The sequence below is a fragment of the Adiantum capillus-veneris genome, chromosome 16, assembly GCF_014529385.1.
Source record: "Adiantum capillus-veneris isolate H3 chromosome 16, ASM1452938v2, whole genome shotgun sequence".
In the NCBI taxonomy this organism is placed as follows: domain Eukaryota; kingdom Viridiplantae; phylum Streptophyta; class Polypodiopsida; order Polypodiales; family Pteridaceae; genus Adiantum; species Adiantum capillus-veneris.
In genome coordinates, this window is record NC_140946.1 from 146,913,689 (window position 1) to 146,985,777 (window position 72,089).

A 72,089-nucleotide genomic window follows, 5' to 3' on the forward strand; every position below is an offset into this window, starting at 1 on the left:
ACATGGCTCCATAAACAAGGCTGCTTGGTGGAGGAGTCTAATGGATGCATACCACCTAATGATGCCCATTATGTTCGCGATTTGCAACCTTGACCAGAAGGTGCCAAATATGGACAAAGGGTGGATGACAAAGTGGTTAGTCCAACAAAGTTTTGCAAATTGTGAGGAGCTAAAAGAATCTATAGTAGAGAAGGAGTGGCGACTACCATTCTCTGTTAAACAACAAAGAATTTTGGCCAAGTATTTTCATGTAAGATGGAAGAGCGCTCATAGTCGAGTCCATAGTGTGGCTTACATGCTTGATCCGGAGAATTGGAATTTAGATTTGATGTCAAATACAAAGGTGATCAATGATTTCTATCATGCCATCAACAAGTTCTACTCCAATTTTTAGGATTGATTTGGTTGTATCCAATAAATGAGTGAATTTAGACTAAAATAAGTTCCTTTTGTGAATGATTTTGTACAATCCGTGCGACATACGCGCACACTTTTTAATGGTGAAAACTTGAATGTAAATTCCAATGAGGCAAATGTACAGTCTATGGAGGTTTCTAAAAATGTTACAAATCAGCCTATTACTGATGTAGATGTATATGATGTACTTGATGTGGAAAGGGTTGAGAATGAGGAAGCCAAAGGTATGCCAAAATGACTGGTGTATACTTTGTGTAACAGTAAATTGGATGCACCTATGTCTAGTTGTACTCGTTTAGGTTTTCAACATGCATCTGAGTGTTATGCTTTGGCTAATTCTAGTTTATGTGATGTGGAGGAACCTCTATCTTTTGATGAAGCACAGAATTCAAAAAAGTGGATAGATGTCATGCAATCAGAATGTGATGCACTTATAGAAAATGACATGGACTTTATGTAATTTTCCTCTTGGCAAAAAATTCATTGGTATGAAGTGGTTACAAGTTGAAACGTAAGGCGGATGGTGAGATTGATCACTATAAGGCTCGACTTGTTGCAAAAGCTTATGCACAACAAAGGCATAGATTATGAAAAGACTTTTTCTCCCACTTGTCTTATAACTACAATTCATTTCCTATGTGCATTGGCAGCTCATTTTGGATGGGATGTACATCAATGAGACATTGTTACCGCTTTCTTCAATGGTGATATATTTGAGGAAGTTTATGTAATGCAGCCTCGCGGTTTTGTCAAGAAAGGGCAAGAAGATAAACTGTGTAAATGTAAGAAAGATTTATATGGGTTGAAGCAATCTCCTCGTGCTTGGTATGAAAAGGCCGACACTCATTTGGTTAAACGAGGATTTTGTAACAGTCCAACAAAAGCACTTTGTATGTAAAGTGTGAGGGCAATATATTTCTCATTGTTGTTCTATATGTAGATGATTTGTTGATTACTGGTCCAAATGAGACATACATCACTAAAATCAAGGTTGATTTTAATGCTACCTTCAACATGAAAGACTTGGGACTTTTGTATCATTATTTGGGCATACAGTTTAAGCAGTGTAATGGTGCTATTGCCTTGTTTCAAAAAAGCATCTACACTGACAGTAAGAGCACATTGGCATTTGCGAGAAACCCAGTTTTTCATGCTCGCACAAAGCACATTGAGGTGAATTATCACTATGTGAAAGAGAGACTCTCAACAGGAGAGATCAATTTGGCTTATGTGCCGACACAGGACAACCTTCCAGGTCTTTTCACAAAGGCATTGCCTCGTGAGAAGTGAGAATCTTTCCACAAAGATTTGGGCTTGCTTTCCTTTGTGGATTGATCATGTCCTCGCGCCCTGGCACTTTCCTATACACTATGTGTCAACTCTCATTCACTACATCACTCCCATGGAGGATTTGTCACCATATATGAGATAGTGATGTGTGTGAACACACTTAGGACCGCCGGGGCATTTTTCCCTCACTAGGAGGTTTTCTTTCCCCGTGTAATATATATGCGTCCATTATTCTAGGGCTAACTTTTCTTTCCATTGTACACTAAGGAATAGACTAGGAGGTTTTCTTTCCCCGTGTAATATATATACGTCCATCATTCTAGGGCTAACTTATCTTTCCATTGTACACTAAGGAATAGACTCTCTATTGTGTGCCTTGAGCTTCTTCATCTTCTCCAAGCTATTGTGTGCTCATGGACATTGTAACCTACGACGGATGTTGTATTATTTACTTGGTAGAGTCAGGTACCAGGCTTGTCGGTCCAATAGGAAAAGGGTAAGAGTGATCGCCGATGAGAGGCGCACTCTAACTGGAACATTCAAGGGATTAGTTGGCTAAGCATTCAAGGGATTAGTTGGCTAAGCATGGGCGCCCAAGTGTGAATGGGGTGAGCTCATATAAAAGTCAACTAAACCTAAAATTCAGTTATTCTCTCATTTGTGCAATTGAAGAGTGCTCTTGCTCCATCTCCATCTGCTTCTTCTTCATCTCCTTGTGTGTGTATGCGTGAGAGAGAGAGAGAGAGTATGTGCGATCGATCATTGCGGCGGCACGACGGCGGCGAGGCGGTTGAGAGTTGCGTAGCGGCGTCTCCCTCTTCTTCGCGACGAGGAATCCTCCACGACAGGAAGCGTAGAGCGGTGAGTGACACACCAATGCCATCTTTGAGCTTACTAGTTTAGGCTTGTTGTGTGCTTGGAGCCATTTGTGGCTCCCACACGGTGTATCGGCAAGTTCCTTGCATTGACACGTACGACATACACGCACATTTTTTGTGGCGTTGCCGGGGAATGCCATACACTAAGCTTGAATGGCACTCTGTGCTTCTTTTGTGGTGCAATTTCAATTGTAGGAAAGGTAAGGAAGGAGGGTGTGTGTGTTGAGAAGAAGGATTTTGTGTTATACTGTGTATTTTTTTTGTTAATGGAGTTTTCAAAGGTACTGTGTTTATTCTCTGTGTATTAAGATTGTTAGTTTTCTTTGTTAATGGAGTTTTCAAAGGTACTGTGTTTATTCTCTGTGTATTAAGGTTGTTAGTTTTCTATGTACAGTAAGTAGGAAGTAGATCTGTGAGAGCTAATACAGTGTGTTAGTTTGTAACAGTAGGTGTATTATTTAGAAGTAGTTAGATAGAGTGTGTCTGTGCTCTCGCGCAGGCCGCGGCGACCTTATCCTTTTTATTTAAAAAAATTAAAAATTTTAAAGGTAGGACCGTCATCGGGAATATCTCCCAGACCCAAGCCCAAGCTCACGCTCAGGCCTAGGCCTCAGTCGCCTTTTAAAATTACGAATTTTAGCTTCACACGTAGCTAAAAATCGATTTTGAGGACCAACGGTGAAGGAGTACGAGCGGAAGTGCGACGCGAGAGAGAGTGCGAGAAGAAGAGCACGACGATATGGTGAACTCGCTCTACTGTAATGTGTAGAGCATAGTGAGTTCTTATTAGGTTTTTACAAAAGAATATGTGTACATACCTGGCGGCCCGCCCACTTACCTAGGTGACCACATTGGGCTTTATACCCCAACAACCTCCCACTTAAAGTCCAATGTGGTACTTTAAGTGTGAGAGAAGCTACTATACAAGCTAATATACAAGAGATGTAGAGAAGTGATGTACTACCCTACACCTAACTGCTTGCGAAAATGCGCAAAGCTCTCTAAAGGAAGTCCTTTTGTAAGTAGATCAGCAGGATTTTCTGTGGTGTGAACTTTGACAAGCTGAAGTTGCTTATCCTCGAGCATTTCCCTGATGAAATGATACTTCACATCCACATGCTTTGTCTTTGAGTGATAAACTGGATTGCGAGCCAATTGTATAGCACTTTGACTATCACAATATAACACAGGCATCTCTTCTTTGATTCCCAAATCTGTTACTAGTCGATTAAGCCAAATTGATTCTTTGCATGCCTCTGATGCTGCAACATATTCATCCTTTGTAGTAGACTGAGTAACACAATCTTGTAATCTAGAACACCATGATACTGCTCCACCAGCCAATGTAAAGACATACCCTGACGTAGACCTTCGGTTGTCTAAGTCACCTGCATAATCTGAGTCTGTAAAACCCTTTACACTTAGCTCCTGACTCCCATAGCATATACGCATACTCTTTGTAGCTTTCAGGTATCTCAATATTCCTTTCACTGCCTCCCAATGTTTCTTGCCTGGGTTTGACATGTATCGACTTACTACTCCCACTGCAAATGCAATGTCTGGGTGAGTACCAATCATTGCATACATCAAACTACCCACTGCAGACGCATATGGAATCTTATGCATTTCAGCCTGTTCTTCCTCAGACACAGGACAATCTTGTTTGCTAAGTTTCACATATGGTGGCAATGGAACACTCAGTGCGTTTCCCTTCTCCATATTGAAACGTTGCAAAACCTTGTCAATATACTCTGTTTGACATAACCAAATCAACTTCTTTGATCTGTCTCTCTCAATGCGCATACCAAGTATATGACTTGCCTCACCCATGTCTTTCATGTCAAACGATTTTGCCATCTTTGACTTCAAAGCTGAAATTTCTTCCGAGTGCTTGCCAGCAATCAACATGTCATCCACATACAAAATAAGGATCAGCCAACTACCATCCTTAGCCTTCTTTGTATATAGACAGTGATCGAACTCACTACGTTTGTAGCCTTGAGAAAGCATAAACTTGTGGAATTTATGGTACCATGCCCTCGGTGATTGTTTTAAGCCATAAAGACTCTTTAACAACTGGCATACCCAATCTTCCTTGCCTTTCTCAACAAAACCCTTCTGGCTGCTCCATGTAAATTTCCACATCTAAATCACCATGCAAGAACGTTGTCTTGACATCCATTTGGTGCAACACCAAATCTAATATGGCAACCAATGCAAGAAAGCATCTCAATGTAGTCATCTTGACCACCGGAGAGAAGACTTCATCAAAGTCAATGCCTTGTTCTTGCTTAAAGCCCTTGGCAACAAGCCTTGCTTTGTACTTTGGCTGACTATCATGAGCGGTGATCTTATACCTGTAAACCCATTTACAAGGTAGAGCCTTTTTGCCCTATGGTAATTTAACTAGATTCCATGTCTTGTTTTTATGCAGAGCTGTCATCTCTGACTGCATGGCCAATTGCCAATTCCCGGAGTCCTTCATTTGCATTGCTTCCTTGTAACATGAAGGCTCATTGCAATCAGTCAACATGACACAGTTCATAGATGGAACAAACCTATCAGGAGGTCGCGTGACACGTCCAGCTCTACGCACAATAGGTGGCTCAGGCTTAGCCACAACCTGTGGTTCCACTCTATCCTGTCCTTGCTCCTCTTGAGCCCTGACATTTTTTCTTGCACGTGCAGGTCCATCTTCTTGGAAGACAACTCTTCTAATCTCCTCAACCCTCTCTGGTTTAGAATGATATTTGGATTCATTAAAGTGAACATCATTGCTGCGGACAACCTTTCTGGATTTGGGATCCCAAAGTCTGTACCCCATCTCACCAGAATTACCATAGCCTAGAAAGATGCACTTTCTACTCTTTGGCTCAAGTTTGTTCCTAAATTCCTTTGGAACGTGAGTATATGCCTCACAGCCAAAGACTCTGAGATGCTTGTATGAGGGCATTTTGCCTGACCATACCATCTCTGGCACTGAATCCTTCTACAAAACCTTGCTAGGAGATCTATTTACAAGATGAACAGTTGTTGATACAGCTTCAGCCCAAAACCTATTTGGCAGCTGTGCATTAGACAACATACTTCTGACCTTCTCTTGTATGGTCCTATTCATCCTCTCAGCAACACCATTTAGAGGAGGATGTAAGGAGCAGTAAGTTCACGTTTTATACCTTTTGAACCATGGTCGTCTCACCATGGTCTTCAGCTTTCTCTTTGCCTTTTTCTGCTTTCCATTCTCTACAGTCTCTTTTCATGTGACCCTTCTTGCCATAATGGTAGCATTCTATGTCACTCTTGCCTTTAGCACTGCGGGACTTGCTACGAGACTGATTCCGCTTTCCACCTTTGTACTTTTCTTTGGTCCTTCCCCTGACAACTAAGGCTGTTCCTTTGCCTTTGTCCATTGTCTTTCTATTGGTTTCTTCAGTAAGCAGACTTCCTTCTACACCTACTATGTTCAAACCATCTGGAGGTGCAGAATTACTCAAAGATGTGCGAAAAGTGTCCCAACTTTCCGGCAATGTGATCAACAGGAACATAGCTCTAACAGGTTCATCAAACTTGACACCTTGAGCTGACAACTGACTATAGATTGTGTTGAATTCATTCAGATGATTGGACATAGGTGTCCCTTCTTTCATCTTCAAGTCAACAAACTTCTTAAGCCAGTATACCTGTGAAGCTACACTCTGCTTCTCATAAAGATCACTCAGCTTTAACCATGCTTGATAAGCCGACATCTCGTCTGCTACATTGAAGTAAACGCTTTCTGCCAAAGTCAGCATAATGGTAGAAAGTGCCAATTCATCCATTTCGCTCCATTCATCTTCGTCCATATCTTCTGGTTTTATCCCCTTGAGCTTTATAGGTTTTATCTGTTTCTTTTGTACCAACACGTGCCAAATCTGCTTCTTCCACAATGGGAAATTGGTTCCATCCAGCTTCTTGATATTGTAAAGAGCAATGTCCTGTGATCCAGCCATAGCTACGCTTCATAATAGTTTACTTTCCTGGGAAAAATTCGGCAGAGTTTCCCCTGTAAACTGACCTTTGAACCAATATCAACCTATCAAATGAACCAAGAAAGCTTCAGATTCTGCATAAATTTCGGCAGAGTCTCCTTTGTAAAATGGCTCTGGTGTACTCAAAAACAGACCAAAAAAGAGCTCAAAAACACTGTCTCTCTGACACTGTAAGCTGTGGGTAAACCTGTCGTGCACCTGTACTGTCTTTTACTGTCCTGTCACTGTCCTGTAAGCATAGACTGCCACAATGCCTCAACGACAGTAAACCAAAGATGCAATCCCAACTATCTAACTCACAGTCAATACATCCTAGCTACCTATCTAAGGGTGCTCGATGGATCGCTCCAAGACCTGTATCACCGAAAGGATCTCAACATTCGAGAATCCCCCAGCCCAATAAAACCTCACTCAACCCTCAACAAAGGCTGCAGTAAATCTGACAGTACATAGACTTCCCACAAAGTCATACATCCACGAATTTCCCACTGTATGCTGTAACCGCTGCGGTGGTTGTTTGGTGTGTGACTCATAGCCAGCAAACCCTCAACAGACATACATCATCTCTGACAATACATACCATGTGGAAGTACCTGCAATGTCAGGATGAAATCTGGAATATCAAGCAGCAAACACAAGCTACCTGATGAACTAGTGGATGTCGCCTACAGTCTGTGTGTAGATGCGCCCGTGTCGTATGTGACACGCCTCCAAGAACTATGAGCCGTCCTTCGATGTGTAGACAGCCACAAATCAACACTCTAGGAGTGTTGATATCCTCAGCACCTGCAGTCGTAGGCCGAAAACCCCAAATTTGCAGAGTCGGATCTGCACCCGCTGAGACCACGTAGTCGAAAATGGCCTGCGCAGACCTTTGTCGAAGCCGAACGGTGGCCGAGATGACCTGAGAATGAAATTCTGACAACACCGAGGCCTTCGTGCTCACCCACGAGATTTGGGGCCGTGTCTTCGCCTGTCGAATTTCACTTCAATCTGAGTTGGTGACTCTAGCCTCCTGCAGTGCTGCCCCGAACCTCGATCTGAGCTCTGATACCAGTTGAAGGAGTACGAGCGGAAGTGCGACGCGAGAGAGAGTGCGAGAAGAAGAGCAAGATGATATGGTGAACCCGCTCTATTGTAATGTGTAGAGCATAGTGAGTTCTTATTAGGTTTTTACAAAAGAATATGTGTACATACCTGGCGGCCCGCCCAGTTACCTGGGCGACCACATTGGGCTTTATACCCCAACAAACGGAACTTCAGATGCCCGAAAATTGTGTTGTAAAGCACACAGCGACCCTCTAAGTGATACGCTCGTTTCGAGCTATCACACACTCTAATCAAAAAAATCAAACATTAAAAAAATATAAAAAATGTAAAAAAAAGAGTGAAAACGGACGCTTAAAAAAGTAAGCGGTTAACCTTCGAGGTTATTCACAGACGCTGGTTGGGTGCCAAAGGCACATGCATCTGCGCTCTGGTCGTGTGATAGAGGCGGAGCAAGTAGAGAGAATTTCGACTTACGCGAGTTCTCAATATCCACCTACTTTAGGTTCTAGGCCCTCGGCGGAGAACCAAGGTAGTACAAACCAAGACCCGAACATAGCGGCTAGTGACTCTTCCTCTGACTACGACGTCATGGAGGGTTTCCCAATGCCTAATCCCGATAGCTCAAGCCAAGACATGCATGTCATGGGCCCACGGTCCGGGCCGAGCGTGCTTAGCCGCCTGAAGGAAACCTTTAGTAGAGCCACTCGCTCCGAACATGGAGCTAATGATGTAAATGAGGGGGGTGGGGAAGTAAATTCTCCATTCCTGACCAACGTAGAGTCTATGCCCTTAGAGAATGTGCACATGAAAACTTCATTCACTGCACCTCCTGACTCTTCAGAGTTATTTTCCTCCGAGGTCATATTACCCGATGGTAGAAGCCTTGCCGAAGTGCAAGAGGTTGAGCGATATATCCTTGCAGCAAGGGAAAAGGAAGTCGAGAGCTTGCGCAAGGCGGAGCAATGAAGAGAGTTAAAAGCAAAATCCCCTATGACAATATCCTTGCTAAGAGAGCAATCAAGTACTCCTAACTTAGCAACTGCTAAGGGACAACCCCTAGAAAGCAACATTGCATCTAGCTCAAAGGACACCCCTAGGACCTCAATCCTAGATGGAGTGTTCCTAAATGAGAACTGGGAGTACGAACTACAAACAGAAACTCTGATCAACCTATACACAGGTCACACCTATCACGTGGGTTGGTTAGATGTCCTACAATCCACAATGGGCGCTACTAGTGTGGAGGATCAACAACAAAGAGTTTGTGAGGTCATCCATAGGGTCATTGAGTTAGAGAGACAGAACAAGGGGATCAACATGCCTTCAACAGGTCTCATGAGATTCTTGGATACAGGAAAGGCTAAACGACCGACCTTATCGCAAATGGAGACTCCCTCGGTAAGTCCGATGGATCCTCCATATGTTGTTTCACCAGGGGTCTCAGTGAAATCTGAGCCCACAAGTGATAGCTTCACCTTTCCAAGTCTAGCTCATCTTTCCCTTGATGACACCACGGATACCATGCCTACCCCAATGATGGGCATGCCGAGAAACACGCCATGGACCTCATTTGTTAGTAAAGCACCATTACATAGGAGCTCCATGCCTGCAACATTATCTACAAGTGTGTACCAATCGTATACACCCATGGGTCCTCGTACTCATGTAGTCCCTACCCCTCCCATTGTTTCAACTACCTATGCTCCACAACCACAACACCCAAGTTCTTATTTCCATGGGACATTAGCATGTCACATCCGACGTCTGCTATGCCTAGGGCCACACATATGAACTTTGGACCACCACATGGCACAACATCGTACCCAGCGTGGAACCCAAGGGCTTCCTATGCGCCAAGCCCGATGCCAATACCTACTCCACATGTAGTCTCTGGAGCGCCTTCACCCACGGTGCCTACTCACTTAGGTGACTTGGCAACATTTGCTCAAGCTATTGGTCGATCTATTGCTGAGAATATGTGTAACACGCCTGATAGAGAGCTTAGAGGTAAGGCAATACAAATAGCCAAGCTCACACAAAAATTTAGTGGAGACGGGCATGTGAGAAAGCATATCGAAGTGTTTGAACAAATATGTGATTCTCTAGGAGAACACAATGACCTACATAAGAGCAATGCTTTAAGCCTAACCTTAAGTGGAAAGGCTGGGGATTGTTATAGAACCCTAAGGGTGGAAGAAAAAACGATTTACCCTACTCTTAGGAGAGTGTTCTTAAAATAATACATACGAGAGGGAGTACTTTGGGGTGTAGCCTCTCAGCTCCACAAAGCCCAACGAGAGGAAGGAGAGTCGGTGAGAGACTTTATTAGTCGCTTGAAGCATTTGAATTCTCGATGTAATCCAAATGAGTGCTTCAACAATAGATTCATTAGGGGATTACGACATGAGGATATCTACAATGGCTTAGTCATTAGAGGTATCACCACTTGGGAAGCATTCACCACCAATGCGATCCAATTGGAGGATGATTTAATGATTCAAGGAGAAAGAGTGTCTGTTGAGTCTAAATCTATTAGCTCACAAGCATCGGGGCATCAGCCAATGACCCTAAAACTTATTGCTAAGGAGCCAAAGATATCTGAGATGACTTTAGCAGATCTCACCAAGGCTATTCAAGAGAGTCTTAGAGACAATCGTGCTCTGAAAAACAATCATATGTATCCAAGAAGGGAGCAACAATGGTGCTCAGTATGCTATGGACCGCATAGTTCTAGTGAATGCCCTACTTTTAGAGTAAAATGCAATGGGAACTGCAATGGTTGTGGGAGGTATGGTCATCAAGCTAAGGATTGCATAGTATTTAAGCACGCGATGGCCAATAGACCAACCTTAGCATGGACAGACACACCTCGAGTGCCTGCATTGATGCCGGCCCCACCTCTTGAACAAACATCACAACACATGGTCCCTAGGGCCCAAAATGTTGTTCAAACAACACCTTTACCACCTCCAGTGCTAGGACCGCAACCAACACATCCAAGAATCACTTCTATGAATCAAGTGGGTTGTGAGTCGTCTATTGCTTTTTTGGAAGGCTGTGAGGAAGATATAGATCCTAATATTGCCTATGGGATGGATGTGCTTGAAGAAAGTCCACAATACTACATGGAGGACTATTGGGGACAAGTCAAACGTTTATATCAAGTAGCTGCTCTTGCGGCAAGAGGCCAAAATATCAATTACACCGCTAAGAGACCACCTCTTCAATGCTATGAGTGTGGAGGTCCACATCGTGTAGCCGAGTGTCCTATTAGGCTACAAAAGAACGCCACACTAATGCAAACCAATCAAGCGAGCATGTCTACAATGCCGATACTCATGTGTAATCGATGTGGCATAGATCATTTGATTGCCCAATGTCCAAATAATCCAAATGCGCCGAAGATCACTCTATTAAACTTGATTGAGCTTACCGAGGAGCCATCACCAAGTACACATGTGGTACCAGTAAACGTACTCACACGATCGATGCCCCAAAAACAAAATAATATTCTTGAGGAAAGAGACACGGCATCAATTGCCCAATCTCAGAAAAAGAAGAAAACACAAAGGAAGAGATCGCAAAAAGCAGCGAAGTCAGACCCCAGTTCAAAGAACAACATAGGGACTGGTGACGACCCCGTATATATGAATGACGCTGAAGAATATTTTGATTCAGGTGAAACCATGGAGACCAAAACAACCACTAAGATAGAAACCAACAAGGAAGATCTTCATGAGCCACAATGGCCAGGATACAAGAAGAAGATAGGAACTTATCCAAACCCTACAGAGGAGATTGAGCAAGTCAAGCAATTAAGGACTTTGGTAGAAGATACCCAAAGGGATCTAGAACCAGCACTTAGGAAGATCCAGATTACAGACATCGTGTTCTCTACGCAACAACAACCTCACCAAGACCATAGACCCTTAGCCATACCTAGTGTCATCTAAGAAGAGAGTGACTTAAAGTCATGGGAAAGTGGGCGTACTCACTTCTTGATGGAAAGAATGTTTACAGAGAGACTACTTGATCCTATCGAAGAAATGGATATCCCATCTTCCCCACGTCAAGGGACTGAAGTCCGAAAGGTGCCGTTAAACATTGCCAAATTGATGGATTTCATGTCTTCAAAAGTTAGAACCACCATCATGTCCAAACTATATAAAGACCCTGAGCTAGTCTCAGCTCTTCGAGCCTTCCTCAATGGAGAACTGAAGTTTGGGCTACCACAATTTTCATAGATGGATGGAGCTGGGGAGATGCCAATAGAGGAGGAACACTTACATCCACAACCCAACCTAGATGAGAACCTTGTTATAGAAATACCTGTTAACAAGTTGGGACAATACTTTGAGGGTGATGAATCCAATGCGAACGTACCAATCACTACTAAGGGATTAACTGTTAGGAAATAAGACGTAGCTAAATAGATAATTGAGTAGATTACTTAATGGAGAGAGACTGATTTACATACACGAGATTATAGAGTAGAGAGAGAGAGAGAGAGAGAGAGTACACACGATATACGTGGTTCACCCAATGTGGGCTACGTCCACGGGAAAGTCACTCAATGGCTTTAGTACTTCAAAACAAGAAGTAGTTTACAAAGGGATTATACCCTTAATGGAGCTCCCGCCTTGCTTCACTCTCACCACCTCACACTCACCTTGTTGCATCAACTTCGCACACTATGAAATGTGTGTAGAAATGGCATCCTTTTATAGGCCAAAAGGGTTGCCCTCTCTCATGAGAGGCAGCCATGTGTAGCCGCCCTTGTATAGATAAGTCCAAATCGTACCCTCCAATCCGCCCATGTGTGGCCGCCCTTGAGAAGACAAGTCCGCTTTTGAATTCGGCCACCGGCCATCGGCCATTGACTACCGGCCACCGGCCAACCCGACGGTTTTTTTCCGACCACTTTTCAGCCGCCGTCCGGCCATAATACTCCGACGAAAAGGAATATTCCGGCGAGGGGGAAAACGTTGCCCCTGGTTTTTTGTCGTGAAAATTTTGGTTTCTGGCGAGTGATTTTCCTTCACGCACGATGGCTTCTCCTCATAATCGGGGCCTTACAAATGTGCGCTTTTACCATAGAAAATTATAAGGGTAAATCAGGCTCCATACTTAACATTAACTGTGAAGGGAATCCTTGATGGTGGCGCTGGGGTTAGCATTGTGACTAAAAATTGCTGGGAAACTATGGGAAGACCTCACCTTGCGACCACAACCATAGTAGTGAAGATGACCAATGGGTCTATCGTTAAACCTATTGGGATGCTAGAAGATCTCAAGATCAAGGTCTTTGGACATAAAATAAAGATTACCTTCATCGTTATGGATTTCTCCAAACACACTATGGCATCGGAGATGATCTTAGGACGTCCTTTCATGAGGGAAGCAAAAATGGTGCATGATTGGTCTAAAAACCATGTCTACCTGCAGTTCCAAGATTCTATCATTCGAGTGGATCTTGTGACGGGTCGAGCACATCCTCTAGGAAATAGGTTTATAATTGATCATAGATCTGACACTAGAGTTCACTCGGCCCCATTGTAGTATTGTTACACGTGTAAAGCAGACACTGATGTTGGGGAAGATTCTCCTTATTGGATGTACTACCTGGGATGACTGAGTCGGACAATGTGGATTGGGTCCACCTAGCGACAACTATAGACACTTGGGGAAATAAGGGGACGACCTGGGTAACACCTGAGGGGGACGAAATGCCATCACTTGTACCCTTAAATATGCCACAAGCAATGCATATAGCTTCTGACAACACTCATCCTCATATAACAAAGAAAACATACAAGTGGGTCCCTAAAGCTTCTTTAGCGACCATAGCTAGTGCTAAAAAACAAAAGCCTTGTAGGAAACGTACCGCTCTCTCCAAGAAAAGTAACAAAACGTGGCGTTGGATTCCTAAACGACTATTGGAAGTCCAAGGCTACTATCAAGGAAATGATCAAATCTGGGTACCAAAACGTAGATTGTGTTCTTACTTGTCACCTGACCCATGCGAGCCCAATCCCGTAGCTCCAAAGCGAATCAACAATCGCGGAAAGAAAAAAATCACATAATACTACACACCCGCTCCAGAGTTAGTTTGGGTACCGAAGAAAGAACAATTTGTTCCACCTAGCTCATGAAGAGGGGAATCCCAAGAAGCTTCTAGCTCCTCATGTAATGCATCCATAGAGGTAAAAGCTTCTCCACAGCCTCCACCTACAATAGTGAACCTCCATAAAGCTACAAACGAATCCACACCTCCCAGTGTTCAAGAATCACCTGATGAACCACTTCAAGTTCGATCCTGGGAGAGTATCTTACCACCCTTGCAACTCGACGAGGCACCCAAGATAATAGAAAACTACCGGCAAAAATCCCCACCTATTACCAACTGGAACAATTGGTTTCAAAGGGTGACAAGCTCATTTCAAACGGTATAATCTACCCAAGGAAGGGGGGAGTGTTTGCTGACAGTCATCATTCACTCACTCCCCTCTCAACCTTGTTTTCCTGACCTCTCAATCACCAATCTTAGGGAATGTATATATAAAGACTTATACTCATAAAAAATAAAAATAATAAAGAGCAAGAGCCATTAGCAAACGAGTATGCACAATAAAAGTCAAACATTGACCAGACTACACATTCACATCCGGTACACTGAAACAGAAAATTATTTCATCAAACACCTTTGATCCTCATCACTCGAGTGATGGAGAGTAGGTAGAATTAGTACAATAGGAGTGTTTCTGTTTTAGAGTTGAGTGATTAGCAAAGTTCTTTTTTTCCACTGATGTGCCTCCTAGAGGTATTCTTTGTGTTTCCTAGTGTGTACAGAAACGTGTTGTTGTTGTTAGGATTTGGACCTTCATGGAATCTTTCTCTTGTTCACACTGCAAATCAAGCACGACCATCAACACAAATAGGTGTTTCTTGTCCATTAGAATTGCCCGTTATCTTTTTTGCATCCATGTTTGTCTGCTTTAATTGTGATTGGTAGCATGATATCAAGCGCATTTGCTTAATACCAAACATTAAATCAATGTAATTTTTTGTCTTAATCACTTGTCTAGGTTTAAAAAGTCCAACTAAGCTAGTTTGACCAAGCTAGGTGTTAGAGATCTTCTCTTAATACCATGGGAAATACCTTCCTAATTATCAATGGTTACTTAGGTTCTTAATCCGATTTAGGCATCATTGTGTGAAATGTGCTAGGGCTTTTTAGTGGGCTTAGTCTCTATTGACCTTTAGCTTAAGTATTATTAAGGGAGTTTACTAGTGTGATGAGCGTGGGGAGGGTAACCGTGTTATATGACCCCCCAAAGTTACAAAATTAAAATGTTGAAAACGAACAAACAAAAAATCAAAGTGCCATAATGTAAAATCTTAAGCTGGAAGAGAAACCTCAGCTTGAGTTGGTACTCCACTCACATGTATCGCCTATGGTACTAGAGCCCTAGAGGTTCCCAGTGTGGGCGCTTTTCCGTGAAAAGCAAAAAACCCAAGGCATACAAAATAAGCACACACATCAAAATTGAATCACTGTGAAAAGACTTTGGGGGGTCACACAAAAGGTAATCATTCAGGCGATGATTTCATGAGAAATTCCTTTTATTGTAGCTTAACTACAAGGTCTTCTAGGTATAGCCTCTAGTCAGCCCTCGAACATGAAATACTTGGCTCTCGCGATTAAACAACTTAATTGACCAGAGAAAATTAAGAAGCTTACCCATGGTATTAATAGTCGATCTCTAGTGCCTTTCAATCGTTAAATTAGCGACCCCAGACTTGTTTTATTTTTTACCTTTACATCTGTTTATGCATTTGATTATATTGCAATTTAATCTTTATTACTGACAAATGGTTTAGAATTATGCTACCAATCAACTTGTCTGCCTAAAACTGCATATACTTTTTAATTGTATATGAGAATACAATTACTGTGCCAATGTTGTTTGATTTTGCAATGACTGAAGAAGGCTAAGGACATTCAACTCAAATGCTCTTCCACCTCGACGAACGAGCTTCAACTCAATAGCTTCCGAGGATGGAATCTACATCAGAAAGGGGGGCATGTTAACACTCACGGCTCACGGACGTTGTAACCTACGACGGATGTTGTATTATTTACTTGGTAGAGTCAGGTACCGGGCTTGTCGGTCCAATAGGAAAAGGGTAAGAGTGATCGCCGATGAGAGGCGCACTCTAACTGGAACATTCAAAGGATTAGTTGGCTAAGCATGGACGCCCAAGTGTGAATGGGGTGAGCTCATATAAAAGTCAACTAAACCTAAAATTCACTTATTCTCTCATTTGTGCAATTGAAGAGTGCTCTTGCTCCATCTCCATCTTCTGCTTCTTCATCTCCTTGTGTGTGTGTGTGTGTGTGTGTGTGTGTGTGTGTGTGTGTGTGTGTGCGTGAGAGAGAGAGAGAGAGTGTGTGTGCGATCGAGCATTGCGGCGGCACGACGGCGGCGAGGCGGTTGAGCGTGGCGTAGCGGCGTCTCCCACTTCTTTGCGACGAGGAATCCTCCACGATAGGAAGCATAGAGCGGTGAGTGACACACGAACGCCATCTTTGAGCTTACTAGTTTAGGCTTGTTGTGTACTTGGAGTCATTTTTGGCTCGCACACGGTGTATCGGCAAGTTCCTTGCATTGACACGTGCGACATACGCGCACACTTTTTAATAGTGAAAACTTGAATGTAAATTCCAATGAGGCAAATGTACAGCCTGTGGAGATTTCTAAAAATGTTACAAATCAGCCTATTACTGATGTAGATGTACATGATGTACTTGATGTGGAAAGGGCTGAGAATGAAGAGGCCAAAGGTATGCCAAAATGACTAGTGTATACTTTGTGTAACAATAAATTGGATACACCTATGTCTAGTCATACTCATTTAGGTTTTCAACATGCATCTGAGCGTTATGCTTTGGCTAATTCTAGTTTATGTGATGTGGAGGAACCTCTATCTTTTGATGAAGCACAGAATTAAAAAAAGTGGATAGATGTCATGCAATCAGAATGTGATGCACTTATAGAAAATGACATGGACTTTATGTAATTTTCCTCTTGGCAAAAAATTCATTGGTATGAAGTGGTTTACAAGTTGAAACGTAAGGTGGATGGTGAGATTGATCACTATAAGGCTCGACTTGTTGTAAAAGGTTATGCACAACAGAGGCATAGATTATGAAAAGACTTTTTCTCCCACTTGTCTTATAACTACAATTCATTTCCTATGTGCATTGGCAGCTCATTTTGGATGGGATGTACATCAATGAGACATTGTTACCGCTTTCTTGAATGGTGATATATTTGAGGAAGTTTATGTAGGTGGCCAACCAATAGGCTTCAGGCACACAATGAGGGAAACATGAGGAGGAACTTGACAAGTGTCCCTTTTGCTTTCTTTGTACTATGCATGCCTTGTGTGAGTGTGTGGGTGTTCTCTCTCATCCCCCATCTTGTAGGGCTCACCCCTTCCTTGTAGGGATTGAATATTGACGTTTTGACACCTCAAGCCCCTCATGCATAGGCCCAATTCCCACCACAAGCTTGGCCCTTAAGCACTTTAAGCTTGGAAGTCTCCTCGTGCTTGGTATGAAAAGGCCGACACTCATTTGATTAAACGAGGATTTTGTAACAGTCCAACAAAAGCACTTTGTATGTAAAGTGTGAGGGCAATATATTTCTCATCGTTGTTCTATATGTAGATGATTTGTTGATTACTTGTCCAAATGAGACATACATCACTAAAATCAAGGTTGATTTTAATGCTACCTTCAACATGAAAGACTTGGGACTTTTGTATCATTATTTGGGCTACAGTTTAAGCAGTGTAATGGTGGTATTGCCTTGTGTCAAACAAGCATCTACACTGACAGTAAGAGCCCATTGGCATTTGCGAGAAACCCAGTTTTTCATGCTCGCACAAAGCACATTGAGGTGCATTATCACTATGTGAAAGAGAGACTCCCAATAGGAGAGATCAATTTGGCTTATGTGACAGAGGACAACCTTCCAGGTCTTTCACAAAGGCATTGCCTCGTGAGAAGTGAGAATCTTTCCACAAAGATTTGGGCTTGCTTTCCTTTGTGGATTGATCATGTCCTCGCGCCCTGGCATTTTCCTATACACTATGTGTCAACTCTCATTCACCGCATCACTCCCATGGAGGATTTGTCCCCATAAATGAGATAGTGATGTGTGTGAACACACTTACGACCGCCGGGGCATTTTTTCCTCACTAGGAGGTTTTCTTTCCCCGTGTAATATATGTGTCCTTCATTCTAGGGCTAACTTATCTTTCCATTGTACACTAAGGAATAGACTCTCTATTGTGTGCTTTGAACTTCTTCATCTTCTCCAAGCTATGTGTGTTTCCCTGCAACCCTATCTCCAACATTTGTATTGTACCTTGATCAAAACGCATTCCCTATTGTTCTTGCGAATCCATAGCTTATAAGCTTTATATTTAGACCTTTGAAAAATCTTTTGAACCCTTATCCTAGCTTATTTCATTAAAAGTATATCAAGAAGTTTGTGGTGCGACTAGGAAGGTAGGCCTCTGACTATGAGAGTTCATGGCTTAATCGTTGACAAAAACCACTTATTCAAAGATTAAAAACAAAGAACAAAAACTTCAAGTCAACCATGGAAGCTCTACTCATTCACAAGGCCAAGAACAAGTTAAAACTCTTGTGTGTGATGATTTCATGTAGTAGCCCCAACCCCAATTACACAAAAATAGTGCATGTTTTGCTTCGCAGTAAACCCTATATTCCTCATCGAGGCCGTTCATGGAAGCTAGGCACTTTCATAGACAAGCCCACACACCTTTTTGAAGAGAGAAAACCCTAATTGAAACCCTCTTACACACTCGAATATAGGATAAGAGTAACATGGGACTGCACTAGCAAACCATAGGAGAACACTCTATATATCTTCTCCAAGTCTTAAACTGTTATATTTTTTCCTTTAAGCACCTCCCCAGCCTAAGCAACCACGTCACCGTTATTTATGTGGCATTTTGATCTGTTTTTGGCTATTTTATAGTTATTTTTGCCGCCTTCTTGATTTTTTATTTATTTTATGGCCATTTTTTAGCCCAAAATGCGCTTTTTGTTCGTAACAACCCAAACGAGCTAGAAAAATTTCCTAAGTTTGTGGAAGCATAACCTTGGGCTCAAATTACATGATAAAGCTCCATTTTCCACTTGGGAAGCAAATTTGATACATTGTTTATGGCTACATATAGAACCTGCTATTTTTGGATGAGATCACTCGCAGTGAACGTTTCAGATAAGACAAGTGTGCCACTGCAAAACATTTGGAAATTTCTAAATCAAGTTATGCTTTAAGGAGAGAACACACAATAGTGCCACGTTCAGAGCCTCGCCTCCCTGGCAAGGTATGTACATGACTACAATCATGGCAACCATTTTCACCCATATGACATTATGTACATTGTAACATTTGGCCCTACATATCAAAATACATAAAAAGTGAGGTGGAACATTTTAATTTCACAATGTAAGCATGCAACAGCACAATGGCATATGAGAGAGAGAGAGAGAGAGAGAGAGAGAGAGAGAGAGGGGGGGGGGGGAAGACATTTTGGAAGTTTTTTAATTGGAAGTAGGAATCAGGTCAATAGTATCCTAGCTTTTGAATTTTCGTTTAAGATGCTTCCTTAACCTTTTCCGAACCTGAGAAAGTCTTTAGAAGATAAAAACTCCTTTGGTCATGAGAGGTGTATATATAATTGAGTTTCAAACCTTTGCCAATGCACATTGACAAGTGCCCGGAACTCCCCTATGTGCACGTGTTGCTTGGATTAAACTTAATGCTATTTAGAGGCAATGCATCTGCAAATTAGGCAATTATTTCATGATTGCCTCCAATAAACCACACTCTTCCCCTCCGATGAGATTTGCTTTTTTCTAAAACTTATTCTGTTTGTGATACATCTGTTTCATCTTGCAGACTTTGTGGCCTATCCACTGTCCTGTGTAAATTACCAGGACTCCTATCAATCATCTGTCTGCAATCACCCTTCGTAAATATGTCCAAATTATCTACTTTTACATCCAAGCTATTAATCGCAAAACTATTTACAAGATCAGATAAAGATTTCAGGGCTTCATGAGCTGTGGGTCGGCCACTTGCACTCGATTCTGTGCATGAATTGAACAACCTTACAAGCCCCTTCATGGTTTTTAACTCCTCATCAGACAAAGATTTCCACTCATTAGCTGCTGTTTCAACAGATTCAGTCACCAGCTGCTCAAATTTTGCAGGCAATGGAGGCCGTCTACCCGCCTACATAACCACAAAAACAATGTCAAGGAAGAATAGAGTAGTTCATGAATTGAAATGAAACAAAAGATTGACCTGGATATAAGCATGAATCTGGGCCTCTGGAAGTCCAACGTAAGGAACTTGAAGAGTCAGCATCTCAAAAATTAAACACCCAAAAGACCACATGTCCGCCTCCTGTTCAAACAAAACAGGAAACTATATAAGACACAAAAATAGCAAAGAAACCTTTCTTTTTTTGAGAGCTCACAAAGTCCAATTTGCACTCATAAGTACCAAGTGTCTCTTGAGGCACACTTGCCAATACCACTTGTACACATAATAACCTACACCAATTGTCTTACCGTGCCGTATGGTCTTTTACTGTACATGGCCTGGAACACCTCTGGAGCCATCCAGCGGGGTGTTCCCACACACACTTCCACCGGTGGAATGCCTCGATGAGCAAGATAGCAAGTATGAGCTGATGATGATGCAAGTGGTACCGCACTGTCAAAATCACAGAGCTTTACAGGAGGTGCACTAGCCACCCAGTTACCTTCCAGATCAATGAGCACATTGCTGCTTTTTATGTCCCTGTGGACGATCCCTTTGGAATGGACAAAAGATAATGCATGTGCCACAGCTTTTGACACAAAAGCCGCTTGCTTGATAGGCATGTGAGCCTGTCCATCTGTAGCGTAGCTGGCCAAAACTATCTGAAGCAACAAGAAAAAGGCCGAGAAGATAGGAGTCAGCTACAGACAAACTAACTTAATACGGTAGAATAATAGTACAAACCTCCAAAGAGACGCCTGGTACATATTCCATGAATAACTTCAGCTGCATAGCATCATCAGCATGCTTGCTGCTGTCAGGTCGTGTTGGTCTGAATTCATGGCCATAAAATGAAACAATGTGAGGATGCTCCCTTAAACTGCAAAAGATTCGCAGCTCGCTAAGAAACCTGCTCAACACCTTGTGCATCTCCTCGCTTGCTTGATCAACCATATGTACCTAGAAAACAGTATCGTGAGTTTGGAGACACCATAAGAAAAGAGATGCAGATGACGCTTTGTTGATAGGTAGTAGTACCTTTGCTGCAGCAGTCACAGAGCCCAGTGTACACCTCTGAACTACAGAACCAGATGCACCTCGTCCAATCTCATCAAGAAGCACAGGTATTATATCCTCGCTCACCACTTCCAAATTCCCTCTCTCATGTGAAGGTAGCTGAAAACGCCTTAGAGGAATATACCTGCCAAACCAAGAAAGGTCACAAGACATCATAAGAAATCATGTAATCAGCAGGAAAACACATGAGTAGGTAAAATGCAATTTAAATTTTCACACATAAAAGCCTGGTAAAAGCAGGGACTTGGGAGTATGCATTGAGAGTATGGAGACCCAGACAACAGAGAGACCTCAGAGGACCTGATCTGAATGACCCTAAACAAGTGGAGTCTTAGCAGGACTACAAGTTAACTCTAGTAAACACCAAACGAGCATAAAAGCCTAAACCATAGAGGTACTTAATGTATGCATTGAGAGCCTCACACATTCAAAATAGCAAACTCAGAAGAGCTACTTTGAAAAGCCACATATATAGAGAAATGGATGCACGGTCATATAACCCTACATATGCCATGCACATATACGCACTGTACATTGTAAAGGTACAAATAACTTGAAACACCCCCCATCCCCCCCCCGCCCCCCAAAAAAAGAAAAGGTCGAGAGAAAATTACCTGCAGAAGTACTCTGAATCTTTCTCTTCACGGATATCAAGTGGACGACAGGAGTCCACCAACATTCGGACAGCCACATCTGCTTTCTTCACGAGAACAACATTCCAAGCATGTGGCACATAATCCAGGTACCCACGAACCAATTCACATGGCACAGATGCCCTGTCACATAAATACTGTTTCAAACAAGTTAAATAAGGTGCGATTCACATTGCCTACTAATAATAAGGTGAAAACGGGTAATATAGAACCATTGGATTCCTTGGATTTCACGCAAATTAGACAGTACAAATGACTTGCAATGAAAAAAAAATTCCCCAAGAAAAATCCTTTTATTAGTTATAAAACTGCCCAACGGGCTACAAACTGCCCAGTGCCATCTAGGAGCCCCCTGGACCATGGTGTAGAAAGGCCCTAAACGCCAAAGCCGTAGGAATGCCTCGCGGCACTCTCGCATACGGTCGGAGATGCCCTGCAGGCTGCAGCCTCTCGAACTGACCTCGAAGTGTATGGACCAGCTCCAGCCATGTATCTCGTACAGTCTCCACCAATGGCCCAGGGGATGGAGCCGGCCTCAGAGATGCAGATGCAACGGGCTCTCCATATGAACCAGAGAGTCAGGCTGCAGATAAGCTCCCAACAAAGCTCTCTATCACTGCTTCACTCTTGAGGCGTAAGCTCTGTGGCAGGCTGGAGTGTAGGCCGGCCCTCCTGTGTCACAATCATCCTGCTAGCTGAGGACAGCTCCAAACGAAGTGTTGGGCCTGTGATACCAAGCAGCAACACCCCAAGTGTACTGCCAAGCTAGCGACAAGGCTAGCATCGGCCGTATAATCCGAAGCCAAACCTGTTGCGCCATGGGACAGTCCCATCGACAATGTGGGTGGTCACAAGCGGCATAACCCGCCGAGTGGCCACTGCAGACCAACCAACTCCCAACTGCAGTAGCTCGATGGGCGACTAGTCACTGGAACATGGTGACTCTCCTCGACTGTCTGCTATCCCACAAGCGCTCCCAAAGTCTGTCAGGAACTCAGCTGTGAGATCCCTACTCCTACCAGTGACCTACTACAGCACTGTGGGAAGCTCTCTGAGCACCCAGTATGTGACGCCCCAGTTGTGATGTGTACTGGAAGAAAGGGATCCTTGGGTGACAAAGCAGAAGCAAAAGGGTCCCGCCAAAACCACTCCCCTGTTAGACTTACACCACCGTTGCTTCGCCATTTTGTACGGCTAGTGATTGTCCCGGGTTGGCCACCCATCGCACATCATGTAATTTGCATGGGTGGACAATTTTAGCACGTATCCGGCCGGTCATTTTCTGAGCTTGGCTGGGTGCACACATTTTTAGCCATTTTTGCACCTATTACACATTTTGCCCTACCTCAACCTAGCATTCTATAAATAGAATGGTTAGGGTCTTGAAGTCATACATCGTGTATTGAGAGCATCATTTGCAGAGCACTTGTGTTTTCTCTCTCTCTCTCCCTAAAGCAATTTCGGCGCGCGTGGCTCACACCCTCTCCGTTGCTCACTCTCACATGGTATCAGTCGCCATAACTTGGAGAATCTGCATCGATTGTCCTCCCAAGGCCTAGCACTAGCAGTTGTGCACACTTCCATCATGGAACACTGCAAATTTCAGCCTAGCGTTTTTTTTGGACAGCCAGCGTTTTTGCATCCGGCGGCCCTGATCTGCAACCTCTCACAAGCGCTACCTCCCTTGCAAAAGATCGCAGTAAAACAGCCCTAGATCAGCCTTGCGTTTTCTAGCATCCCTAGCGTTTTCTGCATCTGTCAGCCTTTTTGGACCTGCTCACGTTTTTTCTTAAGACCTGCTGCGTTTTCTGAAAAACGCTGCCCTTACGCACTCAAGGAAGCGGCTTTTACTTGCCTGGAGTGTCTTCTACTGCAAGGAACTTGCAGCATCGTCGAGTATCCCTCGAAATCGGTACTATTTTGGCATTGATAACTTGCTGTTTTTTCTCTGTTTTCAGCCCCTTGACGGCTGAGAAGTGCGAGAACCCCCTCCTCTGACACTCTGCGACGCTCCCGTACCGATTGGTGGCGTACAGGCATGCTGAAATCTCTATTACAGCAGCGTTTTCAGCACCCTTTGCAGCGTTTTTTGGGCGGACAGCAGGCTGATCTTTTGCCCTTTGTGCAGTTGAACCCTCCCTTACTCGTCCGGACACCATCCGGTGGTTGTCTGAGCGGTTATTTTGGACTTCTACAACCTTCGTCGGCGACGTGATCTTATCGATCTACCTGTAGGACTACTCTTTGAGTACGCGACATGTCGACTTCGAAGCAGAAGGGACAACAACAACAGTCCCAGAAGGGGGCCACCACATCTTCTGCGACTACGTCGGCATCTGCCAACGCAACATCCAACAATTATTCCCTCACCTAGTTTGCTGAAGAGAAGAAGTTGAATTTACACAACTATTCTATGTGGAGGACACGAGTCCGCACAATCATTGCCTAGCATCGACTCTGGGAATGGTTGAATGATTTCACCCATTCGGCTATGAGACTACCCTTCCGGGTGGATCAAGACAAACGAGTCTTCACCTTTCTTATAATGAACCTCTCACAACGCATCACGAAGGAAGTTTCCAAAGAGGAGCATGCACATCCATTGTGGAGACGGACTGACCAGTTTGAGGAAACCTCGTTTGCCAGACAGATCACACTTGAACGGGAGTTGTACAACGTCCAGTTCAAGGATTTCAACTCACTCGATGGGTTGACCCGCCGCATGCGGGAGCTCTGGGACGACCTTGTCTCTACCGAAGAGGCGACATCACCTCGGCACGCATGGCTGGCCTCTTACTATTCAAGCTTCCTCCACGCTTTGATCCCTACTTTCAGAGTTTGTTCACATCTGGACGTACCTCTTTTCCCACCTGAGACAAGATTCTCCCTTCCCTCAGATAGACCGAGAGGCACTCCGCATTCAAAGCCGGAGGTGTTGTTGATGCAAAAGGAGCTTTGATAGCTCAAGGAGGCAACAAGAAAGGTAAAGGTAAGAAGAAGAAGAACAATGACATCGGATGTTACCACTGCCACAAGAAAGGGCACAAAGAATCAAAATGCAGAAAGAAGAAGCGAGAAGAGGCCAATAAGGAGAAACAGACAGCATCGAGAGCAGTTGTAGCCTCTCACAAGACGGCGGGGACCGCTCTTGTCGCGACGACGGACCACGCTCTTGCTACATCGCAGTCAGGTACTTGGGTTGTTGACAGTGGAGCCACCACTCACATGACTCCCCAACAATCTTGGTTTAGCTCTCTCAGGGAGACCCATGTGCAGACCGTCACCATGGATAACAACCATGAGACTCCAGTATCTAGCACAAGCCAGATTGCCCTCTTCCGTTCTACCTCAGACCTGAAGTTCAGTTCAATGGAGGCGCTTTACATTCCATACATGGCTTTCAACCTCCTCTCTGTGTTAAGTTTGGACTCTTAAGGAGCTGACATACACTTTGGGAGTGGCACAGTGACCATTTCTGATTCTACGACAGGTACTGTTCTTGCACGCCGTGAGCGCGATGGTTCCCTATACCGCCTCGCTGCTCTTCTGTCTCGGACCACGGAATCTTCTTCTCTATGGCATGCACGATTTGGACATCTATGCTATCAACAGCTTCAACAGGCTGCTAGGACCTATATGGTGGAGGGTTTACCAACGATACGCTCCTCATCAAGCGTATGTGAGGCTTGCTAGATGGGCAAGCAACACAAGGATGCCTTTCCGAAGCAGGCATCCAATAGAGCTTTGGCACCACTCGCATTGGTTCACATTAACCTATGTGGCCTGATGGCCACTCCTTCATTTTCTGGCTCACAGTTTTTGCTTTTGCTTGTGGATGATTGCAGCAAGTACACTTGGTGTCACGTGACACATCCAACCCTATGTGTCTGTGGACAAGCTACAGCATGATCAAGGTTCAATCAGTCTAGTCAAGTCTAGATTAGAAGTGATATGGGACTTTTGTGAGTCTATGCGTAGACCGTGCATGCCCAGTCACATGGTATAGATGCATATCCTTTGGTTGCACACAGCATGATCATCAGTATTCCCATTACAATCCATTAGATTTCATTAAGGGAATTTTCCAGTGCATTTAGCCTATTTTCCCTATTTTTGACATTTTTCGCTTATTATTTTAAGTGACTTTCCAACAAAAGTACGTAGGGCAATTTTGCTAAGAAAATATATAAGCAAACCCATGTTAGCACTAAATGGCAGAAGAGGCAGCAGGAGCTCCCCGCTCAACAGGCATCTTCTCAACATGAACCATCAAGAACCCCTCAGCACCCTTGGCGTTTTTTTAGCGGCCGACCAATCGACGTGAGGTGGGAAAAAGCAACCTTGGTGTGAGCGCAAGGCCGCCAAGGCGTGCGCCCGCGGAAAAAAGTAGAACTCGGGTGAAGAGAAGATCCTTCTCAAACGCGATTTGCAAGCGAAAAAAAACCTCAAGAACCTCAATATCCTCAAGAACCCAAGAACCCAAGAACCCAAGACCCTCAAGAACCCAAGTTCCTTGTGAACTTAAGAACCAAAGATCATAGTGCATGGTCGTCACCCGAAGCGGAATGGATACATCGCATACAGGTGATGAGCATAAGAGAGGCGACGAAGATTTTTCCCCACCGGGAGATTTTTTCGACCCTCCCCCTTCGCCATCTACGCCATGAGTTGTACTCACTCCTATGGAGATGATGGTCAAGTCAATGATGGACATGATGCTGGCACAACAAGAAGCGACTCGCATTACTTTGGAACGACAGGAAAGAAATACAATACAACAACAAGAAGCGAATCGAGTTGCGTTGGCACAACAAGAAACCAATCGCCTTGCTTTCGAATGCGAGCGCGATGAACGAAATGAACGAAAAGCAAAAAGGGAGGCAGAGCGTGAAGCTCAAAGAGATCTACGCACTCAAGAATTGCTTCAACAAGTGTTGGCCTTGAAGACAGAACCACCTTAAGATTGTGAGAGTTCCTCAAGTGGCGCAAGCCACGATGTGGATTCCAACCATCCAGTCACAGAGAAGTTGACTTTCAGTAAGTATGGCGGTAAGATGGATGCTACCGTTATTCTTTCTTGGTTGCATCAATTTAATGCTTATTTTGCGACAACTAAGAAGACGGGAAATAGCAAAGTTTTGACGGTAGCTATGTACCTTGCCGGTGATGCCATCAATTGGTACCATGCATGGTAAGAGGCATTGCTAGCCACGCACCTAGAGGAAGCCGACGAATTCACACCCCTTTCCTTCAATTGGGTTGATTTCCAAGACAAGCTCAAGGCGCGGTTTATGCCACCTGAGTACCTCGCACGATTGAAAGACGATTGGCACGCTCTCAAGCAAAATGGTATGCCAGTCATGTCTTTTTCTAATCGTGTTTTGCAGTTAGGCACTCAATTACGAAAATCGGATGATGAGCGTAAAGAGAATTTTCTCTTTGGATTGGACGAGTATATCAAGTACGATGTCGAGGTGCTCGATCCAATCGATCTTAACAAGGCGGTAGCGATTGCTCTTGCACAGGAGATGAAGCACAACAAGGGAAAGCCTAAGGAGAACAAGACTTCCACAAGTACCTCGCAGACTTCTCAGAACCCTCAGAACGGTAAGAATGGTAAGACTGGTAAGAATGGTAACTCTTCTAACCAATCTGCCAACAGTCTCTCGGAAAAGAATTCTTCCAATGAATTTAAGGGTAAGGCTAACACAATTGCTAAACCTAAGCTTACTCCATATGAAAAGGTAGCACAAGGAATTGTAGGAGGATACATCACGTCAAAAGAGCAAAGCACTTATTCTACGGAAGGTCGTTGTTTTCATTGTCACATTAAGGGTCACATAAAAAGAACATGTCCTAAGCTTGAATCGAATGAATCTAAAGAATCCACAGAACTCACTTCCTTTGTCAATGCAATGAATGATAACATGAGTGTGCCCCACGTTTCTCCTGACCCTCCGATTGATGATTCTCTCATTAAATGTTATGGTCGTACGTCGGGATAGTGTTTTGTCATATTGTTTGACCCAGGTAGTAATGTGATCAGTTCCTCTCTTGTTGAGAGAGCCCGCCACGAAGTAAGTCCGAGATCTCCTATCGAGGTCTCTGGCTTTCGTCCCAATACGGACGCTCTCATCACGGAGGAGTGCCTTGATGTGTTTTGGAATTCAACAAGCTGCCTTCACTAGAAGATTTGTTGTTTCTCCTCTCTCAGAATGTGATATGATTTTTGGCATTCGATGGTTTCGTGATAATAACGCTCTCATTGATTTTGCGGCTAACACTTTAACTCTCAATGCCAAAAGTGATTCTCTGTCATTCATGGAGAGGACATTGTTCATTCTCCATCTCTCATTGCTAATATGCAGGACAAGATTCAAAGGATTTAGGAGAAGGAGACTCTCTCAGTCTCTTTTTCTCCACAGCATGACACACAAAATTTGCATGATTATGAGCAGCATGATGATTTGAATGATAATGATGAGCATGATGATTTGCATGATCAAGATGTGATTTCTCACAAGCATGATGAGTTGCATGAAGATGATGTGATTGTTCACAAGGATGATGTGTTAGAACTTAGTGGATGCTTTTTCTAGCGAAGCTAACCTCGTTGCGGATTCGATCAATCACGAAGAAGTGATCTTGGCTCTTGAGCCTAGGTCTCAAGAACCCTCACAGGAAGTATTATGTGTTTGCATGATTGATACGCACGCATTGTTCGAGTGTTTCATTCGTGATCGTTTCCTGTATTTTAGTCAGCGTCTTTATGTGATCCCTTTTCACAAGCATGACATATTGTACGTTGAACAAGTTCCACTCATGAATGAGCACAAATGTATGCGGATTTTTCATGAAAAGCTGAAAAGCATGTATGTAAGGAAGTCACATTCCATGTCTCTTCCTTGGCATGACACATTTGTAGAAAGAGCACATGATAGTCTGAGCACCAAGCATGGGAATTTCCATTGTGATTTGCCACAGTTGATTGATTTCGATCAAACAGAAAAGATTCGATCTCATTGTTTGCATGTGTTTGATAAACGGTTTGTCACTCCGTCTCTATGTTCATCTACATTGCATACACAGTCTTTAGCGAAGAAGAGATGTTTTCCACGCACTTTACATGGAATGGGTATGTTCATGGTTTTGTGTTAGAAATGGTTTCAGGAATTTTCAACCATGGAGATTCTTGAAGAAGAAGGCAGCATGACTCTCGACGATGTTGAAGCATTGAAGGAGCCACAAAAGACTTTGTGTAGCTTTCGGCACGGCCCAAAGAAGCAAGCGTTGCAGACCTTTATGAAGTTCAAGTACCGCACGACCCACACATCATAGTGGGCCGGCGAAGAGTCCCTTCCAGGATTCCGGATGCTATCGGCGATCTCCCTCGACGCCATACAGATCGGTACCAGTACCTCACTTTGAAAAGGAGGGGATGTCACGTGACACATCCAACCCTATGTGTCTGTGGACAAGCTACAGCATGATCAAGGTTCAATCAGTCCAGTCAAGTCTAGATTAGAAGTGATATGGGACTTTTGTGAGTCTATGCGTAGACCGTGCATGCCCAATCACATGGTATAGATGCATATCCTCTAGTTGCACACAGCATGATCATCAATATTCCCATTACAATCCATTAGATTCCATTAAGGGAATTTTCCAGTGCATTTAGCCTATTTTCCCTATTTTTGACATTTTTCGCTTATTATTTTAAGTGACTTTCCAACAAAAGTACGTAGGGCAATTTTGCTAAGAAAATATATAAGCAAACCCAAGTTAGCACTAAATGGCAGAAGAGGCAGCAGGAGCTCCCCGCTCAACAGGCATCTTCTCAACATGAACCATCAAGAACCCCTCAACACCCTTGGCGTTTTTGGTCTTCCCATCCTCGCCTACATTCAGCCTAGCGTTTTCAGTTCCCCATCACCCACAGCCTCTGGCGTTAATAGTGTTGGCATCGCCTACAATCTCTCCTAGCCTGGCGTTTTCCATTGCTACCATCGCCAGCACTTCCAGTTGCCTAGCGTTTTTGCTAGCACCACCCAGATCTGCCAGCGTTTTGGTTTTCAGCCCATTCCGCAGCAAATGGTCAGCGTTTTCAGCCTTCTTGGTCAATAGCAGATTCAGCCCTAGTCCCTTGCAGAAGATCCCCACTTTCAGCCCACAAAAACGCAGCCAAAACAGTCATTTTCAGCCACCGAAAACAGTCCCAGATCTCAGCCCCTAGCGTTTTTGGACAGCAATAGAAAGACAGCAGATTTCAGCCCTAAAGTCGTCGTCGTCATCACCAGCATAGTCCCAGATTGCATCAGTTCATTGCATCGTCATCATACCACTTTGTGCAATCAATAAGTAGACCACTCTCTCCGACGAGAGTGGGCCCTTCGGAGGAGAGTTTTACAACGTCTCTGGTGTCGTATCTCTCTTCTCTCTCTATCTCTCAGTCTCATACACTTGCACGCACAGTGTCCATTCACTTTGTTCGTGATCATAGCACTCTCCATTAAGAACGGAAGGCTCTCCCTTCCATAAGAACTAAAAGGAACCTTGAGCACAGTTCGGAGCACTCATCTTGAGCAAAGCGCAAACAATCATTCCGCTGCACCTACACTTGGGCTACGTTCTTAAAGCTCAACTCGGAGGCTTTCGGTTTCATTCGGAATTGGAAGATGATGGTTGAAAAGGAGAAGGACTTGCACGTCAAATGTATTCGCTCAGATAGAGGGGGTGAGTTCACCTCGAAGGACTTTGTTTAGTGGTGCAAGTCGGAGGATATCTGAAACCGGCCCGTAGGGCGATAGACGTTGGCTTTCACCCGAAATTCCTTACTTTAAACACACACACACAGAGCACTTTGCAAAGGTAACTTGTAACGAGGATTAACACCCAAGTGGCTCGGAAACTAATATGCTCCGAGCAGACATCGACAACTTGTAGGCCCCAAAATTGGCGCCCCTTTCGGTATTTCTTTATTCTTTAACAGAGGGAATAAAACCTGTGATCTCCTACAAGCTGCCCCGCACAATCTAGGCTAAGAAACACCTGTTCTGGCCCGATTTCGGTAGCATAACTGTACTAGGATGCTTCACAGTCAGTATCCCCACGCAATAGGTGACTTTCCCGACACATACGGACACTTTGCAAAACCTGGCAAGAATCTGCAGCACACTGAATTCTCTGTTTTCTGCCCGAAAATGCACCAGTTCACCTGTACAGCGGTCCCCTCGCGTCCCCGAACCTCCTGGGGGTATTAGTGTCCGTTTAGGGCCGAAACCCTAAACCTGCAAAAATACACAGCAGGCTGTAATTCCCTGTTTTGGGCTCCATTTCACGTCCCGGTCGCGTCTGTCGCAAGACCTCAAGCTCCCGCACCTGTAGGGTGACTTTCCCTTTGAATCGGACGAGATTTCTGGCGTGAAACCTCTCCAAATTCAACTGTGCCTGCGGGGGATTAGCCGCTAGCTAATCCAATACCTGTGCAACAGGCTCTTGCCTCGCCAATCGTGCATGAACCCACATAATTGTACATTGGTCAAATGAAAAGCCCACTAGTGGGACATAACATACTGCTCGTAGGGGAAAGAGAGAGCAATGCGTAGCGTGCAGGGCATCACTCCTGGCACCGCACTATACATAAGAGGGAAAGGAAGCACTCCATAGCTCTTAACCTGTGACAGAGTGCAAAAGAGGCCTCCTCCCAGCTTAAAAATCAGCGCCCATTTTTCTGCAAGAGGAAAGTTCATGAAAAATCGACACTTGGCGCATTTACAAGCATTTGCCCGTTTCGGGTTCACCGCTTAAAAATATCTCAACCGACGCGTCAGTTGACTTCGCGGCAAAGTTGTAAAACGTTCCCCTAGTCATACCGGAGGTAATGGCGTGAACACATTTCTCGGCCCAAAATAGCAGTTCCCTAAATTTTAGGAAATGATTCTGTTGGGCTCCCTGTGGTCATCTGACCATCTATCCTCATTGGGACCGCATCCAAAAGTGCAATGTGGCCCAACTGTCGGATACTTTCTGTTGGCAGTCACACCTTGACTTTAGGCCTTTATTGAGTTCACTTCCTAGTATCCACCAACTTGCTAAGTGCGACGGGGGGACCTATATGATCTTGCTCTGAGCCTAGATATCCTCTTACCATACGAATTCCAGTGCCGACCACTACCCATCTGCGGGTGAAACTACCGTTCACATTGGCCATGCAATGTCCGACCGTTCGCTACTTCAAGAAGAGGGTCTCAAAAATAAAACAAAACCCCTTGGAAAGAAACCAACAACTAAAGTTAGCAGTTGCCACGTCCTCATGACATAGTTAACAATTGACACGTCCCCGTGACATACCCCCCTCTTGAAATCGCAAACGTCCTCGATTGCATATCATAAACACACGCCACTGATGATCTTGTGCTATTAACACTCTTTTATCATCGCATGTATCCGCAAGAAAGGTCATAACATATTGTCACAAACGGGAGCGCATAACAATATAAAATATACTCGGATAAATAGAATTTATCACTTAATACTGAAGCCAAAGGATATAGAGAGGAATAAATAGAGAGAGAGAGAGAGAGAAGATCGACACAGTACTGGGGACCAGCAGATGGGCTGGTCCCCCCCTTTAAAGAGTATTCTTTATTAGGGAGAATCTTTTTACAAGCACAAGAACCGGAGAAAACCCCTCCGTTCTAAATCTCTGACTCGATGGTTGTTCCTTCCCGTAAGGGAAATCCGAGAGACAAGCTCTCAATCCTTGTTTCGTCTGTACTCGGAGTTGAGACTCCGCAGTCAATTTCCGAATTCCGTTTCCGGAATTTCCAAGCGTAGGCCGAAGCCTTCTCGCTTCTCCTTCGCGATGAAGTACCTACAAACACACACGCAAACACACGACAACAATTCGTATGGCGAATCCACAATAGATACCTGTCGCTCTTGCGCGGGAAAAGCGACTTCCGTGCTTCTTAGTCTCGCGATCTCTCGCGTCTTCTGGCGGCAGAGTCTTCTCTTGCTAGCTTTGGCAACCTCCCTTCAGTGAGGGCATGTGGTGCTTTTATAGCTCCTTCACCACAGCACAAATAGCTGCTCGCGAAGAGATCGCGGCCGTTTCTCTTCTTTTTTTTTTTCAAAAATTTTTTTTTCGTTTTTTTTTTTTTTTTTTTTTTTAATGTTCTACCCGAAATAGGGAGAGAGAATTCGCTAGCTGGTTTTGTTGCTTTATTTTCTAAGTGGCTGCCGGCATATTTTTAAAATTGGTCTGAACCTGCCCAAAAACTCAATAAAACCTTATAAGTTAAAAACAATGCTTTCACAGCACTTCCCAGGCGTCCCTGGATGCAACCACATGCACGAATGCAATGCAAACATAGATTCCTCGCGGAAAAGCGTTTGCTCTTCCCGGAAAACTCGTTAAAATATTCCGCTTTTTAAGAAAAGCTTCTCAGAACCCATCTTTATTCTTGTGCTTGCGTCTTTACGCGTATTCCTCTTTCCAATTCGGATTTCCTCTCGACTATGGATATCCCCTTTCCGATGCACCCGTCACCCACCTTGTGACGCATCAGGAATACCCATCACCTAGTCCTTTCCTACCGAACTTACGGTACAATCCCCTTCACGATGCTCTATGTCACCCATCCTATGACGCACGAGAGATGTCCGTTCCCGGATGGTCGGATACTTCTTCCCGATGCTCCCAGTCACCCATCCGATGTGACGCATCAGAAGTACCCGTTCTTGGTGGCCTTACAGATATTCCCGTTCACAGTGCTCCCGTTCTTGATTAAACCTCTTGTGTCCTCTTGTTTTCACGACGCCCATTAGCGTCTCTTTCTTGCAACATCATAAAAAATGATTCACCTTGCAAGCATCAATGACAACTTGCAAAATCTCAAGCAGATAGGATTCTAGCCATAGCATTTTCTGAACGTACGTTCAAACCTAGTTCACAATAGAGCGAACCCTCTTTGATTCTCAGGGATGTTCTCCCATATGTAATTCTTACCATTTTGAAACATTTAGCGAATTATATTCTTACGAACAGAATAGTTCGAATTTATTCCAACAGCGTGTAAATGCTACTTGACCCGCTCATGGAGAAACATATACCGCAACCAAAAGTTGCTTTGTAATGGTAAAAGCACATAGCGTACTCAATGATCAACGACCATCAGAAAACCTCTTCTTCGTAGAGAAACTCAAATTCCTTCTACCGAACACATCTCAAATAGAGATTTTAATCCTTGGATTCCTGAAGCACAGGCCGTAGTCGTCGCTTGTTCCTTCCCTCCTAAAGAGAGTGTTCATTCACTTGTGCAAAAAGCACTACCATATCTTCCCTTACCGTGTAGGGGGTGTGGGCTTAAAGAGTACTCAAGCTTCATGAAAGCATTTCTTTGCTTGAAAGCTTAGAATGGTTCCTTCATAATTTCCTACCCGCAGTAGCAAGTAATCTGTTCGAGAATTACCGGATACCAGATCAATAATCGACCTTCCGGCTAGTTAAGCAAACCAATTCATCTCAGAAAACAATGTTTCAGTTTGGGATCCTGCTCTCATAAACACTCGAGAGTGGTAGTCCCAGTTAGACATAACCATATCTTGTGCAAAAGAGCAAACAAGCACAATGCACTTTATGATTTCCTCAAAGATGTAACTTTGATTGAAAACCTACCCTCTCACTTAAAGTTCGAGGGTCTTCTATTCAAGAACTCGGGAGTTAGATTGAATTCCCTTACTCCAAACTTTCTGTGTTCAATGATTCCCGTCCCACTACGGGGATTGGATTCTATGTACACTAAGGTGTACACTTTCAGCTTTTATTGCTGACTCTACCATCTGCTGTAAAGTATTTTGCAGATGCGTCTACAAAATTCGGGCAAAAGTCCTTTGTTGAATTTCTTTATCTTTCCTTCCTCAGAGAGGATCGAGAGTGGAGCTACCTTGGCAAGAGTGAACCACTACTTGCTTTCACTCACTCGTGTTCCTATTGGGCAAACCCATCCCAATCTTCTTGGATGCCTTCCTCAAAGTGTAGAGGAAAAAAAAATTTGTCGAAAAATTCAGCCTTGAATTGAATCCAAGTCTTGTTGTAAGTTCCTTGCAGAGCTTTGTTTTACCACCAAGTACTTGCAATCCCCTTGAGGTGTTTAATCACATGCCTCATCTTCGACGCTTCTCATAAACTGCCGTTTGCAAAGGCAACTTCAAACTGTCGAATAAAAGCGGTAGCTTTCGGGACATCTTCCATTACGTCAAAAGTATCAAACTTGACCGGAGTGTTCTGAGGTCTAAAGACCTTCTTCATATCCTTCCCGAAATGACGGGATTTCATGGCTATAGTTCTCGATTGACATTCATGGATATTTTCTGGATTCTGAAGGATCTCGTGCATTCCGCTCCTTGGATTCTCTAGGTTCTTGAGCATCATGCTCTTGTCGCCTTCTCAGAGAATCCCAAGTCTTGTGTCGACTTCTTGCATAGAGAGAAAAAAAAATTCCAACTCTGCGAGCTTTTCCTTGCAGGACTTAGGGTTCCGCCTGCTTACTTCTCTCTTGGCTTGTCATGGCTTCTTCCCGTATCTTCCCAGAGTCGTCCTCCTTTACAGAGAAAGAGAGGAGACCATGCTCTGATACCACTGTCACAAACGGGAGCGCATAACAATATAAAATATACTCGGATAAATAGAATTTATCACTTAATACTGAAGCCAAAGGATATAGAGAGAAATAAATAGAGAGAGAGAGAGAGAAGATCGACACAGTACTCGGGACCAGAAGATGGGCTGGTCCCCCCCCTTAAAGAGTATTCTTTATTAGGGAGAATCTTTTTACAAGCACAAGAACCGGAGAAAACCCCTCCGTTCTAAATCTCTGACTCGATGGTCGTTCCTTCCCGTAAGGGAAATCCGAGAGACAAGCTCTCAATCCTTTTTCCGTCTGTACTCGGAGTTGAGACTCCGCAGACAATTTCCGAATTCCGTTTCCGGAATTTCCAAGCGTAGGCCGAAGCCTTCTCACTTCTCCTTCGTGATGAAGTACCTGCAAACACACACGACAACAATTCGTATGGCGAATCCACAATAGATACCTGTCGCTCTTGCGCGGGAAAAGCGACTTCCGTGCTTCTTAGTCTCGCGATCTCTCGCGTCTTCTGGCGACAGAGTCTTCTCTTGCTAGCGTTGGCAACCTCCCTTTAGTGAGGGCATGTGGTGCTTTTATAGCTCCTTCACCACAGCACAAATAGCTGCTCGCCAAGAGATCAGGGCCGTTTCTTTTCTTCTTTTTTTTCAAAAATTTTCTTTTCGTTTTTTTTTTTTTTTTTAATGTTCTACCCGAAATAGGGAGAGAGAATTCGCTGGCTGGTTTTGTTGCTTTATTTTCTAAGTGGCTGCCGGCATATTTTTAAAATTGGTCTGAACCTTCCCAAAAACTCAATAGAACCTTATAAGTTAAAAACAATGCTTTCACAGCACTTCCCAGGCGTCCCTAGATGCAACCACATGCACGAATGCAATGCAAACATAGATTCCTCGCGGGAAAGCGTTTGCTCTTCCCGGAAAACTCGTTAAAATATTCCGCTTTTTAAGAAAAGCTTCTCAGAACCCATCTTTATTCTTGTGCTTGCGTCTTTACGCGTATTCCTCTTTCCAATTCGGATTTCCTCTCGACTATGGATATCCCCTTTTCGATGCACCCGTCACCCACCTTGTGACGCATCAGGAATACCCATCACCTAGTCCTTTCCTACCGAACTTACGGTACAATCCCCTTCACGATGCTCTATGTCACCCATCCTATGACGCATCAGAGATGTCCGTTCCTCGATGGTCGGATACTTCTTCCCGATGCTCCCTGTCACCCATCCGATGTGACGCATCAGAAGTACCCGTTCTTGGTGGCCTTACACATATTCCCCTTCACAATGCTCCCGTCATTACTTTGAATGACGCACCAAGAATACTCTGTACTCGGATGTCTCCAGTGAGAAAAACCCTCTCACTTAAAATTCCAATAATTCATTTAGTGACAATCAGCAACCTTTTTCTGCTTTGCCTGAGTCTTCTCCAAGGCAACTTTAATCTTCTTATACATCTCATCGATGTTCTCAACATATCGATCTGCCTCAAAGATCTTGTCCTTTGTATGCAAAATGGGAGGAACCTTTTTGCCGCCTTCAACAATGTCAAAAGATGCTTTGTCAGTAGACGAATGCACCGTATTATTGTACGCATACTCAAGCATAGGCAAATATTGTTCCCACTTGGCCTTATTATCTGACACATAGCATTTCAGCAGATCTAAGACAGTAAAATTAGCCTCTTCTGATTGTCCATCAGTTTGTGGATGAAACGAAGACTAGAACTTGAGCGTAGTGCCCATGTTCTCAAACAATCCTCTCCAGAACAAACTGGTCATGCGAGGATCACGGTCGCTGATAATCGATTGTGGCATACCATGGTACTTAAACACATTGTACATAAACAAGCGTGCTTCTTACTGACAGGGATAAAATGGGCCTACTTGCTGAACCTGCAGATAATGGTCCATATACCATCACTCCCTGTTGGCGTCCTTGGAAGATCAAAGATAAAGTCCATAGCAATGCTTTCCCATGGCCTATCCGGAATCGGCAGTGGTTGTAACAACCCTGGTGCCTTTTGCCTGTCAAACTTGACCTTTTGGCAAACTATGCATGCTCGCACAAAGGCTTCCACATCTCTCCTCAAGGTAGGCCAATAGAAGAATGTCTCTTACCGCTTTAACTGTTGCATCAATGCCACGATGTCCTGCATACGGTGGGACATGACTCTCTTCCATGACCATATGTCGCAGTGGCCAAGTGACACAAAGTTTGCCATGCATCATCATAAAACCGTCTCTGAGGAGGTAGTGCTCGTGATGTTGCCCCTCTTGTAACTGTTCAAAGATCCTTGCAAAATCTTCATCAACAGTATATTGTTCCTTCATGTCATCTAACTCATGATGATAAGGAATTGACACAGCTGAAATTTGTGGCTTTCTTGATAATGCATCAGCCACAACATTCTTCTTGCCTTTCACATGCATAATCTGGAAGTGGAACATGGAAAGAATGTTTGCCCATCGCATATGCTTTTCGGATAACTTTGACTGTGTCAAGAAGTATCACAAGGTCTGATGGTCTGTTTGGACAACAAAATCAGCACCTAAGAGGTAGTGCTTCCAACTAGAAAGCGCATGAATCACGGCCAAGAGCTCTTTCTCATAGACTTGCATAGTCCTCTCTGGCCCTTGCAAAATTCGGCTTTCATAAGCTACTACCCGTCCATCTTGCATTAGCACTGCTCCGATACTACTGCCACACGCGTCACACTGGACCACAAATGACTTCCTGAGATCTAGCAAAACAATAACTGGATCTGAAGTCAACTTTTCCTTTAAGAGACTAAAAGCTGAAATCTCTTTTTGGGTCCATCTGAAAGTGACCTCTTTCTTTTGCAAAGCATGAAGAGGCGATGCTATCTCTGCAAAATTTCTGATAAACCTTCTATAGTAGGAACACGATCCCAAGAAGCTTCTGACATCGTGCACAGTCTTCAAGTCTGGCCATGTCTTGATAGCTTCGACCTTTGCAGGATCCATTCTAACACCATCCTTTGAGACTATGTGGCCAAGAAAGTGGATCTCTTCGAGGAAGAACTCACTTTTCTTAGGATGACAAGTAACCTGTGACTGCGCAGCTCTTCGAACACAATGGTCAAGTGACGCCTATGCTCCTCTTCATTCTTCAATGCTCCTCTTCATTCTTCGATTACACTATCACGTCATCGAAGAACGTTCCAACAAACTGTTGATGCGAGCGGAAAATCCGGTCCATCATTCTGTTGAACGTGGCAGGAGCATTTGTTAGCCCAAACGGCATCACTAGAAACTCATAAAGACCAAATGTCGTTCTAAACGCAGTCTTGTGCACATCCTCTGGCCTTATACGAATCTGATGGTAACCCACTCTTAAGGTCTATCCTGCTGAAAATTGCAGCACCCTCTAAACGATCGAGAATACCATCAATTCTAGGAATAGGGAACCTATTCTTGATGGTATTCTTATTCAACGCACGGTAATCAATACACATGCGCCATGAGCCATCCTTCTTCTACAGCACTGGGGAGCAAAAGGGTGAAGAACTAGGCTGAATCAGCCCCTTCTCTAATAACTCCTCAACCTGGCCCATAATCTCTTTCTGTTGCGCCGCACTAACCCCGTAGTGAGGTCTATTTGGTGGGCTACACCCTGGCACCAAATCTATCCGATGGTCCTCAGGTCTCTCTGGCCACAATTGCGACGGTAATGAATCAGAAAAATAGTCACTAAACTTTTGCAAAAATGCTGACCTTTCTTTATCTAACACAGATAAATTTGACTGATCACTATCTGAGACATCACGTGCAAAAATCAAGTACACAGAAAGATGATTCTTTATTACAAAAGTGATAGCAGAAGCAGATACAATAGGGACTGACTCTCCTATAAGCTTTACATCCAAGATGTGAGTTTTGCCCCTATGCTGTACAGTGATCTTTTTGTTGTAGGCATCCAAGACTCCATGCACTCGGAACATCGACGGGATCCCCAACAAGGCGTCACAACCTTCGAACGGCATGATGTAAAACTCTTCAGTGTCCACATACGACTGAATATGCAGACGCAGTTTTCCAATGATGGGAGTAACACACTCTGAGTGGCCATGACATGCCAACCCTGCCTCTGCTACGTACCCCATCTCTTCAGCTCTGATACCCAGCTTCATAGCTAACTCTCGTGAGAGAAAGTTGGCTTTGGCACCTGGATCAAAGAAGATGAGTGCCATCTGATCCCTAACTTAATCCCTAACTTAACCCCATGCCCTGCATAACTCACTTGCATCTGTGCTGGGCCTGTCACCCACCATGTCTGGCACTAAACCTGCCGTGGGTTTAGGCTTCTTACCTTTCTGGTCTTCTTTATCCTCTGAGTCAGCTGGAATTGATAGAAAAGTGACCAGGCTGCTCGCATATAAAGCATTTGTTCTCAGCCATTAGGACCTTCTTTTCCTCGAGCGACTTGCGCACAAAAGGCTTCCTTTTCTGTTTCTTTGCCTGCGCTCCAGAAGTCCCAGTTGAATCCTTGTCTTTGGTGGCCTTTTCTGACCCCTGTGACGCATCAGGAGTTGTTTTCACAAAGAGCTTCTTCGCTGAATTTTTCTTTTGCTGCCCTCCTTTGTCACTGCTCGAAAATCCACTGTCCTCTCCTTTCAACAAGGCAAGACCAGTGTTCGCAACTTCCATAAGCTGAGTAAGGGTAGCCACTCTGTTCTTTGTACAGTAATCGCGAAGCCCTTTAGGCAACCCACAACAATACTTCTCTATCTGCTTTGTCAATGGCACAAATCTGTAGGAGGTCACTAAGAGTAACGCTTTACAAAACCTCCTATTGTACTTCAGCAAGCTCTTGCACGAAGCTGAAGTAAGCTGGTGCCAATCTGTCATGACGTCGGCTTCAAATTCATTTGATAGCCAAGCAGATGCAAACATTTGCTTGAAGTAAACCCAAGTGGCGGGTGCCTGTCCTTGCATTAACAATGTCGTCCACCATGTAAGCGCATTGTCCTTTAAGAAAGTGGCAGCTTTCCTGACCTTCGAGGCCTCTGTAAAATTCCCTCCCGCATAAGATGTATCAAACTGTTGGAGGAAGGTAAGAGCCTTTGTCTTGTCCTCGAAACCACTGAAGGTACTGAACTTTACAACTGCACCACCTTCTTTGTAAGCCTTCGGCTTCTCTAGTGTCCCCAAGTTGTCATACGGAATGGTCTGCAACATGGGCACTATAGTAGGCATGATCGGCACATCTTGGCCATTCACATTTTGCGTCAGAGGTGCGATATCTGGCTGCTGTCCAAAAAAACCAGCCATGCCAAAATGACCCTGTGGCACCCCAAACTAGCCCTGGTTGCAATGGAAACCTTGTTGCATGCCGATACTACCATACATGGGGTTTGGCATGATGCCTTGCATACCCCCGAACACTATTCCTGGCATGTACGGCCGACTTCCAGGCGCATAACCAGCCATACTTTGGAACACTGATCCACCCCCGAAATACCTTGGATGTACCGTGGATGGTGGAAAAACTGAGTGCATAGCCTGGTATCGAGCTCCCTGCCCATTCAAGACAGCATGCTGGCTCTGAAAGGTGGCGGGCTGAACTGGCATAACCTGTGGAATAGGCGTTCTAGCCAAGTGTTCAAGCACTGGAGGAACCTGCTTTGGAGCCCCCGACTCCGCAACATGCGAGTGTTCCCTTTCCACATGCAGTACCTGGGCTTGAGCATCAACAAGCTCTGTACGTGGCGTAGGTTGCCTATTTTGTTGTTGCACTGGTGGCACTTGCAAGAACTCCATAAACCTCGGATTCTGCACCAGTTGCGAAAAGACATTCACCGCGGCAACTAACTGAGTCTTGAACGCATCATCCTCAAGTTGCCCAGTCATAAAGCCCTGTACTACTGGAGGGACATTCACGTTGACAGGAGGTACAGACTGACGTGGCCGTGAGCTCTCGCCAATCTCAAAAACCATAGGAATCTCCTGCCTGTCGTCTAAAGAGGAACCATCTTCCATAATTCCCTTCCCCTTGTCGGCCATAGTGTAATCCCTGCGTTCCTGCACTCTGTGTCTTTACCCAAAACAATCCAGGCTCGCTCTTTAAGGAAAAAGTGATTGATATCCCGGCAATGGAACCATGAAACCGGCCCGTAGGGCGGTAGACGTTGGCTTTCACCCGAAATTCTTTACTTTAGACACACACATAGAGCACTTTGCAAAGGTAACCTGTAACGAGGATTAACACACACGGCTCGGAAGCTAAAATGCTCCAAGCAGACACCGACAACTTGTAGGCCCCAAAATTGGCGCCCCTTTCGGTATTTCTTTATTCTTTAACAGAGGGAATAAAACCTGTGATCTCCTACAAGCTGCCCCGCACAATCTAGGCTAAGAAACACCTGTTCTGGCCCGATTTCGGTAGCATAACTGTACTAGGATGCTTTACAGTCAGTATCCCCACGCAATAGGTGACTTTCCCGACGCATACGGACACTTTGCAAAACCTGGCGAGAATCTGCAGCACGCTGAATTCTCTGTTTTCTGCCCCGAAAATGCGCCAGTTCACCTGTACAGCGGTCCTCTCGCGTCCCCGAACCTCCTGGGGGTATTAGGGTCCATTTAGGGCCGAAACCCTAAACCTGCAAAAATACACAGCAGGCTGTAATTCCCTGTTTTGGGCTCCGTTTTGCGTGCCGGTCGCATCTGTAGCAAGATCTCGAGCTCCCGCACCTGTAGGGCGAATTGCCCTTTGAATCGGACAAGATTTCTGGCGTGAAACCTCTCCGAATTCACCTGTACCTGCGAGGGATTAGCCGCTAGCTAATCCAATACCTGTGCAAGAGGCTCTTGCCTCGGCAATCGCGCATGAACCCACATAACTGTACATTGGTCAAATGAAAAGCCCACTAGTGGGGCATAACATACTGCTCGTAGGGGAAAGAGAGAGCAGTGCGTAGCGTGCAGGGCATCACTCCTGGCACCGCATTGTACATAAGAGGGAAAGGAAGCACTCCATAGCTCTTAACCTGTGACAGAGTGCAAAAGAGGCCTCCTCCCAGCTTAAAAATCAGCGGCCATTTTTTTGCAAGAAGAAAGTTCATGAAAAATCGACATAATTTACAAGCATTTGCCTGTTTCGGGTTGGCCGCTTAAAAATATCTCAACCGACGCGTTAGTTGACTTCGCGGCAGAGTTGTAAAATGTTTCCCTAGTCATACCGGAGGTAATGACGCGAACACATTTCTCGGCCCAAAATAGCAGTTCCCTAAATTTTAGGAAATGATTCCGTTGGGCTCCCTGTGGTCATCTGACCATCTATCCTCATTGGGACCGCATCCAAAAGTGCAATGTGGCCCAACTGTCGGATACTTTCTGTTGGCAGTCACACCTTGACTTTAGGCCTTTATTGAGTTCACTTCCTAGTATCCACCAACTTGCTAAGTGCGACGGAGGGACCTATATGATCTTGCTCTGAGCCTAGACATCCTCTTACCATACGAATTCCAGTGCCGACCACTACCCATCTGCGGGTGAAACTACCGTTCACATTGGCCATGCAATGTCCGACCGTTTGCTACATCAAGAAGAGGGTCTCAAAAATAAAACAAAACCCCTTGGAAAGAAACCAACGACTAAAGTTAGCAGTTGCCACGTCCTCGTGACATAGTTAACAGTTGCCACGTCCCCGTGACAGTATCCAACACCAATTGACTACTCCCTACGCTCCTTCCCAAACTTGAGCGAAGAATTGGACTATCACGGAGATGGCTCGTGCGATGCTTGCGCATGCTTCTTTGCCCCGGATTTATTGGGCAAAGGTGTGCAACACGGCGGTTTACATCCAAACCGTTCTCCTATCCATGCTTTGCAGGACATGACTCCTTACCAGGCTTACTACAGACGCAAGCCCTCGGTCTCACACTCTCGAGTTTTTCGGTGTCCGACCTTTATCCATGTGCCAAAGGAGAAGCGACAGAAGTTAGACTTCAAGGCGAAGAAGCTCATCTTGCTGAGTTAGTCACAAGTCTTTGATGCATACCGCCTTTATGATCCTGGCGCCAAGACCACCACAGTTAGCCGTGATGTGACTTTCATGGAGCTTTTCAGCACACCTGCAGAGGGGGCAACATCCAAGCCTATACCTTCTCCACCTCCTCCTCGTCCACTTCCTACACCTGACCCTATCCCTGTTCCTGGGGCTTGTTCCCTCTACACAGTAGCCAGTTACTTCATCCGATCATGCCATGTCAGATTCCGATTCTAAGGATGATGGTTCTCCTCCGATGGAGGCCGTCCCACTTTGCAAGGAAAAGTTAGTCCCTGGTTGGCCCTACTCTACGGTTTCTTCCTTTGGAGTCATCAAGTTACCAAACTCGTCAAACCTTGGACAACCTCAATGTTTTGCATGCCTCAAGGAGAGGCAAGTTTATGACGGCGCAGAGTTTGTGAACTTTGCACTCATGTCCCAGATTCAACCTTCACCAATTGAGCCTTCCTGAGTGGAGGAAGCACTCCGGCATGATTGCCGGAAGCATGTCATGCAGATAGAGCTGGACACTATCGAGCAGAATAAACCCTGGACTCTAGTTCGAAGGCCCAGCAAGTGGAAGGTGGTTTCTACGAAATGGATTTTCAAGACAAAGTACAAGGCCAATGGTTCCCTCGACAAACACAAGGCGAGACTAGTTGCTCGGGATTTCACACAACGACCACGCGTGGACTTTGACGAGACCTTTGCTCCCACCGCTTGCATGACTACCATACGCACGATGTTTGCTCTCGCAGCCAACTTTGGTTGGCTTATCTTCCCGATGGATGTCAAAAGTGCTTATATGAACGGAGATTTGGATAAAGAATTTTATGTGGAGCAACCTCCTAGGTTTCGTATACCAAGCAAGGAGGATTGGGTGTATCAGTTGCGAAAGCATTGTATGGACTGAAGCAGGGGTTGACCTCATACTTGACCAATTTCTTGTGAAGCTGGGGTTACGGCGTACCTCATCAGATTCCAATTGTTATGTTGTCTCTGATGGCTCTTTGGTTGCAATAGTGATTGTCTATGTGGACGATCTCATTTTCACATGCTCATGGACCAGAAAGATCAAGTCGATCATGAGCATGTGAAAATGAGATCGTCCACATAAACGTTTCGAGATGACTGATCTTGGGCCTCTTCACTATTTTCTTGGATCCGAGATCTTTCGGACACCAGACGGCATCTTCTTTTCTCAGTGGAAATGTGCAAAGGCTATCTTGGAGAGATTCCAAATGACAAGTTGCAGACCGGTTGGCACTCCTCTTGAGCCCGGGGAGGACATATTCTTCGCGATCCTTCCCCATGGATTAACCTAGAGCAGTACAGGAATGTTGTTGGCTGCCTCATATGGCTGACTTATTCCCGACCAGACATCTGTTACACAGTTTCTGTCCTCAATTCCTTCAACACCCGACCTCGTCAGCGACATTGGTAGTGTGCCCAACGTACTTTGCCGTACATCAATGGCACCTTGGACCACGGTGTGTTCTATGGTCGCTCCAAGGGTTGCACCTTACTTGGTTGGTGCCATTCAAATTGGGCAAGAAATCCAAATACTCGGTGCTCTACTACAAGAACAGTTTTCACACTCGACTCAGGACCCATTTCATGGAACAGCAAGAGGGCAACCCACCGTTGCGCTATCTTCTACAGAGGCGGAGTACAAAGCAGCTTGCTATGCTGCTTGTGAGGCCATATGGCTACGGAGATTACTGGGAGAGTTGTATTTTCCCCAGACTGCTACGACTCCTCTTTTGTGCGACGATCGAATTTGCATTGCTATTGCCAAGAACCCTATCTTTCACGCTCGGACTAAGCACATTGAGGTGCAGTACCACTATGTTCGGGAGGATCTTCATTTGAAGCATGTCCCTATAGTGGACAATGCAGCACACATCTTCACGAAGGCTATACCTCAACGGACTTTGGCTTCTCACCTTCGACTCATCTGTGTTGTCTCAACATCCGGTGCTGAGAGGGGGTGTTTGGGTTACACCACCGTTGCTTCACCATTTTGTACGGCTAGTGATTGTCCCGGGTTGGCCACCCATCGCACATCATGTAGATTGCATGGGCGGACACTTTTAGCACGTGTCCAGTGTCATTTTCTGAGCCTGGCTGGGTGCACACATTTTTAGCCATTTTTGGGCTTTTATGTTTTTTGCACCAGTTACACATTTTGCTCTATCTCAACCCAACATTCTATAAATAGAATAGTTAGGGTCTTGTAGTCGTACATTGTGTATTGAGAGCATCACTTGCAGAGAACTTGTGTTCTCTCTCTCTCTCTCTCTCTCTCTCTCTCTCTCTCTCTCTCTCTCTCTCTCTCTCTCTCTCTCTCTCTCTCTCTCTCTCTCTCTCTCCAACGTTTTCGGCGCACGTGGATTACGCTCACTCTCACATCCCCAAGGTCCCACTGCACTCGTGCCAAAGGGCGACTCTCCCAAGCCTAAAGCCTCCAATATCATCTCAAGATCTACTTGGTTAGGATCAAGCGCACAAATCCTCCCTCTCATGCCCACAACTCGAAACCGCTAGAAACACGACTCTACTATCTTTGGTGCCTCACTACTAACTTTGTGGAGACGACTCTCTCGCTGAACATCAAACAGAACACGAAGACCTAAGTCTAAGCAGGCCCTAACTACGATGAGGACCTCAGGGCGAGTGAAGGCCCCCATCTAGCTGGGAGCCCGGCTTGAGAAGCGTGTGACACTCTATTGGTAATCTCTTAGGGTGTCGGATAGACCCTTTGCAATGGCTCGTGGGGTCCACTACCAACCATGTGACCTCGCTCTGTACTGACCAACAGGTCCCATGGAAGAGGCTGCCTCAAGCACTCCTCATGAAATCTATTCGCGTCGTTAGCTTTGAAATGACAAGAGGAACATTTTATTCCTCTGCTACTAAGTCGACTGAGCAACCGGTTGAGATATTTTTAGACCAAAAGGTCTAAAGCGGGGAATTAATGCATGAGTGCCACTTGGCACATTTTTGGGCATTTTCCAACTTAAGAGAGAGAGAGAAGCGTTAAAATAAAACGTGGACAGCATTTTTCAGTTGTATGGTGGATTGTTGCAAGTACCAAAGCTATTGTGTGCAAGCTTTCCCTCTCATGTACAGTGTAGTGCAAGAAGTGATGTCCTGTACACTCTACACTACTCTCTCTCTCTCCCCTCCGTGCAGTTATGTGATGCCCCACAAGAGGGCTCTTCATTTGACCTATATACAATTGTGTGGTCCAAGGTAGTTAGGTACGTAGTGTTCGGTACAAATTCGGTTCGTAAGGTACGTAGTACAGAATGGATTGAGTTTTTAGGTACGTAAAAATTCGTACTTTTTTCCACAAAGCCTAAAACTGAGAGTACTTCATACATTTATATATGCATTCACCAAGACTTTTAATAAAGACTAGCAAATCAACAATAGACCATTGCAAATGCCAAAAACTAGAGTCCACGACTCTAACCAAACAATGAAAACACAAAGCTGAGCTTAGCTAACCAAATAGTGTCAGATGTTTGTTGTCATGGAAGCATAAAAGTAAGAGAATCAATATAAATACATAATGAATCATCATAATCCAGGACTAAAGTCTGAAGTCCTGACTCTAATAAGTAGTAAGTACTACAAACCGCACTCTGCACTCAAAGCTGGCACCTGCAAGAGAGGAGCACACACTGCATTGTACCTATTCTCTGTTAAAACCAATCGCTCTCAGCTGCAACAAGGCATTTTTCGAAAAGAGAGGCCTAATCGGCTGAAATAGTGCAGCCCCACCCCCCCAAAAAAAAAAAAAAAACGTGTACGGAACCTATCTGTACGTACCGAACCATACTGTACGGATGTACGGTACGGATAGAATCCGTACGTACATACGGATGCAACCTTGGTGTGGTCTTATGCTTCTGTGCCGAGGCAAGAGCCTCTTTGAGCAGAAACAAAAGTAGCTATCTGCTACTCCAAAAGCATGCACCGGTGAGGGTGATAACCTCATCTTACAGGTGCATTTTCAGCAGTGGTTATGCGTTGTTTTTGGGCTGTTTTGCAGCCGTACGGATGCCAGAAGCATTGGGAACAGTGCCACACTGTAAGAGGACAGTTCCGGGACTGTTAAGGGCTGAAAACAGGGTAAAAACCAGTAAATACAGCGAGCTGTAATTGCTGTTTTTGGGCTGAAAACAGAGGGTTTATGTCTTTGGAAGCGAGTTCCAGCAGGGGGATTTGTTCAGGGCGAGTTTTGGGGCCGTTATGCTGCCGAAGTTTTGCCAGAACATGTGTGATCTAGTTGGATACAGGTGACGATCCCAAGGACTCTGGTTTTGTAACTTTACCCTCTGAAGGAAAAAAGAAATACCGAAAGGGGCGCCAATTTTTGGGGCCTACATGTTGTCGGCGTCTGCTCGGAGCATTCTAGCTTCTGATCTGTGTGTGCTTTGAAGTGTTAATTCCCGTTACAAGTTCCTTCTGCAAGGTTTCTCTCTGTGTTAAAGCTTAAAGTAAAGTTTCGGGTGAAAGCCAAAGTCTACCGCCCTACGGGCCGGTTTCATGGTTCCGTCGCCGGGATAGAATCACTTTTTCCTCAAGAAGTGAGCCTTGGTTGGTTTGGTGAAGACATAGAGTACAAGAACGCGGGATTACACTATGGCCGACAAAGGGAAGGGCATTATGGAAGAGGGTTCCTCTTCAAAGGACAGGCAGGAAATTCCTCCAGTGTAAAATTGGTGAGAGTTCACGGCCACGTCTGTTTGTACCTCCTACCGATGTGAATGCTCCTCTAGTGCAGGACTTTATGACTGGGCAACTTGAAGATGATGCGTTCAAGACTCAATTAGTTGCGTTACAAGGACAGGGAACCAATTAATAGGCAATGCATCAGGTTTTTCCACCACCCATAGTACATCCTAGGTATTTCGGGGGTGGATCTGTGTTCCAAAGTATGGCTGGTTATGCGCCTCGAAACCAACATTATATGCCAGAAACAATTTTTGGGGGTATGCAAGGCATGCCAAACCCCATGTATGGTAGCATCGGCATGAAGCAAGGCTTTCAGAGAAACCAAGGTAGTTTGGGGTGCCACAGGGTAATTTTGGCATGGCTAGTTTTTCTAGACAGCAGCCATATATGGCACCTATGACGCAAAATGTCAATGGCCAAGGGGCGCCGATGATCCCTATCCCAATGAACGTGTCGCAGGCAATTCCCTATGACAATTTGGGGGCACCGGAGAAACCAAAAGCTTACAAAGAAGGTGGTGCAACTGTAAAGTTTAGCGCTTTCAGCCGCTTTGAGGATAAGGCAAAGGCTCTTACTTTCCTCCAACAGTTTGATACAGCTTATGCAGGAGAGAATTTTACAGAGGCCTCTAAGGTCAAGAAAGCTGCCACTTTCTGACAATGCGCTTACATGGTGGACGACATTGTTGATGCAAGGACAGGCACTCGCAGTCCAACGGAGTTCCATGCCTAGAGATATTGGCCCCAAAGACTGGCGCCCCTTTCAGTATTTCTTTTTGTATTAAATTTGTGCTCAAAATTACAAGGGAGTGGAAGGGTCTCACTCTCAGACTCTGCGTCCAGATACTCTGCACAGTGGGAGGAGCCCTATCCACACTTGGTTGAGCCCTATCCACACTTATAAAGGTTTACAAAGGATGCTAAAAGCAGAGCCCCAAAAGCTGAAAATCAAAAGCTGCCATATTTTTAAAAATATGGTTTCCAAAATAAAGCAACTCCAAAAGCTCTCTCTCTCTCTCTCTCTCTCTCTCTCTCTCTCTCTCTCTCTCTCTCTCTCTCTCTCTCTCTCTCTCTCTCTCTCTCTCTCTCTCTCTCTCTCTCTCTCTCTCTCTCTCTCTCTCTCTCTCTCTCTCTCTCTCTCTCTCTCTCTCTCTCTCTCTCTCTCTCTCTCTCTCTCTCTCTCTCTCTCTCTCTCGCAGATCGCTCATATGCAAGAAGTAATGCCAGAGATTAGAGCGGCAAGGGGAAAAGGCAAGATTGCCTTTTACCGAGATGGAAAAGTGGTAATACTAGAGGGACACTCCACATGACGGTGCGAGACTTATGGGACCACACTCAAAGTGGCTGCCTAGAACTGTAATGGATCTATGCGTCTTGATGTGGGTGCTTTTGAGGATAGCTTTACTAGAAGAGACATCATCTTTTACTCTGAGACACACCAGGCCCCTGGGCAATCCATGCCTCACATCAGTGGATACAGGTGGGAGACAGCTTACAGACAGGAGACACGCTCAGAGCACAGAGGGCGAGGCTCGGGGGGAGTGGCAGTGTTATTTAGAAAGGATCTGCAGCCACTGATACATATAGACCGCTAGCCCGCAGGGATGAGCAGGCTAGGTACATGTGGGTGAGATTGAAAGCAGAGACAGGCAGATATCTCTACCTAGCTATTTGCTACTTTCCCCCGAGTACATCAGTTTATGCATCACACAGAGGACAATCCCCTTTCTCTATTTTGGATGATGACATATGGGAGTTCTCTAGGGATGGTGACATTATCATCCTAGGGGACTTCAATGCTAGGACTGCCCATCACCAGGCAGTGTTTTATGATACTTCAGAGGAGATGCTAAGAGAGCTAGATGGTGTAGAGACAGGCCTGTCCAGACTATCACACGATGTGGAATATACTGAGTATGGGCGACACCTCATAGATATGGGCACCGCACATGGATTGGCCATCTTGAACGGCCTACGAAGATTTCCTGCTGCGGAAGGTTTTACATGCTTCCCACACGGACATGGAGCCAGCACAGTGGACTATGTCATGGCACAGCCGAATCTCATCTCTAGTATCCAGGATCTCACAGTTGAACCCAGGCCGGTCGGGGTGACAGTGGATCATGCTCTGGTGTCGATGACCATCTCCTTCCAGTTCAGCGTAGCACACAGGCCACGGGTAGCAGCCCTACTCGCTACACCTTCACACGGGAGACAGATTATGTATACATGGACGAGATCTACAGACGCCTATGCACTGAGGACCCGGGGCGACCTCTGGAGGAGCTAACTACTATACTGACACAGACATTACATGATGCAGCAGCAGAAGCATACCCACACACCCGGCCTGAGCAGAGTCGCCGATCAAGGAGCATGCCTCAGAACAGCTGGTACGATGAGGAGTGCCGCCAGACTAGAGCCAGACTTCAGAGGGAGGTGCTTTTGGGGGACGTCACTCACAGACAGTCACAGATTGACTTCAGACGCCTGGTGCGGCGGAAGAAGAGGGCTTTTTTGGCTCGACTTGAGCAGGATCTATATCAGCTATTCTTGAGTCAGGACTCGCGTGAGGCGTGGCGGCTTTTTCATGAGCAGTCCCGCCCTGCTATTTCCTCCACAGAGACCTGGGGTCAGTACGCATCATCTTTGTACACAGTACCTAGACAGCCGCCCCTCCCCAAACCCCCCCCCGATCCATGCCCACGCACATCCATGCTGAGATGGTGAAGAAAGCTATTGACAAGATGAGGCCTGGGAGAGCATATGATCATGATGGCTTAGTCGCTGAGCATTTCATGCATGCCAAAGACCTACTAGCAGAGCTTCTAGCAGTTATGTTTAACCGTGCCATGTGTGAGGGCCTACCAGACACTTAATGCCTATCTACGATCGTACCTATCTTCAAGTTAGGAGACCCCATGGAGCTTGGGAATTATCGCACTATCATGATTGGACACACATTGGCACGGTTGTATGCATCCATTCTTGAGCAACAGCTGAGTAGATGGGCAGAGAGGGAAGGAATGCGTGCAATTGGGCAGGCATGGTTCAGGAGAGGCTTCTCTACTCTTGACCATATCTTGACACTCAGGGCCATCATCGAGGAAGGCAGATCTCATGGGAGACGGATCTATTGTAGCTTTGTGGACTTCGGCAAAGCTTTTGACACAGTACCCAGAGCAAGATTGATGCGTAGATTACAGGAAATGAGAGTACCCACAACGCTCATTTGGGGGATCATGGCATTGTACAGATCAGTAGTAGGGCATGTACGCACCCCGGAGGGTCTTTCTACACCGGTTCACTCCACTATTGGGGTGAAGCAGGGCTGCCCGCTCTCTCCTACTCTTTTCGGTATGTATGTGGATGAGGTTTCTGACTACATTGAGAGCGATGGGGATAGAGGTGCACGGTTGGCAGGGACATGGATCCCACTTATGTTATATGCTGATGATATAGTGTTGATCTCTGAATCCCCAGACGCAATGCAAAGTCAATTGGATGCTTTGCATACGTTTGCCCACGAAAGTGGGTTGTCTGTCAACCTTGGTAAAACCAAGGTTATGGTGTTTAATACCACCCCACAGTGGATCAGGAGGTCAGCACCTACATTCACATACGCCCAGGAGACTATGGAGTACACAGATGCTTACACTTACCTTGGAGTGGTTTTTAGCGGACCTGCATTCTCACTCAGAAGAGCAGCAGAGACCAGACTGACTAGAGCCCACGCAGCATTGGGTAGATTGGAGAAGATGTGTTCTCGCAGGCTCAGTTTCAGGAGCCCCGGACGAAGCTCTGGCTCTTTGACACTTTGGTGGCTTAAGCATTGCTCTATGGAGCTGAGATATGGGGACCTTCATTGGATCACCGCGGGAGGCCGGGTCGCACAGATGGATGGGGGAACATAGAGAAACCTCTCGTCTCTATGATCTCGCGGCTCATTAGAGCCAAGGCATCAGTACCACGGGCCATTGTCCGAGCAGAGCTAGCGGCCCCCCCCCTAGTGGTGGAGGCGCTCACCAGATCAGTCTCCTTCATAAACCGCACATGGGAACTCCCTAGAGACAGATATGCCCGCATAGCACTTGAGTCCTCTCAACAGTTAGCCATACAAGGAGATACAACATGCTGGTATGGGGAGATGACATCATGGTTTCAGGCACATGGGTTCAACATAGACAGGCTGCCACCATTCCAGTACTCATTGGATGCACCATCTCTCACTCTTACACAGTCAGAGATCACCAAGCTCATCCGCCAAGACCTGGTCCAGCTAGACACCAGGAGGACATGGATACAACCAGCACAGGAATTGGGCACGAAGATGGCTTTCTACAGAGACCACCTTCTCCAGCTTACGGAAGATGGTTTTGTGACGAGACCCAGATACATGGATACCCACTTGTCTCATGGGATACGATGTGCTATTGCCAATTGGCCAGTTACACACATCTTCTCACCAGCTGCGGATTGAGACTGGGAGATACAGTGGAGTACCAACAGAGACCAGGACATGCCCCTTGTGTGACATGGAACCTGAGACAGAGCTGCATTATACATGCCGCCGCCCCGTCTACTACGAGATATGAGGCCGCTTCCATTGCTTGGGTTCAGCATAGACCGGCTGCCACCATTCCATTACTCATTGGATGCACCATCTCTCACCCTTACACAGTCAGAGATCACCAAGCTCATACGCCAAGACCTGACCCAGCTAGACACCAGAAGGACATGGATACAACCAACACAGGAATTGGGCACGAAGATGGCTTTTTACAAAGACCACCTTCTCCAGCTTACGGAAGATGGTTTTGTGGCGAGACCCAGATACATGGATACCCACTTGTCTCATGGGATACGATGTGCTATTGGCCAGTTACGCGCATCTTCTCACCAGTTGCTGATTGAGACGGGGAGATACAGCGGAGTACCAACAGAGGACAGGACATGCCCCTTGTGTAACATGGAACCTGAGACACAGCTACACTATACATGTCGCTGCCCCGTCTACTACGAGATACGAGACCGCTTCCATTGCTTGTTCAGAGAAGGTTTTGGACCACTCTCAAGAGTCATGGGATACGAAGATCAGAGATGTCTGGGTTTGTTCCTGCTCGAGCTGCCCAGACACAGAGATAGCCTGATGAATGGCGAGGCTAGCCAGTCTCAAAGACGGATCAGAGACTTCTTCAGAGCAGACAGAGGACAGCCGCAAGAGCCACTCCCACAGCAGAGCTCCCCCTCGTCTCATACCAGAGGCACACTGAATGACCGAGCGATTGAACTGGGGAAATCCAGGCGCCCGCGACTGCGAAGAACTACACAGCATCGGCGGAGGCTACGACAAAAAATTCGGAGCACGCTAGCCAAGTATGCACAACGCCCGGTCGGACTACTAACCATGGACGAAATTGATGAGATTCGCCAGCGACCGATGCTAGATCTCTTGTGATTCAGCTATCCCAACAAGCTGCCCATTTTTTGCTTGGTTCACATCGATCAACTTAGGACCCCATAGTATGTATCTATGTTTTGTACTGTTGTTAGGTTATTTCGTTACTCTGACTTTGTATCAGATCCACCACTTTGTAACTTTAGGGTCTCATAGGTCATTATGGCCTTTTGAAGACGTTAATATAACATTTCATTTCTCTCTCTCTCTCTCTCTCTCTCTCTCTCTCTCTCTCTCTCTCTCTCTCTCTCTCTCTCTCTCTCTCTCTCTCTCTCTCTCTCTCTCTCTCTCTCTCTCTCTCTCTCTCTCTCTCTCTGTGTGCTTTAGCTTGCGTAGCCAAAAGCTGCCAAATTTCCGTACACCGCTCCCACGTCAGCAATTTCCGTACAGCCCGCCATGAAATGCACCACAAAACGCGGAATTCCGTACAGCATGACACGTCAGCACTCAGCGTGAAACCCCTTTCACGGGCCAGAGAGAGAGAGAGAGAGAGAGTGTGTGTGTGTGTGTGTCACCATGCCACGTCACCAGCTTGTGACACCTGTACAGAAGGCTCTTGCCTTGGCAAGCGTGCATAAACCCCCAGAACTGTACATGGTCATCTGAGAAGCCCAACTAGTGGGGCACTCAAATTGAAATAAAGAAATACCACAAGGGGCGCATAGTTGAGGAGCCAATGCATCTACGAGTGGAACTCCTGTTAAGAGTTTCATCTTCTGTGCCAGTGGAGGACCACCCTCCCCATGCGTTTTGGAGCACACCCATCAGCTAGCCTAGCAAAGAACCCTCAAAGCCTGCTTTCAAATTTCGACCCTTCACAGGGACCCTACTGCCACCTATTCATTGCAAAAAGGAAGTTCCCACATTGCTGCCCTACTATTTTGGAGCACCCATCAGCTAGCCTCACAGAGAACCCTCACATTTGCCCTAAAGGGACCCTATTGCTGCCTGTATGTCAACGACCAGAGGTTCCTATAGCAGCTGCCCTAAAGTTTCAGGAGGCAAACAGCAACCAACTATAGAGGCTTCCTCAAAAAACTGCTGTATCCCTAATCTCAGCCAGATCATTCCGTTTGGTTAGCAGCTAAAGTATGCTTTAGCCTTTAGGTCTCGCCTTTTATGGCCCCTACATCCACTTCTAAGAGGCCCTAAGTAGCATCAGAAACCATAGCACTCCAGTTTCAATCCATAGTATGCCATTTTCAGCCAAGTTGACCTAGATCTAGCATCCCCCATCAGCCCCAGGAGGTGTCTCATAGAAAGGCTACTTGCAGCAATTGGATAGAAGAAGATAGAGCACCCAAGAAAGTGGATAGTGGTGCCAAGACATGTATCAGCTGGATACTCATCACCATCATCTGAGCTTCTCTTATACACATCATTTAAACAAGACTATTACCCCTGCACTATTACCCCTGCAACAAAATGGGGGCCACTTGAGAGAGTTGGTTGGACTCTACCATGGTGTGCTCTCCATCTCTTCCTAAGGTAACCTTCACCACTCTCTAAAAGATCAAGGAACATTCTTTAAAAAAGTATGAATGAATGAATTAGTAGAAACAGCCAATTTTGACACGCTTATCATTTGTTGCGGATGACATTCGCATCAAAGCTCTTTTGGCTACTGCACTAATGATAACCCAAAAAAAATTTCTCCTGCATTTGAGTGTGTGCTTTCAGCATGATTCCATGGTCCCTCATTCAGAAACTACAAGATCTGCAAACTGAGGTAGAAGCATGTGTCTTAAGAGCAAGAGAATGCAAAGACTGTGCATGAAAGGTTGCAATCGTGGTGCACATGCGAGAGGCAAGACAACAAAGCAAAAGATGGGACTCTGATAGAAAAGCATAGAATGCCTTTAGTCCCATCATCTGGTAGTAGACCTGGTAAACTACTTAAATCTTCTGGCTGAACTTCTTGCTAGTACACCTATTTCTTCTACTCAAAAGGCATCCCTGAGATTCTTCAGACAACAGATGCATATTAGCTACGTAGTAGCTTGCCTATCATATTTAAAAACTAATTAGGTGGTTGGCGTTACCTTAAATAGGATAGCCCTATGGCGGCATACACCATATGGTAGCAATCCAAGAGGCACTACATTTGACTGTCTTTGAGCTTGTAAAAGCCTTGCTGAAGTTTCGCAAAGCTGGTGTACAGTAGGAACAGTCCCTTGAATACTATTGTTGTTTGATTCATTTGAGCTGGAACCAAGTGTGCTGCTGCAAGAACAAAGAAAAGGGACATCCAGACAGCCCCCAAGTGCAGCTCTTCGGGCGTTTGTGACATTTAAAGTCTTGTCACTACCACCAAAACAATCCGAAACATAAAGGGAGAGCATCATTGCTTTCTGCAATAAGCTTAAACCAAAAGAGTCGGTATTTGTTGCTACTTCCCCAGCCAGCTCCAACTTGGAAAGAAAGTTCTGTGCCGAAAAAGCTATCACATCCAACTCTTCATCCCTGTCTCTGTTCAGAAAACAATGAAAGTGTGATTTGCATGAAGCCTACAAAGGTCAATGTTAGCAACTTGTTCTTCATTTCAAAAAAGCATATTCATCTACTAACCTATCAACCAGGATCACCTCTCTAGACTCAAAACAAAGTTGCTCGTTCTCCAGTACCTCAAGAGCCGCAAATGGATGATCTCGGCCAGCATCATAGAAACCATCTTGTAAACAATCATTCAAACCAACAATGGACTTGCTTCGATATTTATAGGAAACCTCTGAGAATCCCTGTGCTGAACGTCTCCTCTTAGCTGGTTTGGGGTTTCTGTCTGAACCGCTACCTTTTCGCCGACTGTTCACAAAAACAGTATCTGACTCTAATTTAGATGTAAAAGTAAAGGTTTTGTCATCCTCTCCATCAACAATATTAGCATCACCTGTGCTTTCATTACAGCTGTTCTGATTTTCCCTATCACCACTTATTACCTTCCTAGAGGAATAACTTCTAATACTTGCTTTTGCAGGCACAGAATCACTATCGACAATTTCTGAAACTGCAGTAAGCGAATGTTTGTGATTCTTCTGACTGTAACTTCCATTACCAAAACATGCTTCTGATGCATTTTCCACTTGCCTATAATCTGCAATTTGTGGAGCTCTTTTGTCTGAAACATTAACTTCAGTCTCATTAATTAGAAGAACTTCATGAGAATCACCGCCTGCAAACGTGGAGGTTGGCTCCTCCATATCAGCTTGCCCTTCTCTCCCCAATACAATGTCCGTATCCTTGCTGACCTCTACTTTCAAATTCCTACTTAAGTTTAACCTGTCTTGCCTGGCTTGCAGTTGTTGGATGTTTTGCCTCTTCCATCCACGCTTAGTCATAGCATACCTCCCGTTTTTGGGTAGGACAGTCTCTTTCTGAGAAACAAGCACAGGAGCAGGAGAAGAAGCCTCATCACCTGCAAAAGACAACCCACTTCAGTCAAACTGAAGGAGAAAAGAAGACACATTTCAGATCCAATTTATTGTACCATCTGTTGCTGAAGGCAGTAAATCTGTATCCAGGATGCCCTCACTTCCATCACTCGATGATGTCATTTCACCAAGAGAAAAAGGGTTGCCTTCTAGATTACAAGTAACCCAATCTGGAATCTTCCCTGTAGTCCTAAGTTTGTTGAACTGAAAAATCGAAACATTCAGCATAAACAAAGCTCTCTATGACATAAACGACCGTTCAAAATTGAAATTAAAACAAGAACAAAGTATCAGCGACCTTAGCATTGAGCAACCTCAAGGAGGGCATCAAAGACAGCCCCAAAGATTCCAACGATGTCAATTTGTTATGTGCAATATCAACAGAGCTCAAGTTAGGAAGTTGTGCAAAGCCGGAGGGCAAGTCAATAAGCTTATTATTCTCTGCACGAAAATGTTTCAAAGCCAATAAACTGGAGATCTCCTTTGGTAATGTCTTCAATTTATTGAATGAAAGATCAAGCTCCTCCAAATTCTTCAAATCACCGATCTCAGGGGGAAGAAACCTGCCAGCCCCCTTGTGTGTTAGATGCTATTTCAAGAGCTTAATATTACAGAAATAAAATCAAACCGAATAAAAACCTTCATAATCTACACTTTAAACGAATCAAATCATTCTTCTCTCCAAAAGCAAACCATCTTTAAATAAGTATGCCTCCTACAAGCATCCCTTGCTCTTCACAAGAACATACACATACATTATGTTCCAAAGCAAACCAACCTATACACCAGTTTAAATTGTAAATTGCCAGGAAAGGGGGGCCAAGGGAGCCAAGCAGCTAGCGTTGATGCTAGAAAATGAAGTCTCACTCGAGAAAAGGGGCTTGTAAGTACACTTAAAAACAGCTCAAGTAGTTATCTCTGTTACACTCCACTTTTCAAGTACTAGTAGCACTAAGACGGATCAATTATTGGTCTCTGTGGAACAGTACAGATAGTTGCACTTGTACATGGTACAAATAAGTGTATAGCAGACCGTATGTACTCATACACATTCGTAAGTCCCAATGACATGAACGTTTTTCCAAAAAATCTGCCTGTTGTGAACGTTTGGCAAGCAATTTATTCTGTTCGGTGAGCCTCTCGACAGCTAGCCTGTAGAGGTCATTATGCGGTGTGCACAGATGTCAGTTGTATGGCTTTAATTTGAACAGATTGCCACCCTTTCGGTGCTCCTTGAAGGGGGAGAGACAGAGACTAAGATTGAATGTAGAGCATCCTGAGGTGATAAGACATCAAAGGGGCAAAACTTACAATCTAAATTTATTCCATTGTTTGTGTACATACATGCATGCATACTTGACATTCCTACAAAAGAAAACATAAAGTCCTAGTACAGATCAGAAAAATGAACCAAAATAAATAAGAGGCTGCAAGGTAGCACAGGATGACTTACGAGATAGAAAAATTGCAAACCGCAAGCCTGGTAAGCAGCTGCAACTTTGAGATCTCTGAAGGTAAACTGAAGACTGGTCTAAGGGGAGTCTGATGCAGCTCAAGGGTCTTCAAAAACTTTAATCTTCCAAGAGGAGGAAACTTTCCAAGACCTGTAGGAGAGATTTTCATTTGCAGATTCTCTAGAAGATTAATGCTGCCTACCTCATCTGGAAGGAGCTTAATTTCATTCGAAAAAATCTTCAAGCTTCTTAGGTTAGTGAACCTACTCACTGACCCTGGAAGAACTGTGAATGTGTTATCATAAACATACATCCCTTTGACTTGTGAAGCTGTTGAGTTTTTCCTAATAAAAGTGTCCAAAGAGTCCAGCGAATGCGCATTCGGCGAGACATCCACAACCACTTCATCAGCGTCATGCACAGCAATCTCGCAATTTTCGTTTGGGCTGCTTGCTGACATAGGAAAAAGACTGGCATCTTGCCCAAAACTGAATTCATCCTGTCCACCCTGACCTTCCTCCTCATTGTAATCCACACCTCTATGCTCAAGTTCTCCTTCCACTGTACCAACCTTACTGCCAAAAACAGTCACTGCAGAAGGTGATGCTGAGCCTGAGTTCCTTGATACTTTAGACAGTGGAGCACTCCAATTGTTATCGCCTGCTACATCTGTCTGTATACCTTCTGATGTACCATCGTTGTCGTCCATGTTGCTGCTGCCATATGACATCCTCAATCACCACCAGAACATGTACTCATTGTAGCAGCATCGCTTTTGTGACAACGGGAGATCGCCTTTTTGAGCTCAATGAACAGTCCCTCGGTTATTCAGGGCTCCCCTTTATGTGATTCAGCTAGCCAATTCTCTTATAAGTAATTCCAACTGCAATGAAAATGCAGATCTAAATAACCCTCACAGCCGACCCATCCCCTGGAAAGAGGCAGTCCTTAAAACAATTGCTTGGCTATCGAATTTTAGTTCTCTGCAGAGATTTTGAAACTGCCGATTTTGCTGAAACGGCAAGGACGCCCACAGGAAATACAAAAGCTCGAGAGGGTTTCATCAGCTTTGGGCGCCGGGCACAGGAGATTATCAAAGCGCGGCATGGCGTACTGTAGGCAGCGATGACATGAGAATGGCCTCCTTAATTTGCTCTTAGAACTCCGGACCGGTAGGCGGGAATCGCCATAGCTGGAACAGGGCAGCGTTGTTGTTGAATAACTTGAAGCTGATACGAATTAGAATTAGTCGACACAAAAGTGTGTTGCGAGTTCAAGCCTGATTCTCGCGGCACTTTAAAAGCCTGCCGAAACAACGTGATGACTCACGAGCCATGCTTGCATAGTGTTATGTCTCGAGAACAAAGTACTTACGCATCGTTAAAAGCACACTGATTTTTAAATTTGCCTATTTTTGCTAAATGATTAGAGTTTTGTAAAAACTCAAAAAATTTCCATTAATTTTATGCCTTTGTTAAAGCTTGCAACATATCATGGAGGATAGAGATTTCAAAATAAAAGCCCTTTGTGTTTCTAAAGCAAAGCCTAATTTCTTGAATTGAAGGCGTTCCAATCAATCTTTGATTAAGGTGTGAGAGATACTTTTGCGTACAATTCCCCAAAGTATAGAGGTTACTTGTCCCTTCACCCTAGATCAAAACCATGTATGCAAGTACAAGTTACTTACCTGTTCACCCCACATTTTGCTTTTTTCATGTTAAAACATGCTCTCGAGTCAAAGGAAAAAGGCTTCCAAATTTTTGAATAGTCAAGCGAGACATTTTAAATTTTATCATTTTCTACTTTGATTGGACCTTTCTTTTCGTATTTTTTAGGTTTTAGTTTGACTTGCTTTTATGTTAAAATAAAATTAGAACGCCAACGAGAGAGAACCTTCACCTCGTTACAAAACAAGTGAAGAGTTTGCGAAGGAGTTAATGGGGGACGGGAGTTATGGGGAGCAGGTCCAAATGAGTGCCTACAATCACATGCCATTTTTGTTGTGTTTTTATATAAAATTGTATTGTCCATTAGGTCTCCCCAATTTAGAAAAAATGAAAATCCTTACAAAACATCTTAAATGCATAAGTAAAGGGTGAGTTTAGGAAATGAACAGACCCATGAAAATAGAAAGTCAAAAGACTTTTTGTTCTCATATATAAAAGTAAACATTGATACATATGTGTTTTTTTTTTTTTGCTTACTTTTTGCCTCTCAAGGCCTTAGTATCCATATGGCATATGGGTGAAGGTAGTTCAAATTTGTTTGCTTGACAAGTGTCCCTTTAGAGAAAGAAAGCATTTCCTTTCAAATGCTTATTTCCCAAAGCTGCTTTCATTGTTTTTGGCATGTTGAAAAAGACTAAAGAACAAAGGATCAAAAAGTCTCCATAGGGCTTTGATCCATATATGATGCGAAGTATTGATTCAATTTTTTTATTTATACTCACTTGTAAAGAGTCCTTTTTTAAAAGACTTCAACAAGATTCATTTTATTGAATTATTAAATTGATTTATTATTCTCTAAGTTTATTAAAGCTATCTTTTTGACATGCTAAGGAAAGGCCTTAGTGTTGGGCTTGCTTGGGTGTCCTTTTACCGATGGCATCCACGTGGACGGCTAGCAGCTTTGCACAGCAGGGGTTGCAGGAGCGAGGAGGACATAAAGGCATACACGTGCAGAATTCTACTCGAAGCTGCGTGCGCAATTCTCCTTGGATAATGCCTTAGAGTCGTGTGCGAGTCTACTGCTGAGTCCTGACGCTGTACTAGGTGACTTCCATTTTCTGTAGTCGAGCTCAGGCTAGATAGTGTCTCTCTCTACACGTATCGTCCGCACTGTTCTTGGTTGCAGCTACACGGCCCTCCGCAAGATGCTACACGCGTGGAGGAAGAAGTTAATGCTTGCACGTTTTCAGTGTTGTTAGCGCAAGGAAGTTAGCGGTGCACATGGTTTAAGCACGGTCTTTGTTTTGCAGGTTTTGAAGAGTTGTTCATACCCACTATGGAGAATAGCTACTCCCCTCACCTAAAGTCGATGGTGTTGAGAGGGAGCTAGCTATGTGTATATAAAGTGGCAACCTCATTTTGTATTGCATGTTCAATTTGGAGTGCTTGTTATAAAGCAGTTGTTAAGGAACAATAGTGTTGTTGAGTATGGCGTCAAACTCTTAAGTTCACAGAGAGTTTCAATGTTGATGAGTGCGTGAGCCTCGATGCCATGAGTACGAGCGATGAGATGGATTTCGAGCAAGGTTTCACATATCTATGATTGTTATGTTATTTGAAGCTTTTGATGGTTGCATTTGTTACTTTGATATGTTATTTACGGCCTACTAGTTTGTTTTCACAGAGTTGAAGAAAGTTGTTGAGGGTTGTAGTGCAAGGAGCTATACTGCATTGAATTGTAGATGGATGCTCTGCAGTAGCCTCAGCCCGGCTCCGAAAGTTTGCAAGAGGTGTGCACGAAGCACGGGAGGTGTTGGGAGGTCATTTGCTGACAAGAGGAGTGGCATTGTTGGGGGTGAGAAGCATGTTCAAGGATGTAGTTCCTTCTCGCTATGAATGCCAAAATATTGTAATTTTGTTGAGTTTCCTTGATGCTGTAGATACTGCTACTCTATATTTTGGTTGATTGTGTCTTTCAGCATGGGTTTTTCAACGTCTTGCTAGTTGCGAGTGAACTTGTGATTCGACCTCATGGAGGTTAGTAGAGGTGAATGGTGCTGCTTTTGCTCAAAGGGAGAGTGAGGGGTAGGTGTGGTGTTATGCATTCATTTTATTGTTGTTGTGAATACTTGCAACTGTTTAGCTTTGTCGAGTTGTTGTGATGCTACTTTGTCTAGACTTGATTATGTCATTCGGTAACTTGCTCGCCGCCTACACTATGTCAAGCTTGCAACCTCCCAGAGTTTGGAGTATGATTGATACATCACTGTACTAATGTGGTTGAAAGACAACATGTTTCTTTATTAACGTTTCTAGCTTGGTGTATATATGAGCATTTGTACACATGGTTCAAGTTGCCTAAGGTTTTGCTGCCTTTTTGTGTATTCCATGATGAGATCATCGCCCTCTGTCTCCATGATGAGAACCCTTACGATCTTGAACATGATAGTGCATGGGTAAGCCCTCCCATAGAACTTTAGCATGCTGAAAGGAAATCTATACTGCCATAGAACTTCCTATGCCCTTATTCCCAGGTGAGCTGGGGCTCCCCATTTCCCTTCCCTGCATGTGGTTGCTCACCTGATTGCTCGCTTGAGCTCTATGTGGTGCCTTTTGCATTGAAAGGAAGTGTCATTGTTGGCAAGGAATCCGTAATTCTAACTCCAATCATGTGATGTCTCTCCTCTATGTGCTCTGTTTCCTTCTGTACCATCAAATATTCTGCCACCCACTGATTGAATGCACCTTCCTTGCTTTTCATCACATTCATTTTTCAAACAAACAATAGTGTTGTCAACAACTGATGATATATTTGAGAGTTTGTTTGATCTTCCGATGCAGTTGCTGCCCCAATTTGGATAATGGGCAGATTCCCTATTTTGTCCACCTTATGAGACATAGAAATGGAAGTGCCTTTGTTGCCTGCGATATAGTTCTCATCCCCATTGCTCACTGCTACGTTCTTGAGAAAAGTGTCTATTGCCTGTAATGCTGTAGATACTTATTGCCTGTAATGTTGTAGATACTTGAATCACTGGAGACCATTACCATGTGCATGGAATGTTTGCTGGTTCTCAGATGCGACTTGCAATTTTTGAAACCTGACATTTTGTTGTTGTAGCAAGCATCATTCCTGGTGTTGGGAGCTCCACAAATGAGTGGACAACTTGATGGAAAATGGTGTGGTGTTCAATGCATTGATGGCGGTACCATTATTAAGAACACATTGGGCTTCATCAATTGAGTTACAAAGATGTCTGCTACTGAGGATGTGTGCAGTGGTTGTGTTTGCATTTGCTAGGTGGCATATACATGTTATGGTTTCCATGTTGGCACTGGACATTATATAAGTGTGGTTAATCTGTACTGGTTTGATTTATGGAGTATGTGGAGTTGGGTCAATTAGTCTCTAACCTCCACGTGTGTTTGGGTCTCTGTTTGGGTGTTGCTCGTTGATTTGCTTTCCTGGTTGTTTGCATAGCTTGTGTGGATGGTGGTGTTGAAGATGATGAAACAGGAAACAGAAGGAAGACAGCAACTAAGAGTAGGAAGAAGATGGAGAAGGAGAAGACACAGAGCTTGTGTACGAGATCTCTGTAGTCTCTCTCTCTGTATTAGAATAATAGAGTATATACAAACTCAGAGCTACAAAACTTATATGAAACCCTAAGAGATAAGGTGTCCTTTCACACCAGATGTCCAGGGGGAAAAACCCAGTGGGAGAAAAGTGCCCCTGGTAAAGCGCGTATACACACTAACACTACTACATGTCTACAAATCCCCCCTGTAGTGATAGTGTGAATCCGTACAAGGTAGCAGATCATCATGTGTATGAGAGTAAGCCCAAAGCTTTTCGGCAAGCTTCAAACTTTTCTCGTGATAACGCCTTCGTAAATAGATATGCAATGTTATCCTGTGTAGGACAGTAAGTTAGTGTGATCTCCCCTGCATGTAGCCTTTCCCTGACATAGTGGTAGTGAACCTCTATGTGCTTTGTTCTTGCATGAAATACTGGATTCCTTGCAACTGCCATAGCACTCTGACTGTCAATGAAAATGGTAGTGGGTGCCTGTTGACACTCACAAAGATCTGCCAATAACCTGCGTATCCATACACAATCAACTATTGCCATGAAAGCTGCCCTGTACTCAGCTTCACAAGTTGATGTAGCCACTGTGGGTTGCTTCTTGCTTAGCCAAGATATACATGCATTTCCCAAGAAAAAACAATTCCCACTTGTGGAATGTCGTGTGTCAAAATCACCAGCCCAATCTGAATCGCTGTAACCAAGAAGCTGCATAGAACTGTGCTTTCCATACATATCCCCCCTTGGAAAGAACATGGAAAGATTAGGGGTACCTGAAAGGTAACGAAGTATGAGCTTCACAGCCTGCCAATGATGCATACCTGGGCTGTGCATAAATCTGCTTGCTTGTGAAACCCCAAATTGAATGTCTGGACGAGTGTTGCCTGCCAAATATATCAAGCAACCAACTGCTGCTGCATAAGTATGTACATCAAAAGGTTCTTCCAGCATCGTGCATGCTCAACTTTGATCCAGTTTCTACGGGTGTAGAGATTGGTTTACAATTTTGCATACCAAACTTGTCCAAAATTTTATGCAAATATTTTGCCTGCAGCATGTATATGCCATCCTCTGATTGCACAAACTGAATACCCAAGTAATAATGTAGCAAACCAAGATCAGACATCTCAAAGGTTTTTTCTCAAAGCATCTTTAAACGCTTCAATTTCATCTGCAATATTGCCTGTAAGAAGCATATCATCCACATAAAGTGTTAGCATAATGAGAACTCCATCTCTCTTTTTGACATACAAAGTACTTTCTGTTGGACTATTCTAAAATCCCTGGCCAATCAAATAAGTATGTATCTTCTCATACCATGCTCTTGGAGCCTGTTTGAGACCATACAAAGCTTTACGCAATCTACATACCTTTTGCTCTTGACCTTTTACAACAAAACCACTTGGTTGACTTACATAAACTTCTTCCTGCAAATCACCATTCAAAAAAGCAGTTTTGATATCCAACTGATGCACTTTCCAACCATGATGAGTAGCAATTGCAACTAGTGATCTAACTGTGGACGCACGAGAAGTAGGAGCAAAGGTTTCATCATAATCTATGCCTTTCTGTTGCGCATAGCCTTTTGCCACAAGCCTTGCTTTGTACCTGTCAACAGTACCATCTTGTTTCCTTTTTACCTTAAAAACCCACTTTGTACCAATAAGCTTTTTACCTGTAGGCAAGTCCACTAGATCCCATGTATGATTCTTATGAATAGAATCAATTTCTTGCTGCATAGCATCTTTCCATTGAACACACTCTAAAGCTTGTTCAAATGAATATGGCTCATCTGCATCACAAAGAGTGCTAAAGCAAGCCAAATCTACTTGCTCTCTGCCAAAAGTAGTACCAGCCCGTGTTTTTCGTGGCAACGGTGCATCCAACTTGCTATCCTGCAAAGTTTTTTTAACCCATTTAGGCAAGGTTCTTTCTTCCCTGAGAACTTCTTGCTCTTCACGCACAATTTCCTCTACATCATGAGGTGTCACATGCTGATCAAAAGATTGATCAAGATTATCAACCTGTTGTGATTCTTGATTCTCCACAAAAGAAGGAAGCAAACCTTCAAATACATCATGTGTCTGCATATGAGGTACATTAAAAGCAACCATAGGTTGAGCAGTAGTTTCTGCAAAAATTACATCACGACTTTCAAAAATCTTGTTTGTAGCAGGATTGTAAAGTCTATAACCTTTACTTCCACTACTGTACCCCACAAATATACATTTGATTGCCTTATCATCAAGCTTCCCACGTAACTGCTGAGGGATGTGAGCATAAGCAAGACAACCAAAAACACGAAGATAACTGACTGAAGGTTTTCTGTCATACCAAGCTTCATATGGAGTAATGGTCTTCAAGGCACTAGTAGGACACCTGTTCAAAACATGTGCTGCACAAGCAAGTGCCTCCATCCATAGCTTATGAGGCAAACTCTTAGCCTTGAGCATACATCTAGCCGTCTCCATTAAAGACCTGTTCTTCCTTTTTGCAACACCATTCTGTTGTGGTGTGTATGGCATAGTGCATTGGTGTTTAATGCCTTTCTTTCCCAAAAAATCCTTAAATGCACCTGACATGTATTCACCTCCTCGATCGGTACGAAGAGTCTGTACTTTGCAACCTATTTCATTTTCAACCATGGCGACATAATGTTGAAAAATTGCAAACACATCTAACTTTGCTTTGTGTGGATACACCCAACAAAACCTGGAAAAGTCATCAATGAAGGTCACAAAATAAAGGCTATTTCCTATAGATGGCGTCCTCATAGGACCACATACATCACTGTGTACAAGCTGCAACTTTCGTGTCCCTCTAACTGAACCATCCTGCGAAAATGCAAATCTGTGCATCTTTCCAAGAACGCAACCTTCACATACATGTCTTGGTGGCATCTCCAATAAAGACAAATCATGCACCATATTATGACGTTGTAAAGTCATCAAACTGCCATAACTAACATGCCCAAATCTAGCATGCCACAACTTAGCATCCTGCATGGCCTGAGTTTTTGTTTCTGCAATACATACCTGAATCTGCTTTTCATAACGATCTAGCACAAATAGTCCATTTTCTAGCGTACCTGTAGTGATAAGAGAATAACCATTCTCTCGATCTCATACAACACATCTGTCATCCTCAAAAATGACCCGAATACCATTTTTTGCAAGAGAGGATACAGACAACAAATTCTTCTTGATCCCTGGAACATATAAGACATCTGGCAAGCATAAATCTGAACCATTTGAAATGGTAATCAAAATCTTACCAACGCCTTTGATTGGATAAGAAGCATTATTTGCACATGTCACCTTCTTTCCTGCTGGAACTGTATCCAATGAACAAAACAAATCCTTCCTTGAAGTAATATGCCTGGATGCACCACTATCAAAGTACCAAATCATTTGTGTCTCGTCAACACTGTAAGCAGAAAAATCTGAACATACTACAAAAGCATAAGAATCGTGCACAAAGTTTGCAGACTCTTCTTTAGCTGTAGAAGAATCACCAGAAGCTGAAACAACCAAACTTGACTCTTTCTTCTTTTCTTTAGCAATTCGCTTTTTACACTCACTAATGTAGTGACCAGGTTTCTTGCAGTAGTGACATTTACCTTTCTTCTTGGACTTGTCGGAATCACCTTTAGACTTCTCTGAAGATTGTCCTGCACCAGACTTGGAGTGATGAGCACTCTCTTTACCCTTGTTTTTGTTCTGTACAACAAGAGCATGATCCATACCATCCACCTGTAAAGACTTGTTCTTACGTGATTGATCCTCCTGCAATAGCAAAGCCACTAACTCTTCAAAATGAAGAGGCTCACGATTAGCTCGCAAAGATAGAGTCAAAGAAGTATGAAAAGTCAGATAAGATGGTGGTAGTGAATTGAGTGTTTTGGAAACCAAGTCCTTATCTGGAATCACTTCATCAATGCTAAGCAATTGCTCTTTAAGATCCCTGATTTTTGTAAGATGCTCGACAATATCGTCACCTTCATCCATCTGTATTTTGTCAAGTTGTTTCTTCAAAAACTCTATTCTGGCAGCGTTTCTTCCTCCAAACATAGCTTGCAGAGTGTTCCAAGCATCCTCAGAAGTTCTGCAAGATCTGATATGTGGTGTGATTGTCCTCTTTATGGTTAAGGCAATCACAGCCATAGCTTGTGCATCTTTAGTATCCCATCTCTTTTGCTCTGGAGTGACTTGTGAGGGTCCTGCACCAACAGCTGCACCACGACCAGGCGTGGCAGGTGCAATGCTACCTGGACGAACTTCATCTCCAGATACATAATCCCACAATCCTTTACCAACCAAAACATTTTTGGCCATAAAAGACCAAAGAGAATAGTTGGTACCATCCAATTTGTCTTCGGATGTAAACGCACCAAAAATCTCTTTCTCCGTAGATTGAGCCATACTGTGGATGCACACAAGAGAGCAAAAGAACCTCCAAGAGATTCACAAATCTCCTCTCCAATCCAAGCAAAACTCTACACAAAATCTCAGCACAAAGCTAAGACAAGCTGCTTCCCAAAAGAACTGTTTACCTGAAGAAAATCTGTCAAAAAGCACACCCTCTTGATCTAAACGCCTCCGAAAAGTAACTTTTGCTACGCTGCTCAGAACAAAATTCTGAGGGCTCGAACAACTTCTAAAGGGGGGTAAAACTCCAGTTCACCTACTCAGAATATTCCCGAAACGTCGAGGATGCTCGCACGAGCAAATTTTCCGAAAACTGTCTGAAAACTGCGATTGCGCGCGCGAACGCGAAAACACAAGTAGAGGCTCTGGAAATCACCTTGCTCTGATACCAATTGTTGAAGATGATGAAACAGGAAACGGAAGGAAGACAACAACTAAGAGTAGGAAGAAGATAGAGAAGGAGAAGACACAGAGCTTGTGTACGAGATCTCTGTAGTCTCTCTCTCTGTATTAGAATAATAGAGTATATACAAACTCAGAGCTACAAAGCTTATATGAAATCCTAAGAGATAAGGTGTCCTTTCACACCAGATGTCCAAGGGGAAAAACCCAGTGGGAGAAAAGTGCCCCTGGTGAAGCGCGTATACACACTAACACTACTACATGTCTACAGGTGGGTAGTGAATGATGTCATGAATACTTTGTTGCTTGTATAGATTCCATGAACGCCCAATAAACATGACATCATGCCCTTTCAATTTGGTTGAGTAAATTGTCTAGGAGAGTAGCAAATTTGGATGAGTGTCCAACTTTGGCCGCCATATGCCAGGTCGTCTAGAATATCATCATCAATGCCTCTCTGCTTTTGTGTCGCTCCACTTAAGTAAACTTAGAGGTAGGTCAAAAGTGGACTAGTATTTTTTATGTCATGCCCAGACCGGCCTTGTTGTTGTTTGAGCTACATTTGGATTGCTTGAAGTTCTGTTTGAGGTTGAGTAGGCACAAGAGGGGACATGGGAGATCAGACAAGCTTGACCGCGACTTCGGTTTTCATAAGAACTTCAGGTAGGGTTTGCTTACCACTGGCAGCCACCTCTATTGCTGCACCCACAGAACAAACAACATAGTTGAAGCAAGAAGTTAACAAAGCCACTGAGAATTGGCACTTCTCATTGACTTCATTGTGTCCAATTTCTAGGCGTCCTCTCCCAAACAACCATTCAGTAGGCAAACAAATCATCAAGTCATTGAACACATGGCAGTTGCAAGCGAAATTAGATCCAAGCTTTTATCAAGTTAAGTTTTCCATGAAATTATTCACAACTTTAAGGAGGAAGATATGAATGACGCAAAAAGCAAAAAAAGAGGTTAGATGCTTTCAAGCCATAGCCTTACACCTACAAGGGAAGAAACCTTAGATTTCCAAATGAGGACAAGAAGACTCAAATTTTGTGTTTGTTAGGTTCTCTCTCCAAAACAACCCTACAGTAGCTACATCTACTAGTCAGATCACTCATCTACTTACATAATGCTTTAAATCGATCCCTTTCAATTTTTCCTTGGTTGGGATTTTAGAGTTATTATCGACATTCTGACGTCGAAGTATGATCAAATGACATTGATTGTTGCATTATAGAAACATTCTTAAAGGCATGATGGATATAAGAAATTTTGTGTGAAATTTTAAGTTAATAATTATAATATTTCATGAAGATGACACTAATTAATTACATTTTTCTTCTTGCAAAATTCTCTTGATCAAGTGTTACATGTGACATTTATATGAGTTTTCCCTTTGAAATTTATTTTTATCAATATTGAGAATGTCTAAACCTAATCCGTAATAATGATACATGTTACACTAAAGTAACAAAGTGACATTTTCATATTAAAACCAAAAGCTGAAGAAAATTCTTAGTTGTGAAGAAGTTATTTCATTTAAGGACAATTTACAAATTTTTATGCAAAAATTTACAATTCTCTCATTTTTGGTTGTGAATAAATTATTCCATTTAAGGATAATTTATAATTTCTTAGTTGTAAATTGTCTTCAAATGGATGAAAAAATTGCAACAAAAAAATATGTTTTAAACAAAAAAGTTGAAAAGCAAGTCATTAGGTTCTTAAATGAAGGAACCCATTTACAAACTGAACAAAGACCAAAAAAAAAGGGGAATTCAAGTGAACATTAAATGAAAGGACCAATTTACAATGATGGAAAGAAATTTACATTATAAAAGGAAGGTATAATATTTATGAAACCTTCCTTTTCAATCAAAGAGGACACTTGTCCATCATCAAAAACCTTTGTATCAACGGCTGAAAAAGATGCACATTTTCTCAATCTTCCCCTATGGCCTTTTGCACGCCAAAAAAACATATAATCCTCCCAACAAGTGGAATGAGCTAGTCACTTTCAGACAGCTATTCCAAGTTGGTAGTTAGAGCTAGTTCAAACCAGACATGAGACTTTAGTTCAGACGAGACAGTAACTGAAAGGCGACGAACTGAAAAGAGATAGACACTGAAACTGAGAACTAAAATTGGAGTTGTATAATTCATATGAGACAATTGTGTACAAATGTAGTCAATGAGACAAGTAAGCCTTCAGCTTAATGAGAATTACAAAGTATGAATGGCTCTTAGCACTAGGCTCAGGGATTCGGTATTCCGTCCCTACAAATGGAGTAATGGGTCCTATTTATACTCTTTACTGCCTCTTTGACTGATTGTTCCCTATGCCTGTTACCCCTATAATTGATTCTGGTAATTACCAGCCTAGGCGCCTTAGTCTGGCAGTCGTTCCCACTGTTTACATTCCTTCTCCCCTTTCTTAAATTTTGGTGTATACCAAAATTTGCAAGTGAGTAGTCACCCAGTGTCAGTCCATCAAACATCCTCTTCTTGTATGGTGCCTTCTTCTTGGGAGGTTTATATAATACCTGATATGGTTATGAAGTGTTTGGACTAGGACCCTGTTCTCCTTTTGAATCAAGCAATACAATGCCTCTTGATCCAACTGGTCTTTTTTTATTGTCATCATTTCACCTTCATAAGGCATTAATGCATTCCATGTCTTTGTATCTGGGTCATATAGAGTTCTTTTCCATTTGGTCAAGCGAGCTCTGGCCAACTTATGACAATAGGAGGTAGTGTGAATCCACCCTTGAGGTAAGGGTTCATTACACATGACCCGAGCTTCGAATAGAATCTCAACCATCTCTCTAAATTATGGTTTTGAGGATGCCTTCTTGGCCAACTCCTTTTCTAGTGTCTTTAATGCTTCCACGGTGAGCTGCATAAGTTGGTTTGTAATCTTGATCAACCATCAGAGATGCACCTTCCATTGGCCCATCTTAATTTGGAAATTTTGAATTGCCTGAATGAGATCATAGACCAGATCTTTCTTTAAGGCATCAGTCAAGACTTGCTTTCACGCAGTCAGTTCTATGGTGGCTTCTTCATACCACTCTCTGAGCTCCTCGACAATTTTGATGTAGCTCAGTTGCTCTGTAGGCTCATGGTATGATGGATATAATGCAGGGAAGAATTTGGACAGTTCGGAGTCCTTAGATGGAAGAGCCTAGAGCAATGTAGGTGAATCTTGAACAAACTGTAAGAAATTCATTACCACTTGGTTTTCTTGCTACATCAATTTTCTTTCGATTATGACCAAGTGCAATAAGCTCTTAAGGATTCTTTCATGTTCTCCCAAACTTAGTCTAGTTCTAGCCCCTTTACTGGAAGTAGCATTTTTTTTAGAAGGAGCTGAATTTTATGATCTAAAATCTTTCTAGCACTCTGAAGTTGGATCAATACCTCTTTGATGTGTACCCTAATGTCTTTCATACACTTATATGTTGGCTTATTCTCTAATAGAATTTTCAACTCTAAGGCCAAAGA

The 72,089-nt window shown here is 44.1% G+C and overlaps 1 protein-coding gene across 1 annotated transcript; it reads right to left on the minus strand.

Moving 5' to 3' along the window:
- Positions 1-19,598: 19,598 nt before the first annotated feature.
- LOC147440024 (Leucine-rich repeat protein kinase family protein) lies at positions 19,599-59,787 on the minus strand. Its single transcript, XM_086485718.1, has 11 exons — positions 58,506-59,787; positions 57,351-57,615; positions 57,109-57,256; positions 56,193-57,036; positions 55,667-56,093; positions 21,729-21,904; positions 21,076-21,238; positions 20,782-20,997; positions 20,346-20,699; positions 20,077-20,178; positions 19,599-20,004 (listed from the first exon to the last, which is right to left on the minus strand). The coding sequence occupies exons 1-11, from the start codon at positions 59,234-59,236 to the stop codon at positions 19,633-19,635; spliced, it is 3,798 nt and encodes a 1,265-aa protein (XP_086341844.1). The 5' UTR covers positions 59,237-59,787; the 3' UTR covers positions 19,599-19,632.
- Positions 59,788-72,089: the final 12,302 nt, after the last annotated feature.

What these genes read in the sequence shown, in the direction of transcription:
- LOC147440024 (XM_086485718.1), bottom strand. Translation starts at nt 59,236, where the DNA reads ATGTCATATGGCAGCAGCAACATGGACGACAACGATGGTACATCAGAA. An exon ending in GTTTGCAATTTTTCTATCTC is followed by an intron (nt 57,616 to 58,505) that starts GTAAGTCATCCT and finishes GGGGGCTGGCAG; the next exon opens with GTTTCTTCCCCCTGAGATCG. An exon ending in AGATTCATGCTTATATCCAG is followed by an intron (nt 20,005 to 20,076) that starts GTCAATCTTTTG and finishes GTGGTTATGTAG; the next exon opens with GCGGGTAGACGGCCTCCATT.